Genomic DNA, 72,089 nt, shown 5'->3' with positions numbered 1-72,089 from the left:
CCGATTGAGAGTTGTCCAGTAGCATATTGTCCTCTAGATGTTTAGTTAGTTGGCTATTAGTTAGGGACTCCATTATTTTGCCAAATAGTGGCAAAAGGGAGATAGGACGATAGTTTACTGGTTGCTCTGGGTCAGCATTATTCTTTTTTAAAATGTGTCTGACAATTGCTTCTTTCCAGGATACAGGAAAAATGGCTTGGGCTATTGATAGGTTAAAAATTGCCGTTATTTCAGTCAGCATGGCGGGGGCTATTTTTGTTAGAATCTGGGCAGATGCAGGATCACTTGGGGAACCATATTTTACTTTCTTTAATTTAGCACAGTGGTGAAGGAGGTCACCTATTTGGGTATCTTAATTCGTGCCTCCATGACTGAGGTGATGAATGTGAATTGGAAATTACTACTACAGAGTGTTAGAGATTCATTAGATAAATGGGGGCGCCTACACTTTACATTAATTGTGCGTAGTAATATTATAAAAATGTATATCTTACCTAAGGTTTTATATTTGTTTGTCTGTTCTACTGAAAGTAAAAAATACCAGGCTATAATTTCTTCAATCGATCTGTGGAAAGTTTATATGGACTCCGGGCAGGCCTAGGCGTGCAATGCGCTTAATGACGCGTCCAGCTCATAGGGGGGGATTAGCCAAACCGGATTTTGAATTATATTTTTATGCATGCTTCTTGTTAAAAATGCGTGTTATGTTAACGGGGCAGGGTTCTATGAATAACGCCTCTACCCCTATGATTTTTTAAATACTTTTGGGCCCAATAGCGAGACAATGTCTATTTAGAGAAATTGATTATTTTAAGCGCACTCGGTTTTAAGTTCTACATAGTACGTATAAAGTATGGAAAAGAATTTAAAAAATTGGAACCTCTGGGTACAATATCATACTATACCCCCCTGAATGCTGTTAAGATTCTGCCTTCTATATTTTGTGATAACATAGTTTATGGATGGAGAATGAAAGGCATTATTAAGTTAGGGGATTTTTATTTATCTGGGGGGGCTCAAACCATTTGATGAACTAGCTAAACAATATGATTTATCTAAACTGCAGTTTTAAAATTTTTTACAGATCCGGGATTTCTTATCTCGTACAAGAGTTAATTTTGCACCCCATTCCATTACAGAGTAGGTTAGATGACAGGAGGGAATTGGTGCGCTATATCAGGTATTGTTGTCATTTAAACCAGATGATCTTGATAAATACAATGCTAAATGGTCCTGAATATTGGGAGAACAAAATATTTCTGTGGAGAAGATTATAGCTAGTTCTATGGAGATATTAATGTCAGCCAATTTGAAGGTACAATGTTTTAAAAGAATATTTGATTTATATTAGAACCCAGCACGAATGTCTAAATGGGGAACTTAGTTTGACGGAAAGTGTTACCGCTGTGGGGATGATAATGCAGATAGTTTGCATATTTGTTGTTGTTGTTCTAAATTACTTAGATTTATTTCGGATATCGAGAAATTTGTGCCTTATGTCATGAACTCTCGGCTGACAATTACTCCTGTCATTATGTTATTGGGGATGCTTCCATCTAATAATCAAGTGACCACATTACATAAGCATTGATGATTGATATTTTTTTCTATGACTGTTGCTCACCTTTGCATTGCTAGTGAGTGGTTGCAGAAAGATCCTCCTGCATTTGAGTATTGGCGGGCTAGAATGTATAATTTATATAAGTTAGAATGACGTTTATTTGCTGTTAAAGGGTCTAAAAATGGAAGATTAGCATTAACATTTGGGTATTGTTTCGGGGTTATTTTGAATTCTAAATATGCTATTTGTAATGTGATTTTGGATGTTGATTGTCTTCTCCGAACCTTCTCTCTTCTTTTGCTGTATGCTTTTTTCTTTGCTGCTGTGAAGATTAAAAAAAAAGACACCTTGGAGTATTTAAAACTGGGTGTAGGAGATTACTTATTAAAGAAGATTTCAACGAGCTAAGGGGTAAAACAAGGTTGCGTATACGCACCAACACTTTGTAATCTTTTTATGGCAGAGTTATCAGTCCCTCTGAATGAATGCAATTACACACTTCCAAGCTAGGGGGTTTCCAGCTATCTAATTTATTATACACAGACGACCTGGTGCTTATCAGCTGAACACCGGTAGGCCTGAAGTGCCTGCTAGACGTCACCTCTCGATACTCGGAACCTAACAAACTCAGTATCAAACAAGATAAAACAAATGTTATAAGTGTGAACATGTGGAAAACAAAAAACAAAAAATTATTGGTACCTGTCATCACGCAAGCTGGAGACCGTTCAAGAAAATAAATATCTGGGGGTTATCATTGATAACAAAGGCAAATACATACCCCAATGTGAGTCCATTAAAAAAGAGGAATAATGACAGCAGTGGCAATAAGAAATTTAAAAAACAAGATCTTGGGCCCCAGTTTCCTCCCCCTAACTAACCAGGGTGATACTGGCAAAACAAATACCGTCTATCACCTATGGTAGTGAAGTTATGAGAGGGAGGGATGTTAAAACATTGGATGTCATGATAGCGAGACAGCTGCGAATGATCTATGGCTTACCAGCTTACACATTCCCTGCACAAATGAGGCTAGAGTTTGGGCTACAAAGAGAAGAGCTGGCACGTAAAGGTGCATTCATCAAAAACTGGCACAAAATCAGAAGAGGAGAATAGGGATTACTAAATGCCTTTTGGTGGAAAGAACTACCAGCCAAAGTGACCTGCCCTGCCAGATGCTACCTGGATGAGCAACTGGGGTTACGGTACCTTTGGGAACAACCAGTGACTCACGCAAGCTTCAAAAACAGTGAATAACATAGTTAAGAAGGAATTCCTTATCTCCCTGACAGAACGGCCACACAGCTGGCTTATCTTACAGTCCTACACCAAAACTGTACCTAAAGCATATCTTCACACTAGTTTCTCTAAAACTACTAAACAGTCGTTTCTGAGATTCCACCTAGGATTACTGCCTTTGGCACATCACTGCCACCAGGGCTACACCCTTCTAAGCCGGAAACCTGTCGACTTTGCGGAGATGGTGACGAGGACATAGTGCACCTTATCACCATATGCCTGGAGTTAATACGGGAACGCCGGACCCTCCTGAGACCACTTCTGAATAAGAAAAATATACGGTCCTGCCGGCCAGCAGTGCTGGCAAGCTTCTCCGGAGATGATATTCAACTGAGCTGTCACCTGGTAAAATTTCTAACAGCCACGGAAATTAATATTAAAAAACAAACTAATGGCTTAGTAGGTGACATGGTTCCAGAATCAGTGAGGAATGCATTACCGGGATCATCGACCAAGACAATGCCTGCACCTTCCCTTCACAAAGAAGTCCACCGCTGGTAATTGCAACACCAAATAACTCAGAATGGCCGTGGGGAAAGGTCCTTTTTTTATCTCCCCACTGTAGCAACTGGCCCAAAGATCCTAAGCTGTGGAACATAAGCAAGATATTTGGTTTTCACTGTTATTTAAGAAATCATATCCATTTTGTAGAATCAGTTTTTTGTATCCTTTTACTGGTTTTTATATGAATGCATTTTGCTTTACTGATTTACTATATAATGCAGGTCTTATCCAACATTAAATTGAAATGAAGAAGAAGATAGCGCAAGGTCCCTTGGTTGGTCAATTCTGTCCATCCTGCACCCGGCCATCACATCGTTTTTGCACTCTGCACTTTCCACTTACACTCCTGTATATTTGCAGCTTGCTGCCCTAGCTATATTGCTGCTAAGGTCTTGACCAAAGAGGTTGATCAGCCCGGCTCTGCCGCCATGTTTACGCCTGTAATAGCCCCCAGTCTTTTACAATAATTGATCACGAATTCTAGTACTGGCAAACAGTTGTACATTTTGCATATCACGCACTTTAATGGAACAACCAAGTAGGAACTTAAAAAAATCAAGTTTCTGTACTACCTTGCCTTTTAGAAATGGTGGCCATTTTACACATTCTGTCACCTCTAATTTTCCAAGGGACACAAAAGAATGTGTGGGCTCCAATCCAGAACCTAGACTTAATTAACAAAGAAGAATGCTCAATGACCCTCAGCAGGTTTTTCCTGACTGCACTGCTCTTGGGTCCCGATTCACAGAACAAACTTAAGACAAAATCCTAAACTTACTACTATTTTGGTATTCACAGAAGGCACTTACTCATTTTGGTGTTCACAGAAGGCACTTACTCATTTCGGTATTCACAGAAGATAGCAGTCTTAACTTTAGGAATCCTAAATGCCTTCTGTGAATAACGAAAGTCTTAAAGTTAGGATTTTTCTCAGTTTAGTCCAGTTACTGATCTCATGCCTATTAATCACCTGTTTTATTTTTTATTTTTTATTATTCATGATGGTTTTAGGCAGCCAAGTTTTATGTCTGCCCGTATTTTAATGTCCTTTCCTTCCTCTTTTTAACCATGGTTTTACCTTGATTCAAACCGTTACCACAAAAATGTGTTATGGGATGTACATTTTTAATGGTTTTAATTAACTATACAATAAATATACTTACTTACACAGGTCCTTTGTACTCTATGTAACAGGAACATAAATGAGGCCATTAATCCCTAGCACTTCTCTCAGCTGGAATTCTCTCTCAACAACATCACATTCAGAATCTCTGGCAACTGTTCTCGATTCACCCTTCTGTGGCTTTTCATTCCACTCACCCTTGTACTGTTCCACACCTTCCTAATCTCTGATTAATTTTATGATTTATTTTAAATTTGATACTGATTGCACAATTGTTCCTTTTCACAATTCAAATTGTCAATTTTATTTTAAAAAGTTTTCAAATGTTCTTTTTTACACCACTTTCTTCAGCCACACTCCTCACACACAAAACATACTTCCTTCCCTGCTTCCAAATTCAAAAACAATAATTCATCAAAACTAAATTTGAAACGTTACAATGATCATTATTTAAATGAATACATATTTCCAAATTCACTGTACACAATGTCACATTTTGCACAGGTTTCACCACACATTTCGATATCTCACCCACTTCAAGATTAATTTCCATCTCACTTGACTCTGTTCCTTATAAGGTGGCATTCTAGTTTAAAAAACATGCAATTCTTCATCTATATCATCAAAATCCTTCTTATAATTCTTTTTTTTCCAATGCATGTTTATGCTATTTTGCTTTATTTCATCTCAGTAGTTGAAGATGCACTTAGAGTCTCAAGCACTTCAGTACGCCTTGCCTTCTTCCTCATACACAATCTAGTATCCATCCAAACATGTACTGCCTTACTGAACTGACATTGCAACATCTTTTTTTCCACTTTTCACTTTGCTGTCATATACATTTTATTTGTGGTTCAAGTTGATTATGTCTTGGTTGCAGTTTCATTTCAAACAAGCTACATCTCAAACAAGTTTTTTCAATTCAAACATTCAATTTTCAACATATTTTGTAGTTATCATTTACTATAGCTTATTGTTATTCCTTAAATCCTAACCAAGTATGCATGCCAAAATTCATACACTAAAATATTCCAACTAGTGGTGGAGTGGGCACTTCTGTCAGTGACTTATATTTTGATCTTGCTAGATTTAAAACCATTGTAAAAAATCAACTCTCTTCATAATATAACACACCATCAAACAATGTGTAAATCAACAAAGTCTCATTTCAAACACAATAATTCACATAAACAAAGTGTTGTAACTTGAACAAGGTTATTTTATTCTTCATGGTACGTCCCAGTTCCTCCCCTCCCTTCCTCAGCCACTTGGTATCTTCCCCCCAGTCATCCCTGGAATGTTGACATAATCCTGTCAGTGAGGAGAGCAGGGTGACAGCAATAAAGTAGAGTTTTACCATACCTGGTTTGTGTCATCTTTACAACACTGGCGACGAAGGGAAGAACCTGGTATCCAGCAACTATAGCGGCGCAGGGGGCTGTACTGTCACCCCCCCTTTCAGTACTCTCTCCATTTGAAAGTGACGAGTAAAGAAAAGTTCCAGGTGACTAGTACGCAGCATAGCCGAATCCAACATAAGAGGCAAAGGCATCATCACGAAGACTCCGGAGGCGGTGAGGAGGACAGCGCTCAAATATCTCTTCAGGAACAGGTCCTTGTTTTTTCCTCAGTGTGCCCTGGCCCTCGTCCCTTAGTGCCTCAGCGCGCAGTTCAACACAATCTCCGATGTATTATCTCGGTATAATCTGCCAGAGGATCGGCTTCCACTGCGGATAAAAACTGAGCATCCCATCTAGGAAATTTTCAGCGCGGAAAAACACTTTGTAAACTGGGAGCAAACGTGCCATAGGTGCTTCTGACTAATCTCAGGTCCACAATCAGTTCACACTGTACTTGGGTCATATTGGTGCCACAGTTAGCCGTTTGCCGTTCCTCTCAAGGTCCTTTGTACAACACGACGGAGGTTCTGGTCATTTGGAGCGCCTCCAGTTAATTTCTCCTCAGAGCGCCCTTGTTGGTCTACCAGTGCGCGAAAGGGAAGCCCGGCTCCTTCTGTTTCCTCGTCAAGTTCCGTTTTCCGACAGCGTCGATTGCCTGTGGGGATTTCCTGTCAGCAGAGAGCAGGCGCCGCACCAAGACGCTATTTCTGTCAGTTTCGTGAGGTGCGTGGACTGCGCACTCTCGTCGAAGATAACCCTGTCAGAAAGCACAGCCGGAGACAAAGCCCGGCGCCCCAGCCACTTCAGGGCCGCCGTACAGACGTCCTTAACTTTTCCCGAGCTTAGCAGAAAATCCCATACTGAGGCTACACGAGGGAATCAGCGTTTGAGAAAGGTCAATTTTGGGTGCTGGTACATCACCCCTGTGAAGAAAGTGGCACTGGGACTGTGTGTAAAAGCAAGACTGGGCAAGGTGATTTTGAGTGACTGCCTAATTTCGTAGCCATACTGCCACTAATTCTGGGTTCCTTATACATAGTTTGTTCTGTGTGGTGACTTGGAGGGCTGTCTACGCACCGCTACACAGCTACGTATTTTTGATCATACTAGTTCTCGTGACTACAGTCTGTGGTTATTTTGAAAAAAAAAACAGTTTCGTAGCAAGACTTTCTTTGAAACTGCTTGTCCTTTTCCATAATAGGTCCCTGCAATTTGTGTAGCAGCCTGTACCCCCCTACAGCTAGTTCTGGTTACTTCTTCTTCCAGGGGCTGCTGGGCTGCTGTATTTTTGCATCATCCAACTTACAATCTATTGTACACGTGCTCAATGTGATTATGTTAGCTAGCAGGTGATGTTACTTTTGGGGTGGGGGAATTTGTGCATCTAGTGACACCTTACATTCTGGGTGTTATACAGTGGGTAGTGCAAAGTACTAGAACGTGGGGGCACTATTTCCAATTGTTACTTTCACAGTTCACTCTGTACGGTGTTAAATTTTTCTTATTTACAGGAGGGACTATATCCGTGATTAGCTGTGTTCACTTGTGCACAATTATTACCAAGGGTTAACTCTGTACTTTGTGATAATATCAGATTGGCAGGGGAGGGGCTACGTGTAGTGATCCATTTTTGAATACTAGAGCATCCGGAGGGATCCCTTTCCCTTAAGTTGACATTTCAGGAGGTAGTAAGGGTTCCACGTACTCTTTGTAATGAGTTATGATAGTCAGGTAGACAAAGTACGTTTCTTTGGGTAGGGTGATAGAGTGATTTTGTGTGCGTTCTTTAGACGCTTGTGACTTCCAGCCATATAACGCTAGTTTAGGGGAACCCTTTTCCATCTTTGTCAGGAGTAGAGGCACCCTGCTGCACGTCCTAGATCCCATAGCTGCGCCCTTTTCACCTTTAGTAGGGTTTATTCATTTTGTCAGAGGTAGCAGATCCACCCCTCCGGGTAACTCCTTGTATACCTATCACTGTCCACTGGCAGCTGGGAGCTATAGTCAATACTCCTACACTTGGGGGAACCTCCTTGGTTCCTGTCTCTTCCCCTCTGGTTCAAGGGTGTTTATAGCTGATAACCTTACACATGGCGGCTTCTTCTATGAACCCCCCCCCCACCTTCCTAAATGACATAGGCGATCCAGTCATACACTGGAAGGATTGGATCAACTTGTTTGACTCATATCTGATAGCCATAGGGGGGGAATAATTCTCAGCAGTGAGGAAGCAGCATGTTTTGCTTCACAATCTAGGAGTGCAAGGGAGGAAAATATATGACACCCTCCCTCCCCCAGTACTAGAAGACGATGAACTAGACTCAGATGTCTTCAAAATTACAATGATGAAACTAGAGACTCACTTTGGGGACAAGGTCAACGTGGTGCTAGGTGTGGGCGGAAAATCCGTTCCGCTCGCGGATTTTGCGGATTTTCGGGAAATTCGCAATCCGCGAGATTCGCGAATCTCCCGCAAAATCCGCAAATCCGCGAGCAGCGGATTTTGCTCGCACTGCTCGCACTGTTCGCGTGAGTTCGCGCCCCGCGAATAAGTGCAAAATTGCAGAAATACGCTCTTAGCAAAACTGAAAGTAACTACTTACCAGGTTCAAAAGTTCAGGCTCATCATTAGTAGCCATTTCCTGTAGTGCTTCCTGAGGGGCCCCTCCAGAGTTCAGTTGCCAGTTGAAACTATTATGTGACCCTGCTCTGAACCTCAGAATAGTTACACATATGCCACAAAGGTCCTGAATTACAGCTAAGGGAGACAAGCAGGAGCCAGGCTGGAAGTTAAAATCCATTAATAAGCCCCTAATTCATTATTGTCAGTTGGGGCAGGGCAGGTGTTGTAACTAATTTTGCAACAATGAAAGCACTTAGCAAGTGCAAAAGATCACTAATCAGGGCGCACTAAGGAAGCAGGTGCCAGCTAAAAAAATATTCTGTGACACATTAATCAGCCCCAAATTAATTCAGGTCACTTGAGGCAGGGAAGGTGTGCTTTGCTTTGCCGAAAATAATGTACACTGGACAACCAGAGGGTGTGGTGATGAAACAGAGGGTGGCATGGGTGGGCCAGAGGGTGGCATGAGTAGTCAGAGAGTGGCAGTGGTGACAGAGAGTGGCAGTGATGAAGAAGAGTGTCCCAAACAGGCTGGACACGTAGAAACAACAAGTTCGCAAAACTTGCGACCCGACAGGTAAGTTCGCAAATTGCGAAATTGTAAAAACCCTCGCGAACTGGCAGAAACACGGGCGAACACAAAAAAAAAAAAATCCGGAAATTCGCGGGAATTCGCGGATTTTGCGGATTGCGAATCCGCAAATCCGCAAAATTCGCGAACGCGAGATCCGCAAAATTCGCCCATGCTTACGTGGTGCTTGAGCGTCACAAATTCTTTTCACGAGTGCAAGCGAAAGGTGAGTCCATAGCTAATTACATTGCCGCTCTCCGTGGTCTCACACAGCTGTGTGAGTTTGGAGAGTTGAATGATTCCCTCATTAGGGATCAAATGGTGAGATGCACCCATAACCCAAAGATAAAGGAAAAGCTCTTAGCCAAGAATCCCTCGTTGAGAGAAGCAGTAGCCATTGCCCACTCTATTGAGCATACCGCAAAATGCATCCAGGAGATGGACCAACCAAAAGAATCCGGGGGGTGTGTTAATAAGATAAAAGGGTTGGTGTTGGAAGACAAAAGAGAGGGAGATGATAGCAAGATCAAATCCAAAGAGGTAAAGAGTGATAAGCCTTTCAATGTTACAGAAGGGTTGAAATGCTTCAGATGCGGAAGCAATAATCATTTGGCAAATAGCATGCATTGTACTGCTCGAAATTCCATGTGTATGAAATGTAACAGAAGGGGCCACTTCGCAAGGGTGTGTAAGGAAGGGGAGAGGGGTCAGGTAAGAATGGTACAATGCGAAGAAGGGCCGGAAACAAGTTTAGTGTTCTAACCACCCCTTCACTGTCCTAGGATGAGATGATTAGCGCACAGTTCGGAACTGAGGGTGGGCCTGCTGGGTTCACCTCCATGTGCGTCACAGTTCTTTTGTGCCCGTGACCCCCTTTTCCCTTCCCTTTTCCCCCCATCCCTCCTTTGCTCCTTCAGTCCCTCTTTTTCCCCCCCCTTCTCCCTTTCCCTTCCGGCTCTAAAGAAGTTTGTCACATTTTTTTCTAATATGATAATGCTCTGTTGGTTCAAAGGGAGATGTGTTGTAACTTGAACAAGGTTATTTTATTCTTCATGGTACGTCCCAGTTCCTCCCCTCCCTTCCTCAGCCACTTGGTATCTTCCCCCCAGTCATCCCTGGAATGTTGACATAATCCTGTCAGTGAGGAGAGCAGGGTGACAGCAATAAAGTAGAGTTTTACCATACCTGGTTTGTGTCATCTTTACAACACAAAGATAATAAAACCTGTCTGTGTACTGGGAAACAGGATACTAATCAAACTCACCACAGAAGGGAAGTAGTACTTCAAGGCACTACCCAATCACATGCCAAGGTAGGGAATCAACGAGCCACAACCTAACCTTGGAATCAGTAGAGCTTACACTTGTGCATAAAAAAATACACTACTATTCCACTTTTTTTTAGTACACACTCACAACTACATTATTGGGGAATTCATAAACTTCTACATACATTAAATCCTGGTGCCTCCTTTAATTCTTCCACAGACATGTATTACCTGACTCAAGTCATCTTTTATACAAAATGTCATTATACATATATAGTGTGAGGACAAAAATCTCACAAGGCACTTCGACACACACCATCATCATCACTAATGTCTCAACACTATTTTCACATGTGCAAACCTCATTCCATAACACAACACTAACACAATCTCGAAAATCATGAATCCCTCTGAACCGCATTGTGAAGCACACCGCACAAGACATGTACTATAATACTTACCAATAGCACCAAAAAGTTTCAAATACATGAGGTCTCCTAAATCACCAATCGTCAGGACTCTCCATGATGGTCTCATTATCCACCAATGTGTCTCTTAATTAGTAGGAATACCCCCTATTTTAGTATTCTTTTGCCAGCATGCCTCCACAAAAATGGTGATGTGCCCAAATTAATGAATCTTGGATGGGTCAGTTGCAGAAAAGGAAAATTCCTGGCATATCATAATTAGCAATTAACGATAAGGGAAAGATTTGTACAATTAATTTTGTTCTGTTGTTTTATTAAATCTTCAAGTAATCAGTACAGAAAGCAAAAGTTATTAAATCAAGAGAATTACTAAATCAAATTATCATAAACAGAGACAAAGAGCAGCTTCTGTAAGCCAAACAAAAACCATCAAAATCTGAATCAAAATCGGCCTACAATCAAGCTCTTTCTCAAATCTCAAGTCTTTTTATAATGTTTTAGACAATTGAAGCACACAATTTCATAACATGATATTTCATGAATGGGGTTTACGGAAATGTTACCTGCATAGCAACAATTCAGGCTATTTGTTTGTGAGATATCCTAAATGCCGCCTACTTCCAAATAATGTTAATTTGATATTGGTCCACGTGATTCAGGTACCCAGAGGTAACAACATGAAATGCAGCTTTTTTTCAACTTTTTTTACAATGAGCTACTTCTTTAGAACTATAGCAACAATCATAAGATTGTAATTGTTTCCAGTACTTTGTGAAGCTAGGAATCTAAATAATTGTTATTTAACAAGCTCAGAAAACAGAAACCGTAGCTTAACCTTAATTTCTACCATTTTCGGAAATAGAACATGAACATGCACTGGCAGGCTCATTCAAAGTAAACATGCTTTCTTTTATAAAATGGCCTATTGGAGCCTAGTTATGCAAACTAGACCAAACCAAAAGTTAACACTATTATTTTTTATATGAGATTAAACCATAAGACTATCTTCATCCATTTAGGTGAATACCCAGATCATTGATAATCTCCTTTCTTCATTCACAGGTGGGTGAAGATTATTTTACAAATATCTTGATCAATAATCACATCATTAATTCTCCTTTCCCTCCATTCCCAGACTTGTGGAGATTGTCTTCATATATCTAGTTCAGCAACCACATTGCTTCTCTCCTTCACCCATTCACGGGGGGGGTTTATGCTATCTTCATATAGTTAATTCAATTACTGAATACTTTTTCCCACTTTCCTCTATTATCAGACGTGTGTAAACTATCATCATACTTCTGTTTCAGAAACCACACTTTTGAGTTTCTCCTTCCCTGTTCATAGGTCGGTATAGACTATCCTATTACTTCTAGCTCAATACACACTTCATTGTTTCTCTCCTCTCTCCATTCTTAGGCGGGACGTCATTGTTCTCTCTTTCATCCTTATTAATCCAATCCTAGCCTAATCCTAGACCTTCCAGAAAATAAATTATTATAGAGCAGATTCACATTCAAATCATCTAGGTAGAAGACAAACATTGGAATCAAGCTCAGAAACCTCCCCATCAGATTACATAATGATCATTGAGGAAGTCAGTGGCAGGTCCATATCCAGCTTTGGGTGTGGTTAGTCCTCCTCACATCAACTTGAGACTCAGCAGCACCAGCAGAGAGATCCCTACTACAGCCGAACAGGAGTTATCTGGAAACAAAAAGGAAAATGCTCATGTGATGTCATGGAACTCAAGAAAATAAATGTTTCTCACAAAAGGCCAGCTAAATCTCCTTTGCCTCCCCTTTCCTGCCTCTAGCTCTAAACCTTTGCTCACTTCACCTCAGCAGGAGTTTCCTTCAATCATTATAGTGCTGCAGTCTTCTTTTCTGTGGAAAGAGCTTGACCTCTGACACACGGATCTGGGATCCGAGATGCCAGGATGTCAATTTGCTCCTAGGGTTAAAGTTTATCCATCTAAATCACATGATGATGCTGACATGTAATTTCAAGCTTCTAGTTCGAATTGAGATCTTGTGGTCTGTGATCCTAGTTTTAATTTTGCGCTCAGTTTTGCCCACGTAGAGTGAGCAGCAAGGACATTTTAAGAAATTGATGACAAATGTGGAGTTACAATCTCCTGTGTATTTGAGGTGAATTTGTTTGCCAGAGTAAGGTTGATTGATTGCGTTCCCCAGTATCACATTGTTACAATTGACGCAGTTGTGACATTTATGCATGCCAGTGTCTGTGCCCCTAATGGAAGATGAAACCTAAGTAAGCATTTCTTTAATGTTTCTGTTCTTTGTGTGTGCGAACAATGGATCCTGATCAAATAATCCTTTGAAATCCAGATCAGATTTCAACAACTCCCCTCATGTTTTAATGATCTTTTGACCCCTCCCATGCTCATGACGAGCTCAGCTCGTCATGAGCCACAGTGCCCGTGTGCTCATGACGAGCTGAGCTCATCATAACGGCTCCAACACTCGCACGCGGGGCTAATTCCCCCGCTGTGCTGAACGTTCCACACAAACCGGTGTGGCCGTGACGAGCCCAGCTCGTCATGAGCACATGGCCACCGTGCCTCATGATGAGCTGAGCTCGTCACGAGCACTGGGGCGCTGTGCGCGCTCTCCTGCCCCCCCAGCACAGCGGGGGAATTACCCCCATAGCCAAGGGGTTAATTGCCACCGATCTAGTAGAGTATTTCAAGACAAAGACCATATGATTTTGTGGTAACTTAGTTTTATATAGCAGTAGGCTGTCTCTGCTTAAAGCTTGAACTTTAGTCACATCTTGAGTTAAAGTTGCTGCTGGATAACCTCGCTGTTGGAAATCGCAGTATTGGCTTACTAGAGTAGTTAACAAAGCATTGTCATCAGAGGTGATTCTCTTGGTTATCAGCATCTGTGAAAAAGGTAAGTTCTGTAGCAAAGAGTAATAGTAGAAAAATGGAGCAAACCACAATGTGTTGATTACCTGTGCGTGATCCAGAGATTACAATCAGGAACCCTGAAATGGAACAAGAATCAGAAACTTATTATATATTTCCTTTTTTCAACTCTGGTCAAAACTGTAAATCCTACTTTACTTGTCGTAGTAGTCACACTGAACTATATTGTAGGCACTGCTAAAACCATAGCTATATTGTAGGCACTGTGTAGTAATAAATCACTACAGTTGAGGGTTCCAATATTAAGTTTATTTGATAAAAGTACAACAGGTGCTCCCGGCTTGGCGGCTTCAACAATCTCTGAACATTCTAATCCGCACTCCCGGATGGAGCGCGGTTCATACCAAGGGAGGAGAGAGAGAGAGGGGGGAAATAGGGAGAAGGGAAAGGAGTAAAGTTACAACACACCTCCCTCCTTAGGGAAAAGTTGGGAGAAGAGAAACTAAAGGACTCCACACAATGGGTGCGGGACGGAGTAGAGGGAAGGGGGGGGTGTGAGAGAAGGATGCAGCACAGCAACATTAGGGTCGGAAGCAGGGGACCCCTTGCTATACTCTAAGTAGGAGAACAGTCAAAACTGCACACTAACTGTGGTACATTAGCTCTGAACAGTAGTTTTCTTTTTTCCAATAGACGTGGCTGGAGAATAATGCTTAATTGATCCCAAGGCATGTTATGAAAAGATTTCATGAGTAGCCCTAGTCCAAATTCATCTGCAGGAATTAAGATAAGGCTCTTAAGAATTCAGAAAGTAATGAGTAAAGTTCTCAGGTTACATTGTCCACCGTTAAACAACAGTAAGTGTCTGGAGCAAACAGGGTGTGCACCGTTACGGTATGGGTAATACAATTCAATGGATGCACGAGGTAATGCTTAAGGCATACTGGCATTGGTGGAACACAAGATATCTATCACCACCTTTTCACCCTTGTCTCCCTTATGTCTGAGCTTGCTACACCGTCTATTTCTCCCTGGGATTCCGAACTCCTCTTGCTAGAACTGCCATCCCTTTTTCGGAAGACTGAGAATGGCTGTACTGTTTTTTTTTCCTAGGCAGTAGCTTGAGCCAGGACACACCCCAAGGCTACCTCTGATGAAATAAGCCTCCGTTTCCCTGTCCTTGTCCATGCAGGGACTAGACCTTCTTCTGCTCTCATTTCCTTGGCCATGACCAGTATTGCAATTTTTTTCGCATTTTGTTTTCGACAGCCCCCGATCATTTGCATGAGTCTCATCAGGCATAAGCATGTCCTCCTGTTCCCTCTTGGGCTTGCCATAAAAGAACTTATCTGTGTTTTTTGGACCATTGCACTTCGACTTCCTCCAACGATCATTTGCATGAGTCTCATCAGGCATAAGTATGTCCTCCTGTTCCCTCTTGGGCTTGCCATAAAAGAACTTATCTGTGTTTTCTGGACTATTGCACTTCGGCTTCTTCCAATGATCATAGACTGAACCCCTCTTCCCTTCCATGACTTTTAGTGGGGATCCTTTTGGGTTTCTCTGCGTTATATTACTCTCCTTCTCCTTCATTCCATACTCGATCCCTTGTATGTATACATCTTTGTTCTCTCCTTTTGGCTCAATGTAACTTGCACCCCTCTCTCTTTCCGGATCACAATTGTCCATGTACTCTTCTGACATCTTGGGTCTGAACCCAGCCAACTTGATTCTTTGCCGCATCTCATTGCAAGTGGACTGGTTGTTTTTATTCGTCTGCCATTCTCGTTCTATGGTTGTGGTATTTACACACACCACCTCCCTTCCCAATTTTCCATCTGTCTCAATTTTTTGTTTCCTACTGTCCATTCTTTCTAGTTTCTTACGTATTTCTCTTTCCTCCACCTGGCTTTGATATGTGTTTTTTTTCTTGTTGTGTTCGTCCCTAATAGCTTCACTTCCCCACTCTTTTTCACTTGCAGCTCTTTCAAATGCTGCATTACTCTTAGATGGTTGCATGCGAACATTGACAGTTTCACCTCTGGTATCTTGTTTGCTTTGATTCCGTGCCTGCTCATTCCTGTGTCCTTTTGTTTTTTTCTCCCATGAAATCTTCAACTTCTGTTGATCTCTCCACCCTAGCATGTTGATACCACCTTCAGTTATGTATATAGTAATCCTCATATTGTTTTCTTTATAAACTACGTCCATGACTTTGTAACCAATAGCCTGTATATCCTCCCCTGCATATGTTTTCAGGACTGTGTTAGCCTCTTTTAATTCATTCCCATATTTTTTTGCAAATTTTCTGTCCCAATCACTTTTGCTTACCATACTATATCTTGAACCAGAGTCTGTAATCATTTCTGTCTCAACCTCACCTATTATAACGGTACATCTCTGAGATGTCTTCCTGGCTCTAACGTCCTCTTTGTCATCCATTCTTCCCTTGAAACCTTCATCCCTTTGTGTCTTTCCACTGGTGGCTTGTATATAATATTCATCCCACACGTTCAAAATGTTCTCATACATATTTCTATCGGTTCCCTTCATGAGTACCTTCTCCATATTGTGATACATTTTCCTTCCTCCCTTACCTAAGCTGTGAAGTAGAATTTCCACCTTTACTTCCGGTGACAGAGATGCTACCTCTTCCTCCCAGACGGACAAATAGTTTTCAAAATACACTTTCCACTCCCTCCAGTCTGCAATGTTTTTATTAACCTCTTCCATGAACGGCACAGGTGGAGGGAGATTGTACTTTCGGCCCCACTCTATGTTTAGTGTGCTGCAAAACCTCTGAATTTCCCCGGAAGATGCCACCACCCCAATAATACAGCACCACAGTACCCAAATTGATCACTGCGGAACACTGCTAACCTATTAACCACGTTGCCCACTTGAACCCTAAGGGGTATGAAGCACTTGCGTTAGTTTAATATGAATATTACGACAAGGCTTCTAGGAATACTGCTCGGATAACCCTTCCGAAAATGACAAGAGAAAGTAAACCCTGGCTGGGTTGCCAAAGTGAGATGGTCTGGTTAGTGGCAACTAAGGACAGGGGGTGAATATTAATGGTAATTACTGTGCTGTTTTAACTGAGTGCGTATTGATAGAGGCTCTTGAAATGTAAAGTGGCGTGCCTGAAATGCGCACTGCCACACGCTGAGGCACTCGCAGGATGTAGAATTCTTCTCCCACTCACACGCTGCCAACTCCAAGTTCATTAGCTGTGTCCCTAGATTAGCAGTGCGCAGCCTGTGTCCAGATGTTTCACCAAATCAGCCGCCTGCCCTTAAAGCGATCGCCTCCCAAACGTCGTCCTCGCCTTCGCGCTCTTCACCTCTGCGCCAACTGTGCCCAGACAGACATACGACCTGGTCTGAAGCGCGCCTCCTTAGAATCGAACTGCAACACCCTTCAAAGCTGATTTGATTTGAAAAACCTTTATTTCGGTAAGAATTTTACCATAAAAGACAATCACGTTACACATATGTTAAAATGATTTGTACAAAGAAATGTAAAACACATAAAAACACATAAAAACATTACTGGAAAGAAACCTGCGTGTAATAAAACAGATCCGTATTCAGCCTACAATTTAGAGATATTTCCTTCTGGTGGACCAAAGGGCGCCCAGGTATTTGGCCATTGCAAATACAATTTGGTCTGACAAATCAGTTTTTAGAACTCTATAAGCCTGCATACACTTGTAGAATCCGAGGTTCCTGCATAGGGGGAGAATCCAGTGCCTGCGAATCCCCTGGTAAGCAGGACAAAAGAAGAGAATGTGGAGCTCGCTTTCATCGGTGGTTCTACAAGCAGGACATGTACTGCTGGGATCGTGGTTCCATTTGGCTGTAAAAGATTTAATTGGAAGAGAGCCATGCCTCCACTGAAGGTATAATTTTCTCAGTACATTGGGATAAATTTTATCTAGAGTCAGTTCCATATTGTAGTTCGCCTTATGGGAGAAAAAGGACTCTGTCAAGGACCCAGGATCTTGATGGTTAAGAGTCTGTGTGAGTTTAAATTCTCGATAAGACCTGGCTAGATCTTTTTTAGAGAGGGTTTGACACTCATTCTGGGGGTTGGACCACATACCTGAGAAACCTGCAGCCACCAGTTCAAGCTTAATGTGGGAGAGCCATTTGATTTTTCCGGCACCTGGTGTGGCTAGAATCTCTCGTAGACCTTCTCTATAGCTGTCCAGTTCAGGGGTTGACCATAGTCTACGCCAGAAGGCCAGTGGGCGTAGAGCTAGCTCCTCATTAAGTGGTCGTAAGCCAAGGTCCATCCTCAGCGGAACGAGGGGGGTGCTCGGTGGTAACCCTACAAGGTTACGAATGAATCTGTTTTCCACCATCAGCAATTTAGATGTGTTTACGTGGCCCCAGAGTTCAGATCCATAGAGGGCGGCCCCCTTGGCCTGGGATTTGTAGATCTGTAGTGGGGGGCCAATCGGCCTAACCGAGGATTTATTATTTGCCACGAGCTTCATTACACCTCCCGAGTGCTGGGTCAGTTTCAGTGCCGCTTTTTCCAGGTGGGAGCTCCAGGTAAATTTGTCGTTCACAATGATTCCTAGGTATTCAAAGGTGTTTACTCTTTCTAGTTTAGTATGTAAAATGCTGGGACAGAAGTGGAATTTCTGTGGAGGGTTGAAGACCATGAATTTAGTCTTTGTAGCGTTAATTTCTAACCCATGGGTTCCACAGAAGTCCACAAAACCATCAAGGGTACACTGAATACCTTTTGCCGACTTCGATAAAAGCAGTGTGTCGTCAGCGAACATGATGGCTGATACCCTCTCGGAGGCCAATTTCGGTGCATCAGAGTTGGTTACACCTGCTAAATGGGCAATTACCCCATTGACGTAGAGGCAAAACAGGGTTGGTGCAAGGACACAACCCTGCCTCACCCCCCTGCCAACGGGGAACTTCGCAGACAATTCTCCCATCCTACCACATCTAACCTGGGCGTAGTTTCTAGTGTGGAGGCATATTATCATTTTCAAGAGACCATCAGGGACCCCTAAATTATCAAGGACCTCCCACAACTTGTTCCTTGGTACCAAGTCGAACGCTGCCCTTAGGTCCACAAATACCGTGTAGAGGCTGCCACCCTCCAGTAGTACTGTTTTCCAGTGTATCATGGAGAGACGAAAGACCTGGTCCACTGTGGAGACCTTTTCCCTAAAACCTGCCTGAAAGGGACTCAAGATGTTATAGTCCCTGATCCACTCATGTAGACGGTTTAGCAAAAGTTTGGAAAAGAGTTTCTGGGAAACATCAATTAGGCTTATGGGCCTGTAGTTTGCAGGAAGAAGGGGCGAACCCTTTTTAAAAATTGGCACAATTTCAGCCCCTGGCCAGGTGGAAGGAATTGGCAGGCCCTTCAGGATAGCATTAAATAATACCCCTAGATAGGGGGCCCAAACACTGGGTTCATGTTTGTAAAGATCTCCTGGTAGCCTGTCTAGGCCCGGCGCCTTACCAGCAGGCAGGGAGGAGATTGCCAGGGTGATTTCTTCTAAAGTGAAGCCCTCAATCCCAGTTGACCTGTTTGTAAAGTAGGAGGACTCTCCACCATGTTTGCTGCTTCCATTGTCGCTGTTATGTGGGAGATATAGGTTTTTGAAATGTTCCTCCCAGACAGAAGGTGCAATACAAGCCTCGACAGCTGCAAGTGGTTCAGGCGAGCCGTGCCTAACGATTTGCCAGAATGTCCGCGAGTCTTGGCACGCGAGGGCGGCTGTTATCTTTAACCAGTTCTCCTCATCCCATTCTATTTTTGCGGTGTGGAGGGCAGATTTATAAAAAAGACGTTTCTCCCTGATTTCGGTTGGGGATTCTCGGGCTTTCAGTGATTCGAGAAGAAGAGTTTTTGCTTGCCTGCAGGAGGAGTTGAACCAAGTCGCTCTTCTCTTTTTGGGCTTGCGAAGCCTGGCCACTGGGTTCAATATATCTGCAAGGTTGGTACATAGCTCCGAGTGGATGTTCCCGAGTGCAGCCAGGTGAACCTGAGGGTTCAGGCTACCCATGATGTTAGTCTCTGATTCACTCCCCAGTAAGTTCACACAGCACTCTACTTTTTCCAGGGCAGGTGCGATTAGAGCATAGAGTCTTTCAACATTGGATTGGTTTTCCAACAATTTGGTCCATTTAATTTTGCGTCTGTTGCTGGTAAGCACTAGGTCGGACTGGGGTGGTGCATTGGAATCTACCTTTTCTAGTTGACGATAAGGGGTCTCGAACTTTAGTGTGAGCAGATTGTGGTCGCTATCATGTCTGGGGATGATTCTGAAGTCTTTCACCCTCTTCCAGTCTCTGGTGGGTACCATTATGTAGTCAATCCTTGATTCGTGTCCTAGCCTGTTGAAGGTGTTTTTGGGCGGAATATCACCCTCCATCCGGCCGTTACATGCCCTAAGAGAGTGACTGAGTGTGAGGGACATTATCTGAATAGCAAGGGGGGAGCATGTCTTTGTGACTACATCTGCCAAGGAGGGAATATCCCATAGTTCATCCTCCTCGGCAGATATACCTTCCACGTAGGCGGGGAGTGGTTCGAATTGATTATTGAAGTCGCCACCTATTATTAAAGGGGAGGAAAAGTTGTGTGTGTCGAGAAAAAATGCTAGGTCTTCCACTGTGCCTGATATTGCAGCAACCCCAACTGGCCTCGAATAAAAGTTTATCACTACAAGTTTCCCTCCGCATGGCCATTCTAGGGAGACACATTGGAAGTCACAAGAGTTGGTTTCCATGGGTGTGGCCCTGCATGCCAGGTGAGACCCCACCCAGGTTGAAAGGCCTCCTGAAGGACGGCCTTTGCCCCCCCATTTTGCTTCAATACTAAAGGTCGCAAATCCCTGAGGGCTGGGTTGTTCTCTAGCCCAAGTTTCTTGTAAGAGGCAGATGTCATAGCACTCTACTAAGTCTCTCCAGTCAGGGGTGTCTATTTTGTTTGCTAACCCAGCCACGTTCCAGGATAGAATAGAGAGTGTACCGTGAGCCTCTGTTGTACTTCTGATGTTTGGTGTTCCCCGGTGCCCTAAAGCTACAAATTTCCCACACTGATTGGGTTGGGCGGTATGCAGTAGAGCACTGTTTGGTGTGTGGCTCTGTGGAATGGGGAATTTAATATTCAACCCCTGGTTGGAGTCAGCAGTATCACCCATAACAGAGCATTTGGTATGTCTATCTGCCCCTAGACTAAGATCACTTGACCCTATGTGTACTGGTGTTGATGGGAGAGAAGAGCCAATCGTGGGTGTGTCTAAAGTACTGGTTATCGGTGCATTGTCTGGAGAGTGAGTGTAATTACTGGTTTGAATGGGTGAGGGGGGTGTAGTGTTAGCTGGATGTAGAAGTCAGTCCACCTCCTCAAGACATCCATATCTATTGGAGGTCGGGATCCCATTCCATCCTCCAGGGGTATCTGCCCACCAGTTACTTTGTACTCCCCAAGTGTGTTTCCTCGCCTTCATCCTGCTCCAGTTCCCCCCCTGAGCTATAGGGGGACTTGGTGGGTAGAAAAAGGTGAGTGGTCTTGCTATTATTGTTGTAGCTGAGCTATGGTTGGTCCATGAGTAAATGGCGTGAGCAGTGTTAGGGTCTTCAAAGGTGAGTATCACACAGTCTCCGGGGGAGGTCTTTTGATTGTTCCCTACCCAAGGTACCCTCCGTACCATAAGGATTTTGCTCCTTAGATGGTTGGGGATTGGTTTGTTGGTTTCCAACCAGTGAATCACCTTGTTCTTGAGAGAGACAAAGTTTTCATGCTGATTATATACCAGTTCAGTTACCCCAGTTAGCACCACAACATAGGGGCTGACCTCTGGGGGGAGATCTACAAATCCCCTTGATCGGATGAAACTGGTACTAGCTCTCTGTGATGTTGGAGGATTAGTGCTCTGGTCATTATGTCTAACATTAGGTTGCTCGGTCGGGACAGATATACTTTGGGCAGGTGCGGCTAAGGGGGATGGTATAGCCCCACTAAGAGGATTATTGACATTAGCCTTAGTTCGGGGTTTGGGTGTTGGTTTGACCTTAGGTATAATATTAGAAGTGTTAAGGGAAGAGCATGCGGCAGTTGGAAGTGTGTTAGTCGATCCTAGTCTCTTAGCTTTAAGGGGAGGCCGCGAGATAACTGCTGCTTCGGTGGTAGAGTCCAAGTGTACGGCTGGGGGCAGGGTTCCAGTTGTGCATGTGGAATTAGAATTCTGCATAGTGACGGTTGCCAAGTTTATTATACTTTTTTCAATTTCTAGTAGCTGCGTCTCTATGTGTGTGAATCTCTTTTCTATTGGGGTGAGTAGTTTTTTTAATGTTTCCCAAACAATAGTGAGAAATTCGACATCCTTCCCTTTGATAGAGCATAGGGGGATTCCTGCAGTATCGCTTTCTATAGTGAGATCGTTGTTTTCCTGTATAACTGCTGTATGAAGGGAGGTGTCTTCTGTGCATGTTACTAGAGTTGCGGATTGCAGTGTTGACGATTTATCAAGGGGAAGTGGCTTGGTTGGTAGCTGTGCCTTCGCTACTTTAGCCTTTTTTCTAGAGTATGCCGAGGTAGGGTTGCGTTTCCTTTTATTGTGTGTGTGCTTTTGTGCTTTGAATAAGCTACCATCTTTTTCTTGTGCGGCAGGGGAGGGTTCAACTATCAAGGGAACACCCTCGTCACAGCCTTCCTTTTGATCTACATTCTCGCCCAGTTGGGTATATGGGGGGGAGATGGATTTGTCTGAGTGGTTCACCTGTGATAAGGGTGATGTTGCTGCTTTTGTATCGTGGATGTCAGCATTGGTAACAATCAGGGTGGGTGTAGGACCTAGCGGACGTTCTGGACTTTTCGCCCAAGCAATAGGGCCAAGGGAAGATTTTTTAGCGGCAGTCAACTCGACTGACAGTCTTCTGGCAGCTTCGAGTTCTAATGACACCCTGTGTTGCATCTTGGATATTTCATTATCGATTGCAGTGTGGGCCCTGGTGATGAAATCGTCCAGTGTGCCATTTTTTAATTTTGATTTGGCTGCTCTGTCTCTGAACTCTCGGGTAGCCATGCTGGGTTGTGGTTTAGAGGTCGACTTGTACATCGAAATGGGCTGGCCCAGCCCAGTCTCTAACAGCCTCTAACGGCCTAAAACGGCCCTGTCTTTGCCCAGTCTTAGCCCTGGCTGCGTCCCGCGCTGCGGGAGTGAAATGGCTTTTTGTAGGCGGCTCTTTGGGCGGGGGGTGGGCCAGCAGGGAGAGCGGACCGGAAGCTCTTCCTTGGTCTCGCAGGGACTTCTGGGAAATGAAGTCCCTGCACGCTCGCAGCCCCGCTGGTGCCTCGCGCCCCTTACCGCCTTGCCGCCACGGACCTTCAAAGTGCTCCCACGAAGCTGCACGGACCGGGGCTCACCAGCGAAGCTGCACCCGCGGAGCGGGTGCAGCGAGGAGTTGGCTGGGCGCTGGGAGCCTCGTGTGCTGAGAGAGAGCGCTGGTACAGTAGATTGCCTCCTTCACAGACCCTCCTTCCAACAGTAAGTGACCCAAAGCTTAAAGGTTGGTCGGAAGCGAGGTGCCCGACACGACACCCGAATTTAATTCCCAAGCTCCTTGACCGTTTCCCTATGCCCATGCACGAGGGTAGAGACAGGGATCCTGCGTCTGATACTCTAATAGTGGTGCTTAGTTTTCCCGCTTTCACAAATGATAGTTGGTCACTTCTTCCACAAAAGATAGGTGGTCACTTCTTCTGTCACCTCATCTCATTTGCTCCCTAAATATTATTTTCATTACTTTCTTCATTGACCTCAATGAATTCACCTCAGGGAGACAACAACCACTGTCCCTTGTACAGTTTTCTTTTACTCCCTTCCTCAATAATCACAGACGATTATATCACTCAAGGTACTGCCACGGTTAATTTTCAGTCACTGGAACACTAGCTCGCTAAACTTTATGTCCCTCAAATATTTTTTTCAAGCAGCTACAATACACTGCCACCGTACAGTTTCATAAGTTTTCCACACCATATGTTCCGTCGAGCGCTCCTCCTGGCGTTTCAATGGCTCAATGCAATTATGCAGTACGGCTGCGGTTAAACCTCCTCCCAACTCAATGTGAAAATACTTCCAAATTCACTGAGGCTAATAATTACTCGCCTCCATTACTTCTGGGAGTTAGGGGTTAGTGGTTCCCCCATGCTGTCACTCACTCAGGCCTCGAACACTTAGCGCTCACCTCAAAACCGTTTCTTTCACGTTGTTGTGAAAGTGACTTCGTTCCTTGCTCCGCTCCTTTCTCCTCACGCAGCTTCAAGGACTCTCCACACAGACCTGTGCGACTCGCTCGGGAACCACATGGAGTACCTTCAGTTTCCCCTGCCCTCTCCACACTTCACACTGGATGAGTGTAGGTTACGAGGTCCTCCTTCCAAAACGCGTCCACAGGACCGGAACTTCCCGTCGACAACTCTGCGCATAATCTGAACAAGACTCGCTCCGTCTTCTTCTCACGAGGGCTCCCTGCCTTTCACCGACAGCATGACAGTCCACACAAACCACGGAGGGGACTCAGCATGGTGTCAAGGAACGCCCCCTCAAAACCAGGAACGGAACACAGCTGCCGAGAGTCATACGCTTCACATTGACTTCGTCAGTTTCACTTCATGTCTCCCGCTCTCAATCGGCAACTCGTTAGACCGATTTCCCGTTAATCACTGGGTGAGTCTTTCTTGTTACTTCACTCCGCTCAAGCTTCAAGTATATCCAGGGGGGAGGCACCACACTGACCCTGGCTCAGCTCCACGTCCTCGTCGCCATAAATGTAGTAATAAATCACTACAGTTGAGGATTCCAATATTAAGTTTATTTGATAAAAGTACAACAGGTGCTCCCGGCTTGGCGGCTTCAACAATCTCTGAACATTCTAATCCGCACTCCCGGATGGAGCGCGGTTCATACCAAGGGAGGAGAGAGAGAGAGGGGGGAAATAGGGAGAAGGGAAAGGAGTAAAGTTACAACACATTGCTAAACCCATAGTGCATGACTAGCTTTATGGAGAGATATTGCCTGTAGTCTACATCGATCATGTTCAGGCAGTGCTAAAATTATATACTAGCAAAGCATTACAGTGATACTGCACGCACAGTGATACTGCACGCACAGTGATACTGCACGCACAGTGATACTGCACGCACTGTGATACTGCTCGCACCGTGATAATGCATGCAGTGATACTGCACGCACAGTAATACTGCACGCACTGTGATACTGCTCGCACCGTGATAATGCACACAGTGATACTGCACACACAGGGCAGTCATGGTGCTGCACCAGTAGTGCCATAGGGAGATTCACCAGCAGTGCTAGAGGCACCGGCAGTGTCACAGTAATGGTCTCAGGTGAGTAATGTCAGGAGTGATGGCTGTCAACTCTTGACCTCCTTTCTTCCAAGCTCTTTCTGCTGAAATCTTCCTGAGGGGAAGGGTTCTTGGGAGTGAATGGCTAGCAGCATTCTCCACCTCTCTCTTACTCTTCAGGTTTTCTTTAGCCATCACTTCCTCAAGGTTACCCCTCTGCCTGATGCCTCCTGGATCCTTCAATGTCCTTCTTGAATTGTTTTTGCAAAACTCACGTTGTTTGGCAGAAAGTTAGAGATATCACACACACGCTAAGCAGGGGTTGGGCGTGCGCCAAGTAATGAAGTCCAGAAAGTCAATATTGTGTTTTCAAAGTAAGTCTTTATTTTCAATCGGTTTATTCTCACGAAATTGGAGCTTTATAATCAGCCAACGCATTTCGTTCTCACAAGGAGAACTTCATCAGGGCTCAATGGGCGAGTGTTCTCACAATGAAGTTTGGTCACTACACGGGTTTGCGCTCCCCAGGAGTCTAGGGGACGCAGTGTAGGATGTACAAGAAGCCAGGTCTTGCCTATTCAAAGAGGTCTTGCAGTTAATGGTGTCACATCAGAGTGGGCTGACTATGAAGCTCCATTTTCATGAGAATTAACCGATTGAAAATAAAGACTTGCTTTGAAAACATAATTTTGACTTTCTAGACTTCATTACTTTGGAGCACGCCCATCCCTGCTTCGCTTAGGATCTGTTCCACAGAGGCATCACTTGACGGCTGGTGCTAGGGCTTGCTGTGCATGGAGCCCTACTATAATTGAAACTAGCGTGAGGTGCAAAAGCAACAGTCGCCATTAAAGGATCTCTCTTTTTTTATATCACACACATGCTGCCTCATTTCGATCAAATGAAGGAAACTTCATGAATTGCGAGAGCATTTTGACAGGAATACATTTTAAACAATCAAGAAAAAGTTAGTATAAGTTATCTGGAGACCTTGTGGGCCGCCTAATGCCCCCCAACCAAAACATTTTTTTCGCATTTTCTCTGATAAACATGTTATGAAAACCTCCAGATGTTTTGAGTTCTATCTCTCATTATCTAGAAAAAAAGAACTGGCTCTTGGAGGCAACTGGCAGTACAATGCATCATGGGTAGTGAAAGATCCTTAAGGGGCAGTAGTTTAATTTCACAGCTTTACACTGTAAGCCCATCAGGCTTCCCTTTTCACACAGTAAGCGGCAGATGTTTTTGTATTCTGCATTTCCAATGTTGCTGTCTTGAAACAGCCTTTTTAACTCCATCGCTGCTAAAGGAATTTTCCTCCTGTGCTGCCCCTCATTGAAATGGGTGTGGTTGTGACGGAACCATTCCATCATCAGCACAGCCCAACCGTGACTGATGACGGAATGGTTCTGTCACAAGCATCGAAGGGGTTAAAGAATATATGTTATGTCATGTTATGTTATTGCTATTTGTAAAGCGCAACTGTTACCAAAAAGGTGTCCTGGCGCTAGGAGAAGGCCTAAAGAGGAATCAAGCCAGACAGAGAGATTTGCACATCGGTGAAAAGCCACGTTTTTAGTGTCTTCCTGAAAGCAAGGAGGTTGGTCATGCTTCTTAAAGAAAGAGGAAGCGCATTCCAAGCCTTTGCTGCAATAACTGTGAAGCTTCTGTCCCCCCAGTTGGCCTTCTTCACCTTAGAAACTGTCACCAATTTGTCGTCAGAAGATTGTAACGTTCTAGTCGGGGTGTACCAGTAGGTGATTCACTTGAGGAATTCAGGCCCTATTCCATAAAGGGCCTTGAAAACTAAGCACAAGGCCTTGAATTGGGTGCGTTTCCTCACTGGCAGCCAGTGCAGGGCTTTGATTTGGGCAGAGATGGAATCAGACTGAGGTGTGCGAGTAAGTAATCTGGCTGCTGCGTTCTGAAGAACCTGCAGTTTGTTTAGTGATCCCTCATGTATTTTCAGATACAGACTTTGGGGAGTAATGGCAATATTTTTTTGCAAGATTTTCTGAATATAGGTGGTAGTGGAGACCACTTTATTAACCTGGCCCCTGCAGCTCAATTTCTCATCAATCCAGAAACTCAGGTTTTTCACTTTCCTAACTGGCGTGGGAAGCTGTCCCAGGTTTGCTGGCCAGCAGTCTGGCGTCCAGAGGTTTGGGTTGTTTCCAAACAACACCACCTCTGTTTTGTTGGACTTGAGTTTCAAACAGTTTTGGTCCATCCAACCCCCCACGGCACTCATACAATTTTGCAGCCTCAAGGATGTGCCGCCTGGAAGAAGGTTCACCACTATTTGGGTATCACCAGCATATGATATTAGTGTGAACCCAAATGATTCAATAAGGGGTTCCAGCGAGGAAACATAAATATTAAAAAGGGTCGGGCTCAACGATGAACCCTGCCTAACACCACAGTTTATATTTCAGGAAAACCTTTCCTTAAGTGGTCTTCTGAAGGGTGCTGCTCATGAAATGAACATATGAACAATGGCACCCTGTTCACATAATTCTATATAGATAGTGTTCCAGAGTGCACACTCTGTCAGGGAATTATTCCAACATTATTTAATTTTTTTAATATTTTGTTTCTAAATAGATAAGTAATTTAGAGCAGTGTTTAACAGGCTATGTTGGCATCATCTATGGTTCTCTTATCATGTGTGCTAATGTTCTTTAAATCTTTGTTAAATGTGTTACTTTGTATTCCATCCAAGGAAATCTCTTTAATGTTTTCACTCATTTTTATGTGAGTTAGGTTAGGCTACGTTATAGTGTTGTAGTAGTATTTGCCAGGTGGAAGCACCTAGAATCCAGTAAGTTATAACAGGCAGTTGTTTAACAGTAGATATTGCTATTCCAACCCTGTTAGTTAATACTAACTACCACATCCAAATAATGCAGTGTGGCATGTAGCATTTCTCCTACCAGGATGCAACAGCAGTCCTAGAAAGCTGCTGGCTGCTAGCAGTAGGGAATAGTTTCTCACTTGGGCAGCTAGTGGGACATCAAGGGCGTCCCATGCTTCGTTGAGAGGAGGGAGGAGTTTCTCACTTGGCCAGCTAGTGTGTGAAAGATAAAAACAATTAACTAGCTGCTGTGATGAATAGATTAATTAAACTGAACTATAGATTTGCATTAATTTCTGTGTAAATGCTGCTTAAAAATAATATGTACTCGCTTACCAGGCACAGCTCTACTACACAAGTAGTTAAAATACACTGTCTGAAATTCAGAAATAAACAAATGAATGGAAATATAATATGTATGTGTTAGTTGCTGGTCCTTGCTGAAATCTGAGAAATTGCTCTCTAGCCTTCAAATGTGTACAGCAGCCAGTTTCGTTTGTTGATTCTTAGACATAGCTCTCTGATCTGAGTATGTCAACTGAAGTCAAATTGTGCGTAAAACACAGAAAGAATGAACAGCTGCTGACTAAATCAAACAACGCTTCTTTGGCAAAAACAAGATAAAAGGCTTAGACTGTAGGTCAGGAGATAGTAGCTTAGAAGATTGACTAATGTTGGCATTGTCATGTGCATCACTACGATCAAGTGTAAGGCAAATGTAAAAGTAGTCATATTTAAGACATGTAACCATTCATTAGGCAAAGGTACACATTGGCATATTTGGGAAATGCTCAGCCACAGTGCTGATGTTAATCATTGACATGCCTGAAGGCTTCACAATTGTAAATACAGGCTGATTCTTCACTCTGTAATCAGATCACTCTGCAGTCTTCATTGCAAGCTGTCTCAACTGCAGTTCTTTGGCAAATAAATGCCTATCACTCTACAAGCTCTTGTGTGTGTTCATTCTTTGTTTATCTTTCACAATTGGGACATCAAGGGAGCTCAATGCTTCATTGAGAGGTGGCAGTAGTTTCCTAGTTGTTCTGCTAGTAAGACATCAAGGGCGCCCCATGGTTCATTGAGGAGAGAGAGTAGTTTCTCACTTGGCTAGCCAGTGGGACATCAAGCATGCCCCTACCTTCATTGAGAGAGGGGGTAGTTTCTCACTTGTCTAACTAGTAGGACATCAAGGGTGCCCCATAGTTCATTGAGGAGAGAGAGTAGTTTCTCACTTGGCCAGGTAGTGGGACATCAAGTGTGCCCCATGTTTCATTGAGAGGCGGGAGTAGTTTCTCACTTGACCAACTAGTGGGACATCAAAGGCACACCAAGCTTCATTGAGAGGATGCTTGTCAACTTTGTCAGCTAGGGGGCATCAACAACACATCATGCTTCATTGAGAGGTGGCAGTAGTTTCCTAGTTGTTCTGCTAGTAAGACATCAAGGGCGCCCCATGGTTCATTGAGGAGAGAGAGTAGTTTCTCACTTGGCTAGCCAGTGGGACATCAAGCATGCCCCTACCTTCATTGAGAGAGGGGGTAGTTTCTCACTTGTCTAACTAGTAGGACATCAAGGGTGCCCCATAGTTCATTGAGGAGAGAGAGTAGTTTCTCACTTGGCCAGGTAGTGGGACATCAAGTGTGCCCCATGTTTCATTGAGAGGCGGGAGTAGTTTCTCACTTGACCAACTAGTGGGACATCAAAGGCACGCTAAGCTTCATTGAGAGGATGAAGTAGACTCTTACTTTGTCAGCTAGGTGGCATCAACAACACATCATGCTTCATTGAGAGGAGGGAGTAGTTTGTCACTTGGACAAGTAGTGGGACATCTAAGGAGAATCCCAGGTTTATTGAGGGGGTAGTTTCTCTCTTGACCAGCCAGTGGTATGTCAAGGGCACCCCATTCTTCATTGGGTGGAGGAAGTTGTTTCTCACTGGGTCAGCTAGTGGGACATTAAGGGAACCCCAAGCTTCATTGAGAGGAGGGAGAAGCTTCTAACTTGTCTAGCAGGTGGGACATCAAGGGTGCCCCATGCTACATTGAGTGGTGGGAGTAGTATATCATTTGGCCAGATGGTGGGATGTGAAGGGAACCCCGTGCTTCATTGATAGGAGGAAGGACTTTCTCACTTTGCCAGCCAGTGGTATATCAAGGGTGCCCCAAGCTTCATTGAGAAGAAAGGAGTAGTTTCTCACTTGGTCAGCTAGTGAGACAGATAGGGTGCCCCCATACTTAATTGGGAGGAGGATTAGTTTCTCACTTGGCCAGCTAGTGTGACATCATGGGTGCCCCAATTCTTCATTCAGAGGAGGGATTAGTTTGTCACTTGGCCCGCTAGTGGACATCAAGGGCACTGCATGCTTCATTGGGAGTAGTTTCTCACTTGTCCAGCTAGTGGGACATCAAGAACGCCCCATGCTTCATTGTGAGGAGGGAGGAGCTTCTCATTTGGCCAGCTAATGGGACATCTCAGGCTCTCCATGCTTCACTGGGAGGAGGGAGGAGCTACTCACTTATCCAGCAGATGGGACATCTAGGGCACCCCCATGCTTCATCGGGAGGAAGGAGTAATTTTTCACTTGTCAATCTGGTAGGACATCAAGGGCACCCCCTGCTTCACTGGGAGTAGTTTCACACTTGTCCAGCTAGTGGGACATCAAGGGCGCTGCATGCTTCATTGGGAGAACAGAGTAGCTTTTCATTTGGGCTGCTAATGGGACATATAGGGCTTCCCAAGCTTCATTGGGAGTTTGGAGGAGTTTCTCACTTGGCCAACTAGTGGGATATCTAGTGAGGACACATGCTTCATTGGGAAGAGGGATTCGTTTTTTTACTTGGCCAGCTTGTGGGACATCAAGGACACCCCATGCTTCATTGAGAGAAGGGAGTAGATTCTCACTTGTCCAACTAGTGGGACATCAAAGATGCCACATGCTGCATTGAGAGGAGGTTGTAGTTTCTCAATTGGCCAGCCAGTGGGACATCAAGGGCTCCCCATGCTTCATTGAGAGGAGGGAGTATTTTCTCACTTGGCCAGCTAGTGGGATATCAAGGGTGCCGAATGCTTCATTGAGAGGAGGGAGCAGTTTCTCACTTGTCCAGCTAGTGGGACATCAAGGTCTCCCCATGCTTCATTGAGAGGAGGGAGTAGTCTCTCACTTTTCCAGCTAGTGGGACATTAAGGGCACCCCTTGCTTCATTGAGAAGAGGCAGTTGTTTCTCACCTGGTCAGCCAGCTGGACATCAAGGGCACCCCATGCTTCATTGAGAAGAAGAAGTAGTTTCTCACTTGGTCGGCTGGTGAGACATCTATGGTGCCCCATTCTTCTTTGGGAGGAGGAAGAGGTTTCTCTATTGGCCAGTTAGTGGGACATCAAAGGTGCCCCATGCTTCATTGAGAGGAGTTAGTTGTTTCGCACTAGGCCAGCTAGTGGGACATCAAGGCCACGTCATGCTACATTGAGAGGAAGGATTTGTTTTTCACTTGGGCAGCTAGTTGGACATCAAGGATTTCCCATGCTTCAGTGGGCGGAGAGAGTCGTTCCTCACTTGTACAGCTGGTGTGACATCTATGGTGCCCCATGAGGAGGAGGGAGCAGTTTCTCACTTTGCCACCTACTGGGACATCAAGGGCACCCCATTCATCATTGAGAGTAGGAAGTACTTTCTCACTTGGTCAGCTGGTGAGACATCTAGGGTGCCCCAATGCTTCATTTGGAGAAGAGAGTTGTTTCTCATTTGCCCAGCTAGTGGGACATCAATGGTGCCTCATGCTTCATTGAGAGGAAGGAGTAGTTTCTCACTTGGCCAGCCAGTGGTACATTAAGGGTGCCCCATGCTTCATTGGAAACAGGGGGAGTAGTTTCTCACTTTGTCAGCTGGTGAGGCCTCTAGAGCGCCCCAATGCTACATTGGGAGATGGGAGTAATTTCTCACTTGGCCAGCTAGTGTGAGAATGTAGATGTCCCCATGCGTCATTCAGAGGAGGGAGTAGTTTCCTCTTGACCATCTAGTGGGACATTAGGGTGTACAGTGCTTCATTGGAAGAAGAGATTAGTTTCTCACTTAGCCAGCTAGTGGATATCAAGGGCACCCATGCTTCATCTGGAGTAGTTTCTCACTTGGCCAGCTAGTGTGACCTCAAGGACACCACTTGCTTCCTTGGAAGCCGGGAGTAGCTTCTCATGTAGGCCTCTAATCAGACACCCAGGGCTCCCCATACTTCATTGGGAATTGGAAGGATGTTTCTCACTAGGCCAACTGGTGGGACATCTAGGGCGCCCCATGCTTCATTGGGAGGAGGGAATCTTGTTTCACTTGGCCAGCTAGTGGGATATCAAGGGTACCCGATGCTTCATTGAAATGAGGGAGTAGTTTCTCACTTAGTCATCTGTTGAGACATTTAGGGCACCCCAAGCCTCATTGGGAGAAGGGAGTAGTTTCTCATTTCCCCAGCTAGTGAGACCTCAGGGATGCCCCATGCTTTATTGAGAGGAGGGAATAGTTTCTCACTTGTTCAGCTATTGGGACATCAAGGGCGCCCCATGCCTAATTGAGAGGAGGGAGTCGATTCTCACTTGTCCAGATATTGGGCCAACAAGGGCGCCCGATGCTTCATTGAGAGGAAGGAGTCATTTCTCACTTTGCCAGCCAGTGGGACTTCAAGGGTGCCCAGTGCATCATGGAGAGGAGGGAGTAGTGTCTCACTTGGCCATTTAGTGGGACATCAAGGACACCCCATGCTTCATTGAGAGGGAGGAGTCGTTTCTCACTTTGCCAGCAAGTGGGAGAGCAAGGGTGCCCCATGCTTCATTGAGAGAAGTTAGTACTTTCTCCCTCGGTCAGATGGTGAGACATTTAGGGCACCCCCATGCTGCATTGGAAGGAGGGAGTAGTTTCTCTATTGGCCAGCTAGTGGGACATCAAAACCACTTCATGCTATATTGAGAGGAGGGACTAGTTTCTAACTTGGCCAGCCAGTGGGAACATCAAGGGCTCCCCATGCTTCATTGAGAGGAAGGAGTAGTTTCCCACTTTGCCAGCCAGTGGGGCATCAAGGGTGCCCCATGTTTTGGAGGGAGAAGGGAGTAGTTTCTCACTTGGCCAGCTAGTGGGACATCAAATGTGCCCCATGCTTCATTGGAAGGAGGGAGTTGTTTCTCACTTGGCCACCTACTGGGGGATCAAGAGTACCCCATGCTTCACTGATAGGAGATGCAGTTTTGTCACTTGGCCAGCCAGTGGGACATCAAGGGTGCCCCATGCTTCATTGAAAGGAGGAAGTATTTTCCCAGGTCTCCAGCTAGTGGGGCATTATGGGTGCCCCATGCTTCATTGAGAAGTAGGAGTTGTTTCTCACTTTTCCAGCTAGTGGGACATCAAGGGTGCCCTGTACTTCACTGGGAGGAGGGAGTAGTTTCTCACTTTGTCAGTCAGTGAGACATAAAGGGCACCTCATGTTTCATTGATAGTAGTTATTGCTTCATTCAGAGGATGAAGTAGTTTCTCACTAGGCCATCTAATGGGACATCAAGGCCTCTTCATACTTTATTGAGAGTAGGGAATAGTTGTTTACTTGGCCAGCTAGTGGGACATCAAGGGCACCCCATGCCTCATTGAGAGAAGGTTGTAGTTTCTCACTTGGCCAGCTAATGGGACATATAGGGCGCCCCATGCTTCAGAGGGAGGATGGATTAGTTTCTCACTTGGCCATTTAGAGGGACACAAGCTTATGAACGCTTTTCTCTCTTCTCATTGCATTGCAGATATTCCAGACATGACTACAATATTTCTGATGCAAACACTGATCTTGTTTCTACCAGTCTTATGTCAGTTATGTCTGACTTCCTAATGGATCTTGTTGGTGCCTCATCTCAGATAGCCCTCCAGTGGTGCAGAAAGAAACAATGCCTCCTACGGCAGGTAAGTCACTTGGGTTGTGGTATAGAACTATGATTGTGTCTCCCCAGGGACACTGCATTGGAGGATCCCCAATCTTTTAGTCGGATTCGTATTTAGTACTCTGCACTTGCAGGCTATTATAGCCATAGATGACACTGCACTGCTGTAGGAAGCTCACCCAGGCAATATCACAATGCATTGATTATAAAGCCAAAGTTATGGGAAAGCGGTATTGTGCACCAAAGATGGTAAGCAACCAGTGCTACAGACTAAGCCTTTACCAGATAGCCATTCAAGCATAGAAATACATGGATTACTCACCTCCCAAATGAAGCTGCAACAATGGCCAGAATCATATACTGATAGTGTTGAGAGTCCACTGTAAGCTCTTGGAATGTTTGACCTCTGATTCTATAAACCTAACCTCCGTTCATGGATCTTCCACCTTTGCTGTCACCAACTGCTACCTCTTCACCTTCCCCCCACAGTCCCGGGGACCTCTACCTCCCTGCGGAAAATTGACTGGAACACGGGGAACCACGCAGCCCTCCGTACCTCCGGGGACCGCCACTTTCCCTAGTCTATATGTAAAAATAATACGTTCAGGGCTCCAGCCCCCCCGCACAGCCCTGAGGACTGCCATCTCCCCAATGCAAATCTAAGTTGAATTATATACACCAACTCCCTGGACTTCATTTTTAATGGAAAGGGACTGCAGGATAGCCCTGGGGACCACCCCCCCAGGGCCAGCTCCAGCAATGTCCCGGGTGCCCACCCCTGGGACATTGAAGTTTGCTATGGCTTGGCTGAAGCACCGCTTCTGCCAAGCCGTAGCAGACTCTGGTCTGCTTCATGGAAGCAGAAGCATGGAAAATGCTCTAGCTTCCACGAACCGAAGCAGAATTACTTTTGGATGGGGAAAGCGGCATGTTTCAGCTCCCTCTGTCCAAAAGCAGTGCCGGCTCCCGCAGGAGACGGGGAGCGGGCAGGGACCGCGGGTCCTTGAGGCTCCCACCTGTGGTCTCCAACAAGTGTCACTGCCCGGGGATGGGGTCCCCTGTACTATATCAGCATGGGCAGGGAGCCGCGCTGGCCCCCTCCTCATTAAAAAAAAGAAGGCCTGGCCCCGGGGCAAAAATAGGCCTGGGGAGGGGGACACGAGTTCCCCTTACCCTTTAAAAAAGATAAATAAAGGCCTGGCCCTGGGAGATGGGGTCCACGGGGTCGAAATCGGCCTTAGGAGGGGGCCACGCTGCCCCCCTCCCCTTAAAAAAGAAGATTCAAATGAAGGGCATGCCCCAAGGGATGGGGACCCAGAGGCCAAAACTGGTCCAGGGAAAGGGGGCAGGCCCTGATGAATGTGGTCCCTGGGGCCATAATCGGCCCAGGCAGGGAGGCACAGTGGTCCCATTAAAAATAAGACTGGCCCCGGGGGATGGGGCCCCCAGAGCTGAAATCGGCTGAGGGAAGGGCCCCATTATGATGGCCATGATAGAAGTTTATCCCGGTTATCATTGGTATCCAGGACTCGAGGATCAGATTCTGATCCTTTTGGAACACCAAAAATACGTATGTTCCCTCTTCTATTACGGTCTTCCAATTCCGCGTTCTGTTTCTTGAGCTCACTGGTGACATTGAGGAGATGTTAGATTTATTTGGAAGCCTATCTTCAACATCGCTTCTTCTTTATTCTGCTTCACCGATTTTTGAATTCATAATGTTCATATCAGTGTGAATTGCTGTTAGTTCTAGTTACATTGAGTCTGTGTTTTTTGTTTCGTGGATTTTGCTAGGTCATGGACCTCTGCTAGTTTCTTTAATATCATGTCTATCGTGATGTTTAGGTCTGGCTTGGCCTTTATTGGTGAGTCAGAGGTGGTTGGTTGTGGGTTCACTTTCCTGTACAAGATCCGCTCTCCTTGTCTGCCATTTCGGGCAGAGCAGAGGTTAAGGCGGCTAGGGTAGTTGAAATAATTAGGCTCAGATCTTCTTTTGATGATCTATAAATCTCAGATTTTAAGTTTGTCTATAGTTGCCAGACTTTACGTTGTCAATGTTAGCTTACAGGCTCAGTTAGGACACAGTTCACTGACTCAGTTAGGACTCAGTTAGGATGATGAATGCAAGGTCGTGGTATCGTGCCACAGCTGGGTAGACATTGTTGGGGGTTGCTGGATGGACGCTTTTAGGTGTAGTGAAGTAATAAATAGTGAAGCGCTGACGACTTGATTAATAGCCTTTTTCCTATGGCGCTGTTAGATCATCCAACATGACTTATATGCCAACCATGTGCTTGAGGGTCGCGTGGGATTTGAAAACACAGAGGCGCAATTGCACGGTGTAGTCTGGTTATGGACAGGTGCAGGAACACTGGTAAAGAGCACTGAACCTCAGGGAACTTGATTGGAATATCTGACCAGCAACGAAACATGTGTTGGCTAGCATTATGAGGAAATTCGAATTTGAGGGTGTTGGTAGGGCAGACATCATATTACTATGTTACCAATAAATAATTAGGTAGAAATTAAGACACAAAAAGTACCTGCTGTTACAAGATCTTTTCTTCTTGTGGTGGTCCCACGTGTTGTGAATGCAGAGGTTGTGGTTCGAGATGTTTGAGAGCTGGTGGAGGATTGTATTGTTGAGTTGATTCCTGTTAAAAGAAGATACATACAATGTCAGTGGTACCAAGGAAGGCAGGTTGCAACACTAACTACCTCTACTTGTAACATTAGAATTACTAAATAATAAACCCGTAGCCCCCATGAGGTTGACAGATGTATTAGCTCAACACTAAAGGACAAATCCTCACTAAAGGGCGAGTCGTATCAGTGTGACAGGTACCTCCAAAGTAACATGTCAATAATGTTTTAAATCTTGAATGTCTTAAGGATACTTTGACCTTTGATTCTGTTTGTGATTCATGCCTCTAAACATATCCCTACCCCGCTATGGACCTCTGACCCTTTCATCGTTTGTTTTTTATGTCTCCGCCTAGAGATGGGTGCAGAGGCGTGGGCCTGCTGAGGTGAGGCAGCTACTGGTCTGCTCTTCCTTGCCACAGGTAGAGGACTTTGTAATATAAAGACAGACAATGATCAGCGGTGTAGCCTAGTCAGTAATATTGGGGGGGGGGGGGGGGGAAAGACTGAGACTTCTCAACAAGCAACGTAGTACACCCAACTAAAAAAAGAGAATGGATAGCCTGGGGCATGGTTTGCACTGGCACTGAATTAGTAGAATTTGTCATTTGGAAAAGTGAGGAATATTCTTGGTAGCATTAATAGATGTTTATATACAACTGTGAGTTGGTATGGTTGATAAGGCAGCTATGGACATCAATCATCAAATCAATGCCCTCTTCAACCTGTCTTTAGAATGTGGAAAAGTGCTTCTTAGTTGGAAAAAGTCATTGGTGGTACCCTTTTTAAAAAAGGTTACTGCCGACCACTGTACCTTGAGCATCTACAGGGCCATCTTTCTCCTTCCACATCTAGCAAAGATGTTGGAATCCCTGGTGAACTGTCTGTGGACCAGGTATGTGGATAAGAACAATATTCTACATCCTACCCAGTCGGGCTTCCGCTCTGGCTTTAGTACTGAAGGCAAACTTGACTCAGGGCAAAAAGTGATGGTCATAGCATTAGAGTTCGCAACTTCATTCTAAGCAGTGTCACACAAGATCCATGCACTAAAGTTGGAGCAGGTAGGAAATACTTGGTGTACTTTGAAATTGCTTTGTTTATATTTAGCTGATAGACAGCACGTCCCAGTTTAGACCCATTAGCTGTGGTCTTGCTCAATGTGCAGCATTAAGCCCCACCATTCTCAAATGTTATCTTTATCCTTTAGCCACAATTGCACAAAGGTTGCTCACAGTTCAGGTACGAACAATGCTGGGTATGCTGAAGATACACAACGTGTGCTAGCTTTTCGTCAGCTCAATGAAACTGTGGTTGATGATTGACAAGCTTGAGATAAAATCTAGAGAAATAACACTTGAAATATATATATTTTTTTACTTTTGTTGTTAAAGTTAAACATTTGTAATTTACCCACTTAGGTCATACTGCTGGTAGGTATGCTCACACACTGCAGCAGTCCTGCTGAGCTAAACACCTCATAAAGTACAGTATTACCATACTCTTTTTTTCCAGCATTGGAAGGATAAAATGCAGTGTTGGTCCAAACGGAATCTCAAGCTAATTGTTACCCAGATGCTAAATAATCTATTTATCAATTTGCAAGATTGTTTCACCCGGTAAATATTTTTTAATTGAATTTGTGTTTGTATCTTGAAACCCACATACCTATAAAAAAGATAGTGGGATATTCACAAGAACAATAACAATAAGAAGTTATAACTGCCCAAGAGTAGCCTAACGCAACTCTCAACATCGCAGCTCATCACGGGAAAAGATTGCTGTGCCAACCAAGTATTCACAATGTTGTGGTACCATGCGATAGTCACTAGATGACGCGTTAAATGGCCGCGCAAAAATCAATGCCATGCCGCAAAAAAGCGAAACGCGTACGATAAAAATCATGCGATGAGGCCAATCACGGTTCCAAAAGTTGCAAAAAAACAAAAAAAACAGCCACAGGCCTGCTAATCCGACGCGTCTTGCGGGAAAATGCACCATAAAAACCACAGAAACAACACACCAGAAACAAGCCAAAGCACGTAGCAACATGGATGCACCCTGACCAAGAATAAGGTAGACTAAAATCGGGTTCTTTTCTCTGCTCCTCTTATAGCATGGAATTACCACGGAGGCCAAGCATGATAATATTCGTAATTAGGTAATTGTCTACAGACATCGATTGGGATTTGTTTCTACCTTGCGTGTTTTAGTATACATTTATATCTGTGCTTACTATTATATATGCTTTAGATCCCACTATCTGTGGATTCTAACTAGATAAACGCAACAAAATGTATCCCGGTACTATAGTTTCATAAACGACGACATCAGACTTTCTTCCATGCCTGCCTTCAACTAATAGCAAAATAATTCTTTATTAAAGGTGGGTTATCTTGAGCAATTCAGCTCTAATAAAATATATTCCTGTAGGAGGTTTTTAAGAATGTTTCAGTTTTAAAGTAACTCTCATTTTGTTCTCGGTTTGCCTTCTTGAATTTTCTTTACAGCTTTGTTCCACATTGATCTTTCAAGAACTTGAAGGCTGAACTCGTCACTATAAGAAATCTGGTAATTATTCCATTGTTTAAAATAGGGTGCAGTATTTATGGCAATATGACGTGGGCAATCTCTGAGTTCAAAAAATACGTTTTAAATATAAATATAAAATGACATACTTTTTAGTATAATTAATTCCAGTAATATTCACGTAATTTGTTCTATTTGAAGGAGCAAAGTTAGGAATAAAATAGCTTTTATTTTTAAAAATAGGACAAGTACTAATCCTGTAACCTATTTTAAACTTCCATTGCTAACAGAGAAGGAAGATTGAAAAATAATTTCCTCCCAGACTTGCTATTACCTATATCACGAAGTCAGACGGTATCCAAAAAACCTATGCCCTGAGAAATGAAGTAAGTAAAAGTAAAGGGTATTGAGTAAATAATGAGATTAAGAAAATCCATGCTTTGATTAAGACTTGTTACCTTGATTCCTCTATTTATTTCAGATAAAATTTATCATCAAATATAACCTGGAAGTATATACAATAAATCCTTTTTGTCTAGCCATTATCGAATATCTTTGAGTGGTTGCATATGTAAGTATCTAAGATAATGTATCTATATTTCCATCATCTTTAATAAGGTTTAGCTTATATCAATATAGGTACTACCTGGTTTTGTATCAGAATGAGCACTGAAGTACACTACTCATAAGTCTTGTATTGTTATTGAGTCACACTTGTTCATGAATGGGTGAATACCCAATTTCCATGTTGTTTATTTATGAGTTCTATTGTCAAATTATTGGTATACACACTCTTAGAGGAATTTTGTGTTGCCTCTCTACCCCCTTGTCTACTATGACGATGTCAAAACAATTATGTGGATTATTAGAAGTATTGTTAGTTAAATAACTGTATTTTATCAGGTATTTTTCTTTACCTAGGTAATTAAGTGGCTTGTCCTGAAGAAGGCGCTGGTTCGCCGAAACACGCGTCAAATTTACCATTGTGCCACATTGTGTATTTAAATTTCTTGTTTTTCTTAAACAATTTTCCTCTCATATTGTTTTTTTCATTGTCATCTATTGTATAGTTTGACAATTTTTATTTGTTTTATTAAAAAAGCAATTTTTGCTAATTTTTAAAACAAACACCTTGATGTAATGACAATAAATGCTGAACTCTAAATCTTGGAAATGGTCTTTCTCCCATCTATCATTGAATAGACAAGTAAATATAATTGCCTAGGTTTTCTCTTTCACATATATACTTATCCCTGACCTAGGAATTGAAATATCTATTGTTCGGGGGTCCTTGTTGTATACGCTGTTTGCACCCTGACCAAGCGCAGAGGTCAACGCGAACTCTACAACCCTAACAAACAACCACCAAGGAACAACTGGGTTGGGGAAGGCCAAGGAGAAGAGGGAGAGGAAGACGGGGTGCAGACCGCAGGAAAACAAGACCAGCGTCACGGAGGCGACAGAACACTACCTGCAACTGACCCACAAGCAGACCACCTGGAATGCAGTCGGAGTGCGGAGGATGCCAATCGAGGAAACTAGGAGGCCACGGCATGACGTGACAACCTAAACCTGGATCAAGACCACTGCCAACTGGAAGGCAGCAATGGTGACAGGAGGTGGCAGTCCAGCAACACAGGAGGAGCTGGAGGAAACCAAGGCCACAGTCAGCAGTGTGGAGATGGTGTAAGGAGTAGGGAGTAGGGACACAGCTCGAGAGGACCTGACAACAGCAACAGGGAAAGTAACGGACAGGGACTGGGTGGACGGGGAGATGTGCACAATGGCACACTTGCACAATGAGGTATAGCACACTGCACATGCACAATTACCCAGGATCATGTCCCTCATCCCCTTGGCATACTGCAGCACACACACATAACAAGAACAGCACACCCACATTGACGACAACATGGTAAAATTTGCATAGCCAACACTGCAGAACAGAAGACACAACTGGCTCTGCACATGCACAGAAACATGCCTACTACATCTGACAGAGCTGGAAACTGTGAAATGGAAATGTGCGCGTACAACCTCACATTTGTCATGTAGTCCAAATGTACACTGTCCCGCAAAACAATCCAGCACCTCACAAACAGTCACATTGCCACACAGTCTGCATGTAAACCAGAACAATGCACCAACATACATGTCAACACAGTGTCAACATGCATCTCTCCTTCACATTGCAGAGGGGCACACAACATCTCCAGCAGAGCACAGAAGACAACACATCTGTGATATCAGAGAGGACCACCACATCGTTGATACTGTTGCCCCACAACAGCCCATGGATATCCCCATGCAACCCACCACCAGGACCAGGACAGGCAAGCTACTCAGAGGAGAACACAGCCCCTGCAACAGACCACACAGCAGGAAGCACCCACAAGCACAGTTGGCTCACGACAATTCACCCGCCCACATATGGAATCCCAATGCCATGTGTCAGCACGATCAAAGGAGGTGGCCAACAGGTGGCCAACACATCATTTGGTGTCTATCTTCCTTGGGGACCATCCACACCCCATAAGGGATACCCACGCTGCCATAGAGACACATCCAGATGTACATTCACAGTACAGAGCCACGCCCTGGGGAGCGCAAATAGCAGTCACACATCCATGTTGGCATGGCGTACAACGGACCTGGCCACTCCCCTTATGAATTGAGTGGGTTACGACAGCTACATGTCCAAGTTCTAACCCACTGCCTGCGGTGACATGTCTGCATCCGATGTACACAGCACAATCTAATGTTGTAGGGCCCAGGGCCCTCATGCATACAAGACCACAGGGACACACATAGACATTATGTTGTACTGGCTACAGGCACGTGCGCCCGGCCCTTTTATTGACAGGGCCACATGTACAGTGATGCCTGTGCTGGATGTGTGTGGGGTGAGTGGAAGCCAACCCGCACGGAGTGCTTGGTGCTGGCAACCACTTGAACAGTGGACAACAGTGCAATGAAAACTGAAAACACTTGCATGACAGAGTCAACTGCTGAGCAACATGGAGGGAGCCGGAGAAAATCCTGAGGTAACACAACATGCAAACAGAAGTGTCAGTGAGTTGCAGTGCACTACAGCTGAGCTCCCCCATGTGAAGAAAAAGTCTCGGAATGTGTCCCTTGGTGACATTCCTTTTTAAAAAAAAATATTTTATTAGATTTTTTTATCCCATTTTATGCAAGAAAGGCAGAGTAGAAAATGACAAATGTTACAAAAGAAAGAAAATAAACATGTTACACTACACTGCAAGCACAACAAAGATATAAAAGCATGTACAAAAAAGACAAACAGTTTCCCTTATATCCAGTCCGTGCCTGGGGCCCAAATCTTAATGCCAGTGGTCCTCTTTTTCTGACCCTTGGTCCTATATAGAGCCAACATTGCTAAAAGACAAGCACGCCATGAAAAAAAAGAGGTGAACAGGGCTAATCCAATCATACATGATATATGTGTGCACTATAGCCATACAAATAAAAATAAAGCTTTTTCTAGACTCAGAAAGTGTATTAGAACATACATCTGAAGTTACACCTATCAACACCAATTCCCCAGTTATGGTTACCGGTATACCCAATAATGATCCCAAAAATAATTTGATAGTGAGAAATAAGTCAACTAATTTTGGACAAGCAAAAAACATATGCACAGCATCAGCAGCAGCTTCACCACATCTGCTACTCGTAGTCCCAATCGTCTTCCCCATTTGGATATCTTACTGGGCGTAAAATACAGAGCGTATAGAGCCAGGTAATGTTGGGTGCGCATCCTTCCTGTCAACAGAACTCTGTTTGCTAAACTTATTGATTCCTCCATATTGACTATGTTGATACCCAACTTTGTTGCCCATTTATTTTGATAATACTCTAAATCATCAGGAAGTGACAAAATAAGATGTTTATAGAATTGCCCTATCAGTGTTTTTCTAGACATACTCTCAATAAGAGGAATTCTCCACCGAATTGGAATTCCACCTGGGGGCATAGAGTGTTGAGGTAACTACGGATCTGTAGAAACTTAAAGAAATATTTTGACATCCCAAATTTATTCTGCATCTCAGCAAAAGAGGCGAAGTATCCGTCTTGCAATAAATCACCCAGGCACTGGATTCCATTAGAACGCCACCTATTAGTAATAGAGTCTCGAAAAATTACAGGGAGGATGTCTGGTACTGCAAAAGGTGTATAAGCAGTGATCTTTGACAAGCCAAGCTGGCACTTAACATGTCTCCATACCATATAAACTGATTCAAGATCTTAAATTTAGTTTTGTTAAAGCAGCTGGGTTCCATCAATTTGAATAAACAACCCCTACACCCCTCCTCAAAGTCCGAATTCATAACTTGTGCGGTATACCCCAACCACCCCGATCTTTCGGAAGAATCATCTTTTTATACGCCCGTCTCTGATGTTTATAGCCCCACAAAAATCTTGCTGACATCCTTTCTAACTGCTTGAAGCAGCTAGGAGGAAACTCAAGCGGTATAGTTCGGAACATATAAAGAAGCTTGGGTAATACCGACATTTTTAAAACATTGGCACACCCATAGAGAGATAAATGAAGATGGTCTATTCTCTCCAAAATTTAATTGGCTTTTTTCAGAACTGTATTTATATTTAGATGAGGGATATTGGACAGTGGCAATGAGATTTTATTACCTAAATAGGTGACTTCTGTAAAAGTTCTAATATGCACCGGGGGGGTCCTGACCAACATGGAAGATTTGAGTCTTAGAGATATTCAATTTGTACCCCGAAAAAGATCCAAACTGGGCTGCTAGATCCTCTATTTCTGGTACCACCCTATTGAAATCGTGGTTACCATGATGATATCATCTGCATAAGCGAGAGCTCTATAATCCACGTGGGAAACTTGAACCGGTTTAATATTTTCTGCATTGATTTAACATATTCAAAAACAAATCAATATATAAAGCAAATAAAAGCGAGGAACAAGGACACCCTTGCCATGCTCCACGAAAAAAGGGGCAGATTCCTGGCCGGCCAACCTGATGGAGGCTGTTGGAGAGAAGTAAAGAGCCTTGAGAGCAGAAATCATCTTTGGACCAAAACCCTTCTGATAAAGAAGATCCCACAGATATTGTCAGGCTACCCTGTTGAATGCCTTTTCGGCCCAGTCAACGAGAGCAATAAGACGACGGACATGGTCAGTGGTATCACGGTTCGGAATAAATCTGTGTTGGAATTGGGACACAATAGATGGAATCATGCCAGATATCCGTGAGGCTAAGATATTTGAATAAATCTTGCTATCGGCATTGATTAATGATATGGGCCGATAGGAGGCAGGCAGCAAAGGTGGTTTATCTTTTTTTAGAAAAGCTATAATCGTCGAGTGCCGCCAGGATCCCGGGGCATTACCCTTCTGTGCTTCCAAAAAAGTTAGCATCAGAACTTCCTTCAGAAGGTGCCCAAACATCCAGACGAACTCTAAGGGAATGCCATCTGGGCCCACCGCCTTGCCTAGAGCGAGTGAGAGGATAGCAGCCTCAGTTTCTTCCCATGTTAGATCTCCCTCGATCTGTGAGCTGATCTAGCGTTAACGTGGATATACCAGTACTAGCAGTAAAATCCAGAAAAGAATCTGAGGTATAACCTCTTATCTCATCTTTATATTGTTTGCTATAGAATTGATGGAAAACTTCCAAGACTTCTTCTGATTTTTCATGACTTTGCCCTACCTCATCCTGAATGCTATCTATGTGATTAGCAACCTCTTTTTGTCGTATCTTTTTAGCTAATATATGGGCAGTATTTTCTCCCACATCGTAGACCTGCGAACAATGGACTGCTATTTGTGCCGCTAGTTTCCTGGCAAAGTTTTCATAGAGCCTCGACTTTTGAATAGCCAGCTCCATCAATACTTGCTCTGTTTCTTGGTAAGAATTAACGGCCGTTATAAGTTTGAATTCAAGTCATTGCAATTTCTTAAACTCAGCTGCCAATAGCTCTCGGTTTTTCCGTTGGTTGTAATTGAATAAGACAGCGTCTCCCCCGTACCCCTGACTTAAAAGCATCCCAAACAATGTATGCAGAGGTAGATCCAAGGTTGAAGTAAAAAAATTCAATGATCCACTTCCCCACATGTTCAATATACAGTGGGTCCACTAGTAAATTCCGCTCAAGTGCCCAAGGCCGACCAGGAGAACTAACACTTACATCTAGTTCTAACGTAATAGGGTTATGGTCCGAAATTATTTTAGGGAGAATATAGTACCTGGAATTCTTGACATAACTAGAGGTGATAAAAAAATAGTCTAACTGAACATATGTCTGATGCGGGGCAGAAAAAAAGTATAACCAGGAGCACCCAAACCTTTATCATAACCTACATCCGCTAAACCAAATTCTTTAATTAGCCCTCTTATAGCTTTATAAACTTTCCTTTTTTTGCCTGGATACATGAGATCACTCAAACTGCCCATCCAAGTGAAGATTAAAGTCTCCACATAACATTATAGGAGCGGCCATCCAGCAAGTTCAATGCTCAGGTAGTTCAGCATCTCTGGGTCATCTAAATTAGGACCATAGACAGCGCAAATAGTCCAAGAAAGGCCTTCAAATTAAATCTCACAGATCACCCAACGACCATAAGAGTCAGCTTTTACCGTTTACAGGTCCCCCTCCCCCGTCTTTTCAAGATGGCGACACCTCTTGTGGTAGTACATTGTCATGTGCATCCCACAATTTCCATATCTAAATCATTTAACCAGTGCCTATTATTCCAGGATAAATGTGTTTCTTGTAAGCACAATAAATCCACCTTCATAGAATGAAGAATTTGGGCTTCTATTCCTCTTTTCTATTTGTCATTCAACCCACAGATATTCCAGAAACAGATCCTTAATTTAGCCATTATCATCCACCAAATAGCTTTCTAAGACTAATATGTAATACAAGAAAACTTCTCTTGAAACAGTCATTATTACAACAGACATATCAACAAATGCAATGAGAAACCATTTAATTAACAGATTACAACCTTTCATTGCATTTAGAGAAACTACTCTGCTCTTTCTTTCCCCAATTCCCCCTCTACTCCACCCTCAACCCACCTTCACCCACCCAGACACCCATCCAAATGAGGAAGAGGGACTGAACGGGACTGAACAGTCCCTTTGAGTGATGGAAAGGGAGGCAGGATGCGTCTCACCGGTCGCACCTGACCCTTTGACGGCAAAAAAAACAAAGAGAACGCAAAGTGAAAACGCCGGAAAAAACCCCCACAAAAAACATCTATAACTATATTATCTTTAGAGGTATAAGTTGACAAAGTTGCCATCTCTGCTGCACTGTGGCCTGACAATAATCAGGATGAACAAAAAAATTCAACCCCATTCCCCTTTCTCTGCGATCAGGCCTAGCTAGGTCATACAAAGCTTTGCGTGATAGAAAGTTATTTAGACATATTAGTATTGCTCTAGGCTTGACAGTTGTGGTCCCTCTAAAGTTCTTCTGCCGAAAAGGCAATCGGTGAGCCCTCTGCAGTTCTATTTTCCTCTGCCACTGGGTCAACTCGGGGAAAGCTTCTGTAAACAGTCTAATGATGAATTGACAAATATTACTGCCTTCACTTCCTTCCGGAATGCCTAGAATGTGCAAGTTTTTTCTCCTAGATCTGTTCTCTAAATCAATTAATTTCCAATTATTATCTTCACGCAATGCAGCCAGGGAAGAGATGTTAGTTTTATGCTGCACCCTTTCATCATCAATCACAGAGATTCTTCCTTCTGCCTCCCCTACCCTGGATGCCACCTCTATACAAGTCTTAGCGACACGCTCCTTGCGTTCGCAAGTTCTCTGCCTTCGTCTCCTCCCGATGCTGTAGCATTGCTTGATAGATAGTATTTAATGTAACTTCGGGCTCTTTGTATCCCTCCGCCAAATCCCTGGCCCTAATAGATTCATTAAAAAGTATGCCAGTTTGGCCCAATGTAGGGGATCCTTCATTCTCTACTCTACTTCTGGGAGGTGAGTTGGACCTATCTCTAGACTCAGTAATTTTTCGTACAGTATTCTCCTCTTTGCCCTATTATTCCCTTCTTAATGGAGTGATATCAGTGTCCTTCGGTAGCGCTGAGCTCGTCAGATTGGTCAAGCTTCTATCATCTGGCCAATCCAGGCTCTCGGACTCAAAGGCATTGGAGAGATCCGACATAGAGTAAAAATTGCAGGCAGAGTCAATAGAATCCACGTCACCAACTAATTCAGTTACTTCATTTGGTCCTGTAACTGCACCTCCCTTAATTACTTCCAAGGATTTGTCTGGTTTGCCCGATTTTGTCGATAAAGCAGGGACTGGTATTAAACTAGCTGACTGGTAGGCTGTAGTTCCTCCCGGTATGGCGCTTATGTTGGTATCCACAGTGTTGCAGGTTATATTGGTTAACACTGGTGTGGGAGGGGTCTCTGATACTTTTACCGGGACCGCGGCTTTAGACGTCTCAACCTCAGACCGTAAAGGGGGTTTAATATAGTCTTTTTGAATTTCAATTCCCACACCAGCAATTGGACCAGCAGTCGAACACGCACTAGTGCTCTGCAAAGCGTTTGTATCAACCGGAGATTGATTCGTACCATTGAGTTCGGTCCTTTTTTTAAAGATTCCCGGAATTTTGGCAGTTCCTCCGGTTCCTCCGGTTTCATCCAATTTTCCGGTAGCGGACAAAGAAATAGACGGTGACCCTTGTACATACGTTGTAGGCTGGCAAGCATCACTTGTTCCACTAGTGCTATCAAGCATTTTCTGCAATCATAGGAAAACAAGCCGTCCGGTAAGGCAGGCGTGGTTATCGGCTAGAGGCATTCAGAGCCGCTCACTCGGACGCGTCGGCATCCACCATGTTGCCTCCACCCCTTCGAGACATTCCTGATGCAGATGCAGTGTGGTGTGTTAGACCTGCATCATCTTCCTCATCCGCGTCCCAGGTCTCCCACACTGCTTAAGGTGACATTGCTGTGCAACCTCTCTCAACACAAAATTCAATCAGTAACTGACGATGGCTTGTGGTGCACTGAGCCAGTGGCACCTGGAATGCAGAGTAAGGTTTCCGACTGATGATGAAATCCTCGACAGGTGTGAGCAACTCTATATGTCCATAAAGACCACAGTTGCGACTCTGGCAGATTTTGGTTAGAGCTGGTTCTGGCATGGGTGGCGTGTGCCTCCTGCGGTGATGCGATGTCGGGCCGGTCAGGCCTCGATTTGAAGCGTGAGCCCTGGTGGACTGCAGTTGAGGCCAGAGGCAGCGGACAGCAATGGCCCACACCCACCTGTTGTTGGCTCGCAATGCACAGAGTTAGTGACACCAGGACAGTTGTCGGTAGTGTTCGATCACCTCCGTAATGATTATCCTGTTCCCTCTGAACTGCAACACAGCATCATCTTACACCTCTCCTTGCATGCGATGATATGTATTCTGCCTTTGAATAATTGATGTTATGTTCCAATTCCTTAACCTACTCGTGCGCAGCGTAGGCCGAGGGCAGTAGTCCGCGTAGGCCCACAGACACATGTGGTTGTTCATGCTATGCACAGACCTGGTGGCACCATATCGAAGGGAGTGTTGTGACATGCACTCTGCCTTAAGTAAAATTCACTGCCATGGTGTAACCAAGACTCACTTCCAAATGTGTGACCTACTTGACCATGGTGTAGGCCAGAGGAGGCAGTAGAATACGTCAACGAGAAAGGAGTAAAGCTGCCCTGTTTCATGTAGGCCGTAATGGTCTGAGAAGGCTGCCAAGGTCGCAAGAAGGGTCCACTGACATCAGAGGCTCTGCCAGGCCAGGCCTGACTACCTCTGGGGCAGTTCCTTCACAAGGGGTAGGGTCAGTTCCCTGAGGAGGCTGACCTTCACCTAATGTCTGGGGGAGGGAGACTTTTCTTCCTCCCCAATGCTCTCTGTCTGTGTGGAGTGATCCATAGTTTCAGGCTTCACTACATAAAATCTGTTTGGGTTTGGGCTGTGACCATCACAGCCCTACTGTCTTTTTCAGGAAGGCCTATCATTTTGGAATGGGCCTGCTGGTCTACCTCAGCCCAGGCTGAGATCTCTAGATCATTGCCCAGTAAACAATCTACAGGCAAGTTTGTAGACACTGCCACTCTCTTTGGGCCGGTGACACCTCCCCAGCTGAGATTTATTACTGCCATGGCATGATCTGACCTGACTCCATCAATAGTGGTCACCTGGCATGAAAACCCAGGTAAAAGCTTTTCAGAGGGGACTAGTCTCTCAGTCACCATGGCGATGCTAGCCCCTGTGTCCCCATAGGCCACAGCTGTCTGACCATTGATGTGGGGCTCCTGTCTGTACCTGGCCATGGTATTTGGGCAAGCGGTGAAGTTGGCAAACCCCATGCCACAATCACAGACAAGAGTTACTGTAGTAGGGGACCTCATTAGGCCAGAGTCCACCTGACTTCCCCAAGTAAACCCAGCCAAATTATTGGGGGCACTCCCACCACCTGGGGGATTACTACTAGTAGTAACAGGAGGTGTTGGTGTATTACTTAAAGGTATGTTTTCCTTATTGCTGGCTTTTGGGCAACTGCTCTCAGTGTTCCAATGGCCAGGTACCTTACACACATGGCAATAAGGTTTCTTAACAGTAGAGGAAGAAGTTTGGGACCCACCCCCTTCAGAGGATTTTTGGGGCCCTGTTGTGGACTTATCTTTGGATGTATCCCCACCTGTCTCTTGTGGTTTGGTAGAATATTTCTTCTGGTCACCAACACCCTGTGTTTTAGGTCTCACTCTGGTTCTGACCCATTTGTCTGCCTTCTTACCCAATTCTTAAGGAGAGATCAGTCCACTGGGTGCTGATGTAGAAGCTGGTTTTGACAATTATTAAGGATCTGCTCCCTCATAATCAAATTATACAATCCTGCATAGTCATGTACTTTGCTGCCCAGTAACCAACCCTCCAGAGACTTAGTAGCACAGTCTACAAAATCAGACCAGTCCTGGGTCTGTGTCTTCTGGGTGTGTCTGAACAGCAACCTATACTGTTCAGTGGTTAGGCCAAACCCATCTATTAGAGCACTCTTCAGGACTGCATAATTGTCAGCATCCTCATCACTAACTGTGAGGAGCTTGTGTCTACTTTTAGCTGAAAAGGAGAGCCATAAGATTGCTGCCCACTGACTCTGGGGTACCGGCTGTACTTTGCAGGCCCTCTCCAAAGCAGTTATCCACTTGTGGAAGTCATCCTCACTCTTGTAGGGAGGGACAATCTTACTTAGGTTTCTATGGTCCTGAGACATTTCCCTATCTCTAGGTATTATGCTGCCACCAGTGGGCTCTAGCCCACATAATTTCCTCTCTCTTTTAAGAGCCAGGGTCTCTTTAGCAAGGGTAATTTTCTGCCTCTTGATTCTGAGCTTAGATTCCTTCATCCTAGCATTATGCTCTCTTCTCTGAGGGGAGGTCATCCTCCTCAGAGCTGAGGCATTGGACCCTACTGATGAGGTAGACGTGTTAGACCCATTAGACAGGGATCTTCTTCTTCTATTCCCATCATTAGGCCTATGTGGGGGAATGAGGGGCCTACTTGAGCCCTCTCTATCTCCTGGTAGTCCTAAGTTGCCCAGGTTGGGGTTCACTACTTCATCCTGGTCAGCATCTACCTCATCATCAGAGGGCACTGGGTTCTCACCAGTGTGGTCCTCTTCTGCTGAGGGATGGCCCCCCTCTGCACTACCTTGGTTACCTGGGTCTGATGCATTCTCTGTATCATAAGCCACTAGGATTTTTACCAGGTGATTAAAGGTTGGACTCTGTCCTTTTCGCAGACTTCCGACTGAACACAGACTTCTCAATTCTTGAAAAGTAAATGTGTCATATTTAAAAGGCAACCTTGGGCTGTCTTCTTGCAGAGGCTCACTAAGCCCTGCTACCAATGACATTTTGTAGTTAGGTGTGGTGTGTCCACCTACCTACACTATTTGTTTCCTACTAGAACCTCTCTAGGAGTTGTAGTCAGGGTGTGCTAGGCCCTTACCACTTACAACTGCTAAGTTCAGTAGAACTTAAGGATTATAAGAACTTGATTTATATGTAACTACAGGTACCTTAATGTGATCTTTTAAATGATATTTCAAGATTATATGGTAAAACAATTGCAAGCTCTTATCCCATCCGCTGCCACCAATGTGAGAAGTTAGCCTGGCATATGATGTCCACTAGATCTGAAAGAGACACGTTAGTGATAGATTCCTTACCTTAGAATATCCCCAGGAGTCAGACTGGATCCGGAAATTTTTGCGTAGCAATACCCCTGCGCGTCGGTAGGCGTCGTCTGCAGCTCCGCGTCCGTCATCGGCGTCGTTAGCGCCGAAATGACGTCGTCAGAGTACTTAGATGCCGCCCATGCGCTCTGACGTCAGTTCTTCTTTTTTCCGCGACAGCTAGCGCAGATCCGGAGAAGCTCTACCCCTAGTCATTTTTTTGACTAAACTTTTGATCTTTTTGATCATTCTTTTTCTTCGAGTCTTCGACTCTATCGGTGCCGATAAGGATGCCCGGGTTCAAATCCTGCTCGAAGTATGACCGACTGATGTCGGTTACGGACCCCCATCGCCGCTTCCTGAAGTGCTTAGGCCTCGATCACGACGACCGCACCTGCTCCGACTGCCGGGCCCTGACATTGAAGGCTAGGCGGGAGCTCCGGCAGTCGGCCCCGCGCCGCACCAAGTCCCGGTCCCTGTCCCATGGGAGGTCGAGGGACAGGTTGCGGGGTCGGAGTCACCGCAGCTCCAGGAGTGGACACCGGTCGTCGGGATCCAAGTCCTCAGGTAAGAGGCATGAGAGGTCGGAGAGATGTCATCGTTCCTCCGACCCACCCCAACGCTCGCACAATGCGGCCAGGGGCTCGGGCGACACCGCCCACGCGGCTCCGCCTGCCCCACACCTTCGGGTCCCTGGGCACGGCGCGACGCCGGAGGAGATCGAGCGGTACCTCATGGCCATGAGGTCCCTCCCTCCTCAGTCGGGTTCAGTGGCGCCTCCGGGCCCAACGGTCCCGACTGGAGGTCCTAGCGGGTTGGGTGCTTCGGCCCGACGCCGTCGGGTGCTTCGGCCCCAGCGCCACCGGTGACTTCGGTCCTGGCGCCGCAGGACCTCACTGGATCCGGTTCCGGATCCAGGTCGTCGCCGGTCGACCTCACGACCTCACCAGTGCCGGCCCCACGGGTGTCGCCCCGGCACCCACTGTGGACACCGTCCCCAATGTTTCCTGCGGTCCGACTCTGGTGCCGGAACGGCGCTGCTGGGCGCCGATTCAGTCGGCCTTTGGAGATTTTTATCTCCATGAGGAGGCCCTGTCTACTAATCCTGTTTTACAGGACACAGGTGACGAGGAAGATTGGGAGGGGTCTGAGGACCCTCTGGCACGGGAGTGCCAGTCTCAACAGGACTGGACATACATGCTTGGGGAGGCCAGTGGTATTGACACATCGCCAGACACTGGATTTGTCTCCCCTCCGACTGTGGCTTCGGAGGAGGGGTCTACATATAGCGTAGTGTTGACGAAGGCAGCCAAGGCCTTAAACCTTGAGCTCTCCGTCGCGGCCGTGAGGACTAACCTTCTCACTGAGGTCCTCAAACCGCAGTCAAGCTCCAGTGAGCCAATACTGCCGTTCAATGAGGCCTTGTGTGACGTTCTTGTGGGCACTTGGTCCAAGCCCGCCACAGGTCTGCCTGTGGATAGGAACGTGGCGAAACGCTACCGCCCGGCCCCGGGTGACCCATGCTTTTTGTCCACCCACCCTACCCCCGAGAGCCTGGTCATCCAGGCCTCCAATTCCCAGACCGCATTCCCGTCGGCCCCGCCCGACAGGGAATCCAAGAGATACGAACAGTTCGGGAAGAAGGTGTTCTCGTCTGTGAGCTTAGGGTTGCGGTCTGTTAATACCACCTGTCTCTACACCCACACTCTGTGGGACGCGGTTGCGGACGTGCTGCCACAATGTCCGGAGGAGGTCGGGGCTAAAGTCGCCCAAACCCTTGCGGAGGGACGAGATGCAGCGCCTTATTCCATCAGGTGTGGGCTGGATACAACGGGCTCACTAGGCAGGGTGATGGCAACGTCGGTGGCGGTTCGCCGCCACGCCTGGTTGAGGTTCGGCAACTTCTCGGCCGATGTCCAGTCCACAATCCTGGACATGCCGTTCGATGACCGTCGCCTCTTCGGCGACGAGGCAGACCATGCGCTGGAACGTTTTAAGGACTCCAGGGCTACGGCCAAGTCCTTGGGCCTCTCGGCCCCACGCCAGCAAACGGGTGCCTTTCGCTCCTTTCGTGGCCACCGGAAGGGGCACCCCCACACGTGCTGCCAGCCACGTGCCGCAAAATGTTCAACAGCGCGGTGGCGGCCTTGGAAACTGCCGTGGCGTGGTCGGGGACAACGGCGAGGCCAGTCCACACCTCCCTCCACAGCACCCACCTCAAAATCTTCCTAGTCCGAGTTTTCAGGCCCATGTGATGTCTGTGGGAGGCAGGGTTCGCCATCACCTCTCCCACTGGTGCACTATCACATCGGACAGGTGGGTGCTACAGATCGTCCAAAGGGGCTACTCCCTCCCCTTCGAGGCAACCCCTCCATCCATGCCACCGCAATGCCACCGCGTGTCGGGGGATCACTTGCTACTTCTGCAAGAGGAAGTCATGGCCCTCTCGGCCAAGGGGGCCATCAAGTGCATTCCTGGGCCAGAAGTAGGGTGTGGATGTTACTCCCACTACTTTCTGGTACCCAAGAAGGGCAAAGGGAGCCTACGTCCTATCTTGGACCTGCGGAACGTCAACGGCTACCTCCGGAAGGAGAAGTTCAAGATGCTGACTTTGGCTCAGGTCCTAGCTGCCCTGGACCCAGAAGACAGGCTGGTAGCGTTGGACTTGCAGGACGCTTATTTCCACATCCCCGTCCTGCCGGCCCACCGGCGTTACCTGCGGTTCACGGTAGGCCAAGAGCACTTTCAGTTTACCGTGCTCCCCTTCGGCCTTACCAGCGCCCCACAGGTGTTCACGAAGGTGATGGCTGTGGTCGCAGCTCATCTGCGCAGGTTAGGGGTATCAGTCTTCCCCTACCTAGACGACTGGTTGTTAAAGGCGGGCTCGCCCCAGACAGTCGTCAGCCACCATGCAGCAGCCAGATTAGTATTAAAACTACCATGGAAATCTTCAGCGTCGGCCGCTTTGAAGACCCTTCAATGGCTACCTCTGCATAAGAGGATACTATTTAAAATCCTGATCATCGCCTTTTGTGCATTTAATAGCACAGGCCCAAAGTATCTCATTAGGCGTTACCCCCACTACAACCCTTCTAGGATGCTACGATCCTCAGGCAATAATCTGATATAATTAGCCAAATTTAATTACGAAACCAAGGGTGGTAAGACCCTAACTTTCCTGTCCTCCAAAGCCTGGAATGCAATGCCCAAGAACCTCATATTCCTGACTCAGGAAAACCAGTTTAGGAAGCAACTAAAAACCTGGATTTTCAACCTTCCAGATGATTATGTCATGGCTGCGATCTAATTCTGTATTGGTAATTGTTTGCACACTCTCTAGTTAGCCCCAGGATGCTCCTTTAGGAGCGATAGTTGCGCTCTATAAATATACAATACAAATACAATACAAATACCTCCAGACTACGGCCGACCTCCTGCATTTGCTGGGGTTCTCCATCAATGTGCCGAAGTCGCACATGTGTCCCTCTCAGAAGCTCCTCTTCATTGGAGCGGTTCTTGACTTGGCGCAGTTTTGGGTTTACCCTCCCGAACAGTGGGTTCGGGATATACAGGCTCTGATTCCCATCTTTCAGCCTTTATCCCGAGTCGGCCAGGTTGACGCTGCGGCTTCTGGGGCTGATGGCCTCCTGCATCCTTCTGGTGCATAACGCCCGGTGGCGGATGCGGGCTCTGCAGTGGGACCTGAAGTTTCAGTGGGCCCAGCATCAGGGCAAGATTTCCGACCATGTCTTGATCTCGGAGGGCACTGCGAGACAACTGCAGTGGTGGCTCACGGACCGCGATTGGGTCAGTGGCAGTCCCTCTCCCTACCCCACCCGGAGCACGTGGTTGTGACGGACACATCCCTCCAGGGATGGGGAGGCCACATGGGAGAGGCAGAGTCCCGGCTCCACATCAACCTTTTGGAGCTGCGGGCGATTCGTCTAGCACTGAAGGCATTCCTCCCCTCTGTCCAGGGGAGTGAGGTGCAGGTGTTCACGGACAACACCACCGCCATGTGGTACTGCAACAAACAAGGCGGGGTGGGGTCGTGGACCCTATGCCAGGAGGCTCTGCGCCTCTGGCAGTGGCTGGAACGTCAGGGCGTGACCCTGGTGGTTCAACACCTGGCAGGCTCTCTGAATGCCAGGGTGGACAAACTCAGCCGTCGGTGCATGATGGATCACGAATGGCGTCTGAACTCAGACGTGGCGCAAGGCCTCTTTCAGCAATGGGGAGAGCTTTGGTTAGATCTATTCGCAACAGAAGAGAACGTGCGATGTCATATGTTCTGCGCGTTGGCATTTCCAAGGCGGCACTCGCTCGGAGACGCTTTTTGTCGCGAGTGGAGTTGCGGTCTATTGTACGCCTTTCCGCCTATACCACTTCTGCCCAGAGTGCTGAAGAAGATCAGGTGCGACCGGGCCCAGGTTATCCTTGTGGCTCCAGACTGGGCACGAAGATACTGGTATACCGAGCTACTCAGCATGTCAGTCGATCCACCGATTCGTCTGCCTCTTCGGGAGGACCTTCTATCGCAGCAGCAGGGGACGGTCCTGCACCCGAACCTGTTCAGTCTCCACCTACAAGCTTGGAGATTGAGCGGCGGCAGTTGAGGCCATTTGACTTGCCTCCCGAAGTCTGTGATATCATTCTGGCAGCCAGGCGTCCCTCCACAAAGTCGGTATACGCCTGCAGGTGGAACAGATTTGTGGCATGGTGCACAGCAAAGGCTGTGGACCATCTCTCTGCACCCCTTTCTGAAGTTCTACTCTTCCTTCTTTCCCTTGCCCAGCAGGGCTCTGCTCTGGGCACTCTTAAAGGGTACCGTTCTGCTCTTTCCGCCTTCTTACGGCTACCTGATCAGCCTTCCTTATTCAAGTCCCCCATTGTAAATAGATTTCTGAAGGCATCACACACATGTTCCCTCCTGTTCCCTTCGTGATGCCCAGTGGGACTTGAATCTTGTACTCACTTATCTAATGTGTGCTCCCTTTGAGCCGCTCCATAACTGTCCTCTCCATCTTCTTACCCTGAAGACTGCTTTCCTGGTTGCCATCACCTCTGCCCGGAGAGTGAGTGAGCTCCAGGCTCTTTCTTCTACTCCACCTTTCCTCTCTGTTCATCCGGACAAGGTGGTGTTGCGTACACGACCTTCCTTTCTGCCCAAGGTTGTCACAGCCTTCCACATCAGGCATTCCATTACTTTGCCCACCTTCTTTCCGCCTCAGCATCCCTCGAAGAGGAAGAGAGGCTCCACCGTCTGGACCCAAAACGTGCGCTCTCTTATTCCCTAGATCGCACACGCCAGTTCCGGGTGGATGACCAACTCTTTGTTGGTTACGTGGGCGCGAAATAGGGAAAGGCGGTACACAAGAGGACCATTTCGCGGTGGATCATCTGTGTATTCAGGCATGTCACTCCATGGCCAAAAAGGAGCCCCCTGCTGGATTACGGGCTCATTCCCCTCGAGCCACGGCAACAACAACTGCCTTGGGCCGAGTAGTCCCCTTACAGGACATTTGCCAGGCAGCTACGTGTGCCTCGCTGCACACGTCCGCAAGACACTACTGCCTGGACAGTCAAGTCCAGAGGGATGGCTTCTTTGGCCGTTCCGTCCTCCAGGACTTTCTGGTGTGATATTGGTTCGCAGACCCACCACCGGGGTTGGTATTGCTGGGGTATCTATTCTAAGGGAAGGAATCTATCACTAACGTGTCTCTTTCAGATGCACAAGTTACTACTTGTGTAACGATATATCTGTAAGAGACATTAGTTAGTGATAGATTCCTTACCCACCCACCCATCCTACCCGTTCTGCGAACCGATATCTAGGGTTAAGGTCATCCCCTTTCAGGGCCCTAGTTTCATGGTACCAGTGTTGGTTCTATCATAGCTCTGCTTATCTGGTGCAGAAAAGCTGTGTTTCAGAACTGACGTCAGCAGGCATGGGCGGCGTCTAAGTACTCCGATGACGTCATTCGGGCGCTAATGACGCCGATGACGGACGTGGAGCCGCAGACGACGCCTACCGACGCGCAGGGGTATTGCTACGCAAACATTTCCGGATCCAGTCTGATGCCTGGGGATATTCTAAGGTATGGAATCTATCACTAACTAATGTCTCTTACAGATATATTGTTACACAAGTAGTAACTTGTGCTTCTAGTGGGCACCTTGCACCAGTCTAATTTGACCCTTATTGATGGTGGTTGTAAAGTCAACCTTATAGACAAGCTATCCTAGTGGTAGCATGGACCAGCAGTCATAGGCTAAGACTTCAGTGAGCAAGCTGTTTCACCAACTGTAATCCCTTGAATACAAAATGAAAGGACACCATACCAGGTATATATCAAATATATATGTATTTAATCTAAACACAACCCCTCCGCACTCTTTATGAGGTTAGATGTCAAAGTACAATACAAGATTCTCAATCAGCATACATTACATTGGACAATATACAGTAATGCCCTAGGGGCCTCACGAACCATATACTAAAATGGTGGTATAAGAGCCAAGACTGAAATGGAAAGTAGGCCTAGGGCCTATGGAATCGCTGGGATTACACTAATAAACCAAAGGTTAGGAAGTAGGAGGCCCACGGGAGACGCGTGCGATGTCTAAACATGGCCACGAGTTACCATTGACTTATAATAGAGAATGAAGAAGTTACAAAGTTACTGTTTAAGGACACTTCCGGATGGACTACGGAAAACCCCAATAGACTACGACACTTCGACAGTCAAGACCCACGGGAGCCACTGAGTACTTGTGTTACCTCACCCAGGGAATCTGGGTGCATAGGTGCCTTTTCGTGTCGGGATTTGTTATTGTTTTTTATGGAGACCTGTAAAGAAGTGCTGCAGGCGACCAGAGAAGAAGTGTCCGGGTGGATCTTTCTGTCAGAGAGGATATGCAAAAGGAAATTGGTAAACTAGAAGATTGGCGTATAATTGAGAAGGTTGAAGGTACGGAATGGTGGCCCCAATTATAGTAGCACGCAAACCTAATGGGGATTTGCGTCTCTGCATTAATTTGAGACAGTTAAACAAATGTGTGGTGGTTGATAGATACCCGTTCTCGAACATAAATGAGATATGAGTTCTACTGGGTGGAGCAAATATTTTCAGCACAATCAATCTTAGTTTGGCTTATCATCAAATAGAGTTGGAGGAGTCATGTAGAGACTGTACATTTGTTATAACTTCTTTTGGCACTTTAAGGGTTATAAAAATACCTTTTGGCTTAGTGTCAACCTCGTCAGTTTTCCAGAGAGTGATGGAAAATGCTCTTCATGGCCTCACGGGTATATGCATTTACCAGGATGATGTATTTGTTTTTGGAGATGATGTAGCTCACCATGATTATCGTTTAAAGTTAGTTTTGGAAAAGTTGTGTGATCATAACATGATTATCAATACAGAAAAATGTAAATTTAGAACAAACTCTATAAATTATTTGGGACACAACATTACTGGTGAAGGGGTAAACCTAAGGCTGACTTAATTAACTAGGGGAAGAAAGTCGAAGAACTTTCTCAGGGATTTGATTATGCCGAAGCATTTGCCGGCTACGGTCGTGGCATGATGGTCAAATGAAAGATCAGAGTCAAAAAGAACTCCGAGGTTTCTTGCAGTAGTGACGGTCTGGGGGGGGGCAGCAGAGTTGTCAGGCCACCAAAGGGCAGGACAGAAAGAGGCATTCTTTCCGATAGTGAGGATCTCTGTTTTATTTGAGTTGCAGCGGAGGTGGTTTGAGTCCATCCATTTGAATACAGCAGTTAGGCAGTGTTTGAGATTGAGCTCTGCCTTGTTGGAATTGTCGTCTAGTGGGATGATCAACTGAGTATCATCGGCATATGAGGTGACAGTTATGCCAAATGATTCTATCAGGGTGAGAAGAGGGATGAGGTAAATGTTAAATAGGAGGGGGCTTAGGATGGACCCCTGGGGGACTCCGGAAGCGACCGTTTTCTCATTGGATTGAAAAGGGCCCAGGGTGACAGTTTGGGACCTATCGCTGAGAAAAGATCTGATCCATGATAGGGCTGAGTCAGAGATGCCAATGTCCATTAATCTGTTGATCAGGATGGAATGGGATATGGTGTCGAAAGCTGCCGTGAGGTCAAGAAGGATCAGAATGGCCTTCTTCCTTTGGTCTTGCAGTGTTTTAATGGTGTCGGTCTGTTCAATTAAGGCAGTTTCGGTTGAATGTTTAGGCCGGAACCCGGATTGCTGGGGATGGAGTATATTGTGGTTTTCCAGAAAGGATTTAAGCTCTTTATGGACTAGCTGTTCTGTTATTTTACCTAGAGCGGGAAGAAGGGTGATAGGGCGGAGATTGGTCAAGTCCACTGGGGATTTATTAGCTTTTTTCATAAGTGGTTTGACAACACCTTTTTTCCATAAGCGAGGAACAGATCCAGAACTGAGAGACAGGTTGATAAGATCATTGACAATAGGGTTAATCTCATCAATGATTAGATGAAGAATCTTAGGAAGGCAGGGGTCGGAGGGGGAGCCGGATTTGCAGGAAAGAATCGCTTCTCTGGTTTGGGCCAGAGTGACCGGGGTGAAGTTTTTAAGCCTGTCAGCAGTCAAGCCGGGTTGATCGGGATGCGGAAGTTTGTGAGTGGTAAGGGGAGGGGGGAAGATTTTTTGAATGGAGATAATTTTTTCGTCGAAGTATTCAGAGATCTTGTCGCATAGCTCTTGGGATGGGGGATTTCAGGTTGGAGAGCTTTGGGATTGGTGAAGGTCTTTACTATTGCAAATAAAGTTTTTTGCTTTTGGGTGGCTTCTTTAATGGCCTTGACGTAGAACGCTCTCTTGGCCGATTTGATGGCGGAGAGATAGTTTTTCCTCTGAAGTATGTAGGCGCTGCGGTTGTCATTGTCGTAGGTTCGACGCCATTTACGTTCCGCTTTCCTGCAGAGTAGATGTGCGGAGGCTAAATCAGGTGTGAACCAGGGAGCTTTGTTTTTAGTTTTCTTCAGGATTCTATCATGATGATTAGTGGGGCTCCGTTTTGCAATTTCTTGTGAGAGCCAGTTTTGGAAGCGGTCTGCATCTCTATCGATGTTTCCGGATAGAGAGGGGGAGTTGGTTTGGGAGATGGGATTAAGAGAGAGATTTTCCTGGACAGTTTTCCAGTTGGTAGAATGACCATGATGAGGATTGCATTTATTGATGGTAGGAGGGCGGCAACTGGAGATGTGGAATGGGATCAGGCAATGATCAGTCCATATCTGGGGTAGGGGGGGCAGGGTGGTGAGAGAAGGAAAATTGGAGCAAATACCATCTAGGGTGTGACCAAGTGAATGGGTAGGCAACGTGACACTTTGTTTTAGATTGAAAATTTCAAGTATCTGAAGAAAATTTCTTGTTTGAAAGTCGGCGGAGGCCTCAAGGTGCAAATTAAAATCTCCTAGGAGGGTAAAGGGTGGGTAACGAAGTAGGAAGTGTCCCAGAGCGTCATTGAGGGAGTCGAGACATTTAGAGGCATTACCGGGTGGACGGTAAATCAGACCACCTGAGAGGGAAAGGGATTGGCTGAGTTTGATGGAAAAGCCCATTACCTCTGTGTCGATGAGGGGGTCAAGGCAGAAGGTGTGACAATTAAAGATGTTCTTCAGAATAATTGCAACACCTCCTCCTCTACCCTTCAGTCTGTCCTGTCTGTAGAAGTAGTAATCCTGGGGGAGGGCTACGGCTATGTCAGGGTTACTGTCCTCTGTGAGCCAAGTTTCGGTGATCATGAGGCAGTCAAGGTCATGGTCTATGATGAGATCATGAATGTCTTGACTATGTTTGCACATAGACCGGGCATTTATGAGGCCACCTTTGAAGAATGGTCGTTGGTACTTGGGGGGGATTGGCTGGTCGTGAGCGAAGGTAAGTAACCAGCGACATTTAGTGCAGCTGGCAGAACCGACTACCTTTGACAGGTCGAGCTTGCAGGAGCAGCGGGGAATGCCTCGGAGTCGGAGGAGGTCGTTGGGTGCATACCTGATACTAGGGGGGATTAGGGCATGGTTTCCTGCACCTGGCGCGGTCTTGGCGCGGACGGGCGCAGACGGGCTTGCCTTAGGCGCGCAAACGGCGCTCCCGCTGCGCTCGTCCCCTGTGCGTCCTATGCAAGCACATTTGTAGGAAAAGGGAAGGGGCGTGGCCTCAAAAGGGGGCGGAGTCAGCGCGCACGCCAGTGGTGATGGCGGCTGCTAGCAAAGAGCTAGGAAGGGCGCGACCAGCTACTAATCAGCTTTGCGCAAAGGTAAATGCGAGCGCTAAGTTTGTGCTTTCCCACCTGAGCCAATTCTAATTCATTTTCTGGAAAGCACTGTTAGAACTTACTCTTAGGTTATACACAAAACTCTATATATGTATATAGTGTGATTATATTGTTGTATTTTTAGTAGTGGCTCTATTGTATATAATTGTGGATATATGTTATGTTCTATGAGCTGTCCACCGACTTGACTTTGTCTAATGTGACTTTGTAGTAATAGCCCAAGCTATGCGTCATCTCCATGTCATTTTGGAGTGATTTGTGTGAAACTATTATGCTGCGTATATGTATATATCAATAAACATTATTATTTTTTGTGATGTCTTTTTGCATTTTTGTCTTTATGTGCCAAGTTATTCTGTGTCCTTATGTGATTGTTTCAGCCCTGATGAAGTTCCTTCTGCACAAGGAACAAAACGCATTGGCTGAGTGCCCGTTTTAACACATGTTAATAAAGAAGATTGATGGACTAAATGTGTTCTCCGGACTACTTTTCTGGTGCACCTTCCATTCCAAAGTATCTTTTTGTCTCAGTGGCGCTCAATGATGGTGAGTGCCGGAAGTAGATGCACAGGACACTTATTCAAAAATCAGGGATTTAAATGCTGAACCTGTGGTCAGTCGTGTGCCCTTTTTCTTGGAACCTATTGCATTACAAATGCTTGTTTTGGAGAGCTGGTGGTTCTGGGCAGCGCAGGCGCAAACTTGGACCTCATTCAGAAGAACACCTGAAGAGAGGTGAGCCTCGGAGTTAGACAGCGGGTCTCCCCCGCCCCAATTCCACTCCCATTGAAAACGTCAAATGGTAAGCAGCTGTTTCATGCTCTGCAGCAGGAAAGTGGCAGCAAAGTTGGTTTCAGAAGTGACTTCTGGCTGGAGCAGAAAACAAAGACAAACCATACAGGAATTGAGCCTGGCAGGGCTAAGGCGTCCCTTGAAAATGTGTTGAGTCTGCAGATGAGAAAACTTGACAATTAACAAAACAAGCACCGCAGGAACTTATATAGAGAGTTAAAATATCTGCTCCATTTGTGTGCAGTGCGGCTTTCCACTCTGAGCTTACACCATGACTATGGCTTGCATTGCTTCTGTTTCTCTTCTGATGCCCAGGCTAGTCTGTCGCGCATGAGGGGCGCTTGTCTGTGTTTTGGGAGAATCTGGTGTACCTGCTGCCACTGTTGGGTGTGTGTGGGAAGTTGCACTATTTCTGGGTACAATACATGTGTTCTGCATGTGAGGCAAGTTTGTACTGTTTTTGCGCGTCCTGTACATATCCTGACTAAGCAAATCTTGGACTAATACTGGCTGAATTGAAATACAACTGTATAAGCAAGTGAAGCTTGCACTGCTGCTGTCTATGCTCCACCTCGTCGGTGTGTGCGAGAAGGCCTGCAATGCTGTCGCTTATGCACTGCTAGCTGCATTTGTTTGAGAGAAGATTGTATTTATCTTGCCCTTGCAGAATCCGTTTTGTGGTGCAAGCTTTCTCCATGGCTCTGTAGGTTGCACTTGTGTCTGTGTGTGGGTGAAGTTTGTACTCCTGGTGTCTTTGTCATACCCGGGATGTTAGACAGGAAAATGGATGCAGCTGCTTCTCAGGCTATGTCTGTTTTGTATAAGGGTGACTATTGCTGTACCTAATTTGTATGTGTGAAGAAAGAGTGCACTGTTGAATCCCCTCTTCGTGTGTGAGGGAAGTTTTTACTGTTGTGCTTGTTATCTAAGTGCATACATGTGTGTGCGATGAAGCTTGGACTAATGTCTGTGTTGTTTCTCTTCGTTGCACAAAGGAACTTGCACTGCTTCTAGCCTGTTTTTTTGTCTTTTGTTTGAGAACATCTTACTCTTTTCATCTCTATGCAGCTGTCATCCTCTGTGACTGTAGTGCTTCGATGCCTGCCTTTGTTCTGTGTGTCAGAGAATCTAATGCTGCAATTGCCCATTCTTCACCTCTTAAGGGAGAACAGTCATTACAACGCAGGGATTACCTCGCACTACCATTACAACGTGGGGATTACAACGAAAGTCGTTATGATGTGTATATGTATATATCAATGTACATTATTATTTTTTCTGATGTATTTTTGCATTTTTGTCTTTATGTGCCAATTTATTCTGTGTTCTTATGTGATTGTTTCAGCCCTGATGAAGTTCCTTCTGCACAGGAATGAAACGTGTTGGGTGAATGCCCGTTTTAACACATGTTAATAAAGAAGATTGATGGACTAAATTTGTTCTCACGACTACTTTTCTGGTGCACCTTCCACTCCAAAGTATCTTTTTGTCTCAGTGGCGCTCAATGACGGTGAGTGCCGGAAGTAGATGCACAGGACACTTATTCAAAAATCAGGGATTAAAGTGCTGAACCTGTGGTCAGCCGTTGTGTGCCCTTTTTCTTGGAACCTATTGCATTACAAATGCTTGTTTTGGAGAGCTGGTGGTTCTGGGCAGCGCAGGCGCAAACTTGGACCTCATTCAGAAGAACATCTGAAGAGAGGTGAGCCTGGGAGTTAAACAGCGGGTCTCCCCCGCCCCAATTCCACTCCCATGGAAAACATCAAGTGGTAAGCAGCTGTTGCATGCGCTGCAGCAGGAAAGTGGCGTCCATGCGCTGCGGCCGCGCCGAAGGTGCGCCAAAGGTAAGCCCGTCTACGCCCGTCTGCGCCTGGCCCGCGCCCAGCGTCATTCCCCCTGGTCCTCGTAATGCCAACCCCTCCCGCATTACTTACGATGCCACCACCCTCCTAGCCCTTAACCCCGGCCGTTCCCCCAACTGCGTCCAAGCCGCTCCTGGACACACCCATGGACCCTTCTCCTGCAACTCCTGCAAGTTCGACGGCACCAAGAACAACTCCTCATCTACGAACACACAACAGATATCCGACCCCAACCACCTACAATGCATCCTGCTCAACACCCGCTCGGTCCACAGGCACGCAATTGACCTCTGGAATCTACTAGACACCATCTCTCCGGACGTCGCCTTCCTAACAGAAACATGGATGAACGCAGCATCAGCCCCAGACATCACCATTGCCATTCCGGAAGACTATAAGATCATTCCCAAGGACCGTACAGGCCACACAGGAGGAGGCATCGCTATCGTCCATAAAAAATCCCTCCGTATCTCAACCAGCTCAGACGTCAATCTCGCCAACTCTGAACATCTTCACTTCCAGATCCACATCGACCCCAAGACCACACTCAGAGGCACCCTCCTTTACAGGCCACCAGGACCCCGCGCACAATTTAGTGAAGACATCACGGACTTCATCACTCCACACGCGCTCCCCTCCAAGGACTACATCCTTCTGGGAGACCTCAACTTTCACCTTGAAAAGAACAACGACCGCAACACCACCACCCTTCTAGACAACCTCGCCAACCTAGGACTTAAACAACTTGTCACTACCCCCACCCACATCGCAGGTCACACACTCGACCCTATCTTCACCTCCAGCAAACATGTCTCCTTCAGCCACACCACAGCTCTCCTTTGGACTGACCACAGCTGCGTTCACTTTACCTACAACAAGCCCACATCCAACAACCACCCCCAACCCACTCTGCAAAGAAACTGGAACAAAATCACCATCGACCAGATCTCCTCATCGCTTCTTCTAAACCCCCCAGCCCACTCCTCAAACCCCGACCAAGCAGCCACCAACCTCACCCAATGGTTATCCAACAGCGCTGACATCCTAGCACCACTGAAAAAACGACAATTCAAACTAGGCAGCAAGAAGGCCTCCTGGTTCAACGATGATCTTAAGAAATCCAAGAAACGCTGTCGCTCTCTTGAGAAGGCCTGGAAAAAAGACCCAACCACCAGCACCAAGGACGCCTTCAAAAACGCCACCCGCATACACCACCAACTGATCCGGAATGCCAAGAAAGCCGCTTTCAAGAACCGACTAGATAACAACGCCCACAACAGCAAGGAACTATTCAACATCATCAAGGAATTTACCAACCCCTCAGCCAACTCCAACAACATCACCCCCTCTCAAGCCCTCTGCGACTCCCTAGCCTCATTCTTCCACAACAAAATTGCAGACATCCACAACAGCTTTGACAACCGACCCGAAGACCAACCCACCCAACCCCCTGCAGGACCCCCACCCCCCCTGAACATCCTCAATGACTGGACGCCAATCTCCACTGAGGACACCATCCGTCTGATGAACTCTATCCACTCAGGATCCCCCACAGACCCATGCCCTCACCACATCTTCAACAAAGCAGACTCCATTATAGCACCGCACCTCCGAGACATCATCAACTGCTCCCTCAACTCCGCAACCTTCCCGGAAAGCTGGAAACACGCAGAACTCAGCGCCCTCCTGAAGAAACCCACTGCTGACCCCACAAAACTCAAAAACTACCGCCCTATCTCACTCCTTCCATTCCCGGCCAAAGTCATCGAGAAAGCGGTCAACAACCAGCTCGCCGCATTCCTCGAAACCAACAAATCCCTCGACTCCTCACAATCCGGCTTCCGAGCCAAGCACAGCACTGAAACCGCCCTCATAGCAGCAACAGACGACATTCGAACTCTACTGGACAATGGAGACACAGTCGCCCTCATCCTCCTCGACCTCTCCGCAGCCTTCGACACGGTCTGTCATAGCACCCTTTTACAACGCCTCAGAAACGTCGGAATCCAAGGAAAAGCACTGGAATGGATCACCTCGTTCCTCACCGGAAGAACTCAGAGAGTCCGCCTCCCACTATTCAAGTCTGAGGCCACTGAAGTCATCTGCAGCGTACCACAAGGTTCTTCACTCAGCCCCACCCTCTTCAACGTATACATGAGCCCCCTCGCGGTCATCGCACGCCAACACAACCTCAACATCATCTCCTACGCCGATGACACTCAACTGATCCTATCTCTCACCAGAGACCCTAACACTGCCAAAACCAACCTGCATGAAGGAATGAAAGAAGTAGCTGACTGGATGAAGCACAGCCGTCTGAAACTGAACTCAGACAAAACAGAAGTCCTCATCCTAGGCACTTCCCCCTCCGCCTGGGATGACTCTTGGTGGCCAGAGGCCCTTGGAAAAGCACCCATCCCGACGGACCACGCACGGAACCTAGGCGTCATCCTGGATTCCTCACTCTCGATGAACAGACAAGTCAACGCCGTTTCTTCATCTTGCTTCAACATTCTTCGCATGCTCAAAAAAACATTTCGTTGGATCCCCACCGAATCTAGAAAAACGGTCACCCACGCTCTGGTCACTAGCCGACTGGACTACGGAAACACCCTCTACGCCGGTACCACCGCAAAACTCCAGAAAAAACTCCAACGCATCCAGAACGCTTCAGCCAGGCTCATATTAGACATCCCGCGTAAAGAACACATCTCTGGTCACCTGAAAAACCTCCACTGGCTCCCCGTCAATAAGAGAATTACTTTCTGGCTCCTAACCCACGCACACGAAGCACTCTACGAAATCGGACCCGAATGCCTCAACACACGACTGTCCTTCTACACCCCCTCCCGCCAGCTACAATCCTCCAACCAAGCCCTTGCCACTGTACCTCGCATCAACAAAACCACCATGGGAGGTAGATCCTTCTCCTACCTGGCAGCTAAAACCTGGAACTCACTTCCCACTCACCTTCGCCTTACTCAGAACCACCTAGCATTCAGAAAGCAACTTAAAACGTGGATATTTGACAAGTAATTTCCCACCCTTCTTCAAGCGCCTTGAGACCCTCTGGGTATGTAGCGCGCTATATAAATTTATTGACTTGACTTGACTTGAAAGTTGGTTTCAAAAGTGACTTCTGGCTGGAGGAGAAAACAAAGTCAAGCCATAGAGGAATTGAGCCCGGCAGGGCTAATGCTTCCCTTGAAAATGTGTTGAGTCTGCAGATGAGAAAACTTGACCATTAAAAAAACACGCACCGCAGGAACTTATATACAGAGTTAAAATATCTGCTCCATTTGTGTGCAGTGCGGCTTTCCATTCTGAGCTTACCCCATGACTATTGCTTGCATTGCTTCTGTTTCTCTTCTGATGCCCAGGCTAGTCTGTCGCGCATGAGGGACGCTTGTCTGTGTTTTGGGAGATTCTGGTGTACCTGCTGCCACTGTTGGGTGTGTGTGGGAAGTTGCACTATTTCTGGGTACAATACATGTGTTCTGCATGTGAGGCAAGTTTGTACTGTTTTTGCGCGTGCTGTACATATCCTGACTAAGCGAATCTTGGACTAATGCTGGCTGAATTGAAATACACCTGTATAAGCAAGTGAAGCTTGCACTGCTGCTGTCTTTGCTCCACCTCATTGGTGTGTGAGAGAAGGCCTGCACTGCTGTCGCTAACACACTGCTAGCTGCATTTGTTTGAGAGAAGATTGTATTTATCTTGCCCTTGCAGAATCCGTTTTGTGGTGCAAGCTTTCTCCATGGCTCTGTAGGTCGCACTTGTGTCTGTGTGTGGGTGAAGTTTGTACTCCTGGTGTCTTTGTCATACCCGGGATGTTAGACAGGAAAATGGATGCAGCTGCTTCTCAGGCTATGTCTGTTTTGTATAAGGGTGACTATTGCTGTACCTAATTTGTATGTGTGAAGGAAGAGTGCACTGTTGAATCCCCTCTTCGTGTGTGAGGGAAGTTTTTACTGTTGTGCTTGTTATCTAAGTGCATACATGTGTGTGTGATGAAGCTTGGACTAATGTCTGTGTTGTTTCTCTTCGTTGCACAAAGGAACTTGCACTGCTTCTAGCCTGTTTTTTTGTCTTTTGTTTGAGAACATCTTACTCTTTTCATCTCTATGCAGCTGTCATCCTCTGTGACTGTAGTGCTTCGATGCTTGCCTTTGTTCTGTGTGTCAGAGAATCTAATGCTGCAATTGCCCATTCTGCACCTCTTAAGGGAGAACAGTCATTACAACGTGGGGATTACCCCGCACTACCATTACAACGCGGGGATTACAACGAAAGTCGTTACAACGACTTTCGCTGGAGGGCGCTGTTGGATAGGGAATAGTTTAATTTTCTATCCAACACCTTCCCTACTGTCTACGTGGGCTGGAGTTGGAATAGAAAATTAAACTATTCCCCTATCCAGCGCCCTCCAGTGAAAGTCGTTGTAACGACTTTCGTTGTAATCCCCGCGCTGTAATGGCATGCGGGGTAAAAGCCCGCATTGTAATGACATACAACCCACTTAAGTGCGTGCAAGGGAGGTCTGCACTGCTGCTTCGTGTGTGTGTGTGTGCGTGTGTGCATGTGTAGGCAAAGTGTGTGTGTATGTGTGAATGTGTGTGTATGTATAAACATATGAGTGAGTAAAAGTGAAGGTCAATGGGCATCTGAAGCCACTTCCGCTACCCCAGGCATTTTGGTGAATTGACATCCATAGCCTCCCTCTACATTCTGCTTCTTGTAAAAGATCCTGAATCATATTGTGGGCTCTGACCTACATTCTGCAGTCTTTTCTTTTCTAGATAGCTCACTAGATAGCGTTGTGCTTTACAAATGAACATACATGCGACGTGCATACAAACACGATATTTTCACAGATAAAACTTCATCAAATTTCTTTTTAAATGGCAAATATAAAAATATAATTGTTCAATACCTGAAAATGACTCTGCTTGGCCAAGGGAATATCCGTAAGATACACAATATTCAACTCCATATACGTATATTCCAAATGTCTCCGACTGATGGGAAATGTCATGTTGCCCACCGATTTTTCCTAAATTCGCTTCCCAACCTGTGAAGCCTTCCAGGTGCTGCATGGTTGGTGCATAATCACTTAGTGGTCTGTAGTCGAGAAGAAAATCGGATGACGAGGAGGATGAGCGAGACACAATAAATAGGGAGTTGTTAAAAAAGGCATTGGTAACAAACTTGTAGTATCTCCTAGGAAAGTTGCTGGGTGGAACGGTTGCTATGAAAGGATCGAATGGTGATACTAATGGACTGCTGCCCCCCTGGAAGAGATATCCGACCATGATTGGCTCGGTCGCATCCACAAGCATCCCTGTTTGTAAGTCCACGCTGACCTGAGAGCCAGGCTGAAGGCTGTACTGTAGGGTGGTGTTTTCAGTGTGAAGAGTGACTGTGGTGTTTGGTCTTGCAGCAATGAAAATAATACTGTCTCTCACTTCTTTAGTCATCAGCGGGAATACAACAAATTGTTGCCCCCAACTTTGCACAGGATATAGCTGTTCGATTAGAGTGTCACAGCCGCTAGGCTGGAAAAAGTAACATTTACTACCACTGAAAATAACCACAGGTGTTGAAGAAACAACTCTGGTGCCAGTCAGGTCATTAGCGTCATTGAGCAGAATGACCTCCTGTGGAGCCAGGGTGATGGAGACCATCTGTTTGTCTTCATATCTGGTTCCATCAACGAGTAAGGAGCCGGACACTGTAATGTTGACTTGAGTCTCAACATCTTCTCCATTGCCAATAGCAAAATAGTTTCCATACCCACTTACGGCTGTGAAAATGAAGTACTCTGTGCCCAAGTCTTGTTTGGAGAGGCAGGTGAAGGCATCAGCAGAGTACACATATGTGTTAAATGCAATGACTGAAATATCTGCATCTGAGCTCACCGTCACTAGCTTCCTTGATCTTTCACCCTCAGTGAGCATGTAGTCTGAAGGTAGGACCACCTCGGCTGTGCTGTTCTTTGCCAAGAACACAGTCTGATTGTAGGGTGGAGAGGGGACTGTGACCTGCACCATGCATGGCTCATCATAACTGCTCAGCTGTAGTGCGAGGGTGGTTGAAGTATCCAAATTTTCAGTGAAGGCTACAATAAAACTTCTTCCTATATAGCCAGAAAGAATGCAAGGGAACAAAAAACATTTTTGTTTAATGTGAGACCTTTCATTATGTATTATTTGTTTCTGGACAAAAAGGTGCATAATGATAACAAAAAACATAAATGTAAGTAGATACAAGTGTTCCACTTTTCGTGTGTCCTGAGGTCTATTAGCCCTACTTTCGCTCTATTTTATTTTTATTTATTATTTTATAGCATTTATAAGGCGCGCAGCTACCCACAAAGGGTTTCCCGGCGCCGAAACAGCAAAGACACAGGGCACAACTGGAGAGAGAGCAGATCCGAAGGCAAATTATTTATCAAACAACCAGGTTTTCACGCTTTTTCTGAAACTCCTGTAGTTTTCTTCTTTGCGTATTTGAGTGGGCAGTGTGTTCCAAAGAGTCTATCAAAGACTGTTAGGTATATTTACTAAAAGGTCTATCAAAGTCTATCAAAGACTGTTAGGTATATTTACTAAAAGGCTCATGGAACACATCTCAGCAACCAAAAATGCAGTGTTGCATGAAAGGGAGAGAGCAGAATGGCAAAATATCCAAAGAGATATGGTAGTATCCTTCTCTCTCCCTAACTCTGGCACATAAACCTTTTTACCATGGTACTTAGGGGCAGATTTACAAGAAAGTGACGCATCTGTAGAGATGCGTCACTTTCCCTGCGCCACCATTCAAAACCCTTGCGTCACCATGGATGCACCGTATTTCTGACGCATCTGTTGACGGAAAAGTCATGCATTGCTGTCGCAAGCATGACGCACCTCCAGCAATGCATGTTGCTGCCTATATCCAATACACTGCGTCACTAAGGTATTGACGCAATGGTGTCCTAAAAGTCACACAGTGAAATCTTGTAGATTACAAATACAAATACAAGTTCAACTAACATTGGAAACTTTGAGCCAGTCTGTGCCAGAATTCCCAGCAAGTCATGTAACCATTTCTCACCACTGTGGAGCACTAATTGAAGTTGGGCAGATGGGTATACTGTCAGAAATGTGACAGCTATTCCATCTGAGTTTTACATATACAATAGGATAAAATCTACTTGGAATAAGGAGGACGGGATATCAGTCAAGTTTGTGATGGAGTAACCTGTCTGTCAAACTATAAATCAGGCCTGTAATTACTTTTCCAAACACTAATTGAGATGTATTTGGCCCTAAAGTTTTTTTTAATTATTATTGCAGATTTCATTGTAACTACCCAATAGCATATGTCATATGTCAAATATGATGAACCAAAAATGTGCATGTTTGATATCACTTCTACACATTAATGTGGCACAGAAATCAGGATTGAAGGGGACTTTATCCCCCAACTTAAAACATGCCACGGGGCGCGTTAACACAGTGGTGAAGGAAGGGTGTGGGGCATGAGGCGACATGTGTGCAAACACACCCTGTGGCTTGTTTTAAGTTGGAGAATTGATTCCTCTTCAATTCTGAGGTCCCTTGTGGGCCAACTAGCCCACCAGGAACCTCCAGTATGCGCCAGGGAGCTGCGTTGCAGAGGGGTGTTCAGAGGCCACACTCCCTTTTTACAACACTCTGCAAAGGAGCTCCATGGCGCTTACTGGAGGTACCTGGTGGGCTAGTTGGCATCCAGGGAACCTCAGGATTGACAAGGAATTAATTCCCCAACTTAAACCACGCCACAGGGTGTGTTTACACACATGTGAACTCAGGCCCCACCTCCTCCCTGCACCACTGTGCAAACACAACCCGTGGCGCGTTTTAAATTGGGGGATTAACTCCCCTTGAATCCTGAG

At 45.8% G+C, this 72,089-nt stretch overlaps 1 protein-coding gene across 1 annotated transcript; it reads right to left on the bottom strand.

Moving 5' to 3' along the window:
* Positions 1–11,691: 11,691 nt before the first annotated feature.
* On the bottom strand, positions 11,692–70,303 carry LOC147665061 (IgGFc-binding protein-like). The gene is made up of 4 exons (XM_086949782.1): positions 69,105–70,303; positions 36,329–36,439; positions 13,756–13,788; positions 11,692–12,483 (listed from the first exon to the last, which is right to left on the bottom strand). Exons 1-4 carry the CDS (start codon positions 70,219–70,221, stop codon positions 12,419–12,421), a joined length of 1,326 nt encoding a protein of 441 aa, XP_086805908.1. The 5' UTR covers positions 70,222–70,303; the 3' UTR covers positions 11,692–12,418.
* Between the last annotated feature and the right edge of the window lie 1,786 nt (positions 70,304–72,089).

This window comes from Lissotriton vulgaris, unplaced genomic scaffold (genome assembly GCF_964263255.1).
Source record: "Lissotriton vulgaris unplaced genomic scaffold, aLisVul1.2 SCAFFOLD_1725, whole genome shotgun sequence".
Lineage (NCBI taxonomy): Eukaryota > Metazoa > Chordata > Amphibia > Caudata > Salamandridae > Lissotriton > Lissotriton vulgaris.
The sequence above is the reverse complement of the archived record's forward strand: the minus strand, read 5'-3'. Positions and strand labels throughout refer to the sequence as shown.

What these genes read in the sequence shown, in the direction of transcription:
- LOC147665061 (XM_086949782.1), bottom strand. Translation starts at nt 70,221, where the DNA reads ATGGTGCAGGTCACAGTCCCCTCTCCACCCTACAATCAGACTGTGTTC. An exon ending in CCAAGCAGAGTCATTTTCAG is followed by an intron (nt 36,440 to 69,104) that starts GTATTGAACAAT and finishes TTCTTTTAACAG; the next exon opens with GAATCAACTCAACAATACAA. An exon ending in AATCTCTGGATCACGCACAG is followed by an intron (nt 12,484 to 13,755) that starts GTAATCAACACA and finishes TTTTGTTTCCAG; the next exon opens with ATAACTCCTGTTCGGCTGTA.